This window comes from Bufo bufo, chromosome 4 (assembly GCF_905171765.1).
Source record: "Bufo bufo chromosome 4, aBufBuf1.1, whole genome shotgun sequence".
NCBI classification, from domain to species: domain Eukaryota; kingdom Metazoa; phylum Chordata; class Amphibia; order Anura; family Bufonidae; genus Bufo; species Bufo bufo.
Window position 1 is genome coordinate 55,642,468 of NC_053392.1, and position 72,089 is coordinate 55,714,556.

Consider the following 72,089-nt stretch of genomic DNA (forward strand, 5'->3'; position numbering starts at 1 on the left):
CATGGATCCTTCAGGACTTGTCCGTATCTTGTGCTGAATAGACAATTATACCAGCCGCACCCAGCCATTGTTATACTTCAGCGCACTTTCTGTTTGCATTCTCTTTTCTATTTCCCAATGTTTTGGGGTCTTCCCAAATTTATAAAAAATAAAATAAAAAAATAAGGGAAAAAAAATGAAAGGAAAAAAACAACAAAAACTGTGTTAGCTACCTCCTCCTACTCCACCAAAACTTCCACCTACACCGCCACGTCTACCGCCTCCTCAGCCTCCTACTCCACTTTGACCTTTATATTTTTTTCTATTCTATGTTATTTCACATCATTTCCCTATCCACATTTGTTTACAAGGCAACTGTCCTGCTCTTACCCCCATTTTGCTTCCTTTTGCAGCTCTCTAGCCCTTACTACGACTATTTTACAACTATTTTAGTGCACCAAAGTTCAGGTCCCCATTGACTTCAATGGGGTTCGAGTTCGAGTTCGGGTCCCGAACTTTGACCTGAAGTTCAGCGAACATCCACGGGTCCACTCATCCCTAATTAGCACCAAGAATACACAAAATATTACATGTTGAAAAAACTTCAACATTACTTATAAGTATTATTTAATGGCAATGTGTCTGGCAAGTTGACATAAAATTATACCATACAACAAGATTGGGACTCAATACATTATATTCAAATACACTTTAAATGTAAGGAAAACCGTTTAGCTACATCAACTTCCAGACCATTACCATATACACACATTTGGCATATCCTCATCATTAGGCCTCATGCACACGACCGTATGTATTTTGCGGTCTGCAAAAAACGGATCGGCAAAAAATACGGATGATGTCTGTGTACATTCCGTATTTTGAGGAACGGAACAGCTGGCCCCTAATAGAACAGTACTATCCTTCTCCATAATACGGACAATAATAGAATGTGTTCTATTTTTTTGCTAAACGGAAATACGGACATACGGAAACGGAATGCACACGGAGTAACTTTTTTTTTTCCGGACCCATTGAAATAAATGGTTCCGTATACGGTTTGTGTGCATGAGGCCTTACAGCGGAACTTCAATATGGTCTGACAAAGAAATTACTTGGTAGTAGTCCAAAGTACACTATAAACAGTTTCTTACTGTAAATTTACAATGTGTAATACTGTTAAAAGGAACTTTATGCTGCCCATACTAACGACAGAATAAAGTAGAGACAGGTGAGTTGATTTCAGCAGTCTGTCATTTATAAGTTAAAAGTAAGTGGTTGCCGAGAACCAACATCACAATCATTGCAGACTGGGCCTGGAAAAGAGTCATGGCCACCTGAGAAGAGTCCTGGTTATTCATGAATTCCTGCTCTCCTGCCCACCTGCTGATGACTGACAGTCTAATACCTAGTTTTCTCCCTTTCTCTCTAGGACAGAACTGCCAATCATCAGCAGGTGGGCGAGAGTGCAGGAGATTAACCATGACTCTTTTTAAGTAGATTTGACTCTTTTCAAGGCCTGTGCTGCAATGATTATGAGACTGGTTCTTGGCAACCACTTACTTTTAGCTCATGAGTGACACAGCACTGAAATCAGCATTTCTGTCATTAATTTATGCTGCCCTTAGTGAGGTCAGCATAAAGTTGATGACAGGTCCCCCTTAAGTACTTATACATAGAACAGGTAATGTTCAGAATACACTGGACATAGACCAAAGAGCTATGTATTGGCAAACAGTGGGTCATTTATATATCAGTCTGATAATATCTAGTCTTACCTTAAAGTAATAATTAGACGTTCTTCAGGTGACTCACTCCGCCGCATGTTGGTGTCCTGGAAAGTCAAGGCAGGCCGCAACTCCCCCAACAGCCGATCAAAGGTAGCCACCGACATGCGGCAATAATTAAAGAACTTTACAGGGTGCAGGCCCCGTGTGAAATGATAGGTTGCACCCACATCCGCTGGCCGCTCTCCAAAATAACAGAAGACCAGCCAGTGCATGAACACATGGTCAGTGGATGATACAATGAAAGTGGACATCCTGCAAAGCTAAATCCAAAAACCTCCTGACGAAGCCTACGTGGCGAAACACGTGTTGAGGTCGAAGCAGTGAGGGAACCGTGTCACCATTTTTCAGCAGCAACATGGGTAGGTAACATGGTATCTGGATTAGGGTGGGACTAGTGAGTTACAGTCATTGTTATATGCCATCTTTATGAGTAGTATTGCACCATCCAATTACACCCTACAGCATCCATTGCTGGGACACTGTGAATAAGAGCTAGGTAGTTGTTCAACACTAGGGGACAGCAATTGCACCCGCAACTACTCCAATATTCACAGCTTCTGTTAATTGTCTGTTACCTGCTGTATATGGTCACATTATCACCCATTGTGATTCTCCACATTGCAGAGCCCTCTTGTGGCCCAGTCTCCATGTTCTGTCCCTTTTGAGTCTCACCTGTAATGATTATGTGATTTATATTGAATAAAATGAGATTTCTTACCTTGTTAAATCCTTGCTCTTTTTTTGTACAAGTTGCAGTAAGTTGGGGAGTGAGGTTCAGTTTTTGGGTTATTGTAGGCTCTAAATCCAAAAACCAAACACAAAGACAAGCCAAACAATCCAATCTCCACCACAAATGGAGCTTTCCCAAGAAAAACTTTATTCTGGGAGTTTTATTATTTATTTATATGTGTTTGCAGTGACCAGGTGACTCTAGAGGATGGTTCAGTTATTTTTTTTCATGCGCATTAAAAACACATGCAATCAGCATGTCACCTGCACGGAAAAAAACAAAACGGACAGCACACGCAAGCAAAATCACGCAATTATCACCGAACGCACCCTGAACGCATCTGGTAGCCAAGCCGTCACGCTAGTGTGAAAGAGGCCTAAGGCTGGTAAAGAATAATAAAATAAAAAAACATGTACCCCTACTTTATATATATACAGTATGTCTGCTCTTAACTTTCATTATATAAAAAAAAAAAATTGCCATTTTGTGGTTTCCTGCTCTAAAAGTAGCAGGAAACGAAAGTGAAAGTCAGCTGAAAACTGCTTGCAAATTCTCTCAGTCCATTTACCTTCTGGATGTGACTGCACACAAAGATTTGATCTTGTAAAAATCTGAAGGTATTTATTTATTTTTATTTTTTTTCACCAATGACCCTAAATTACAGTATGTAACATTTAGCAGTATATAAACCGTTAGAGGAGGCATACATGGACCTGCAGGATTGTCAGATGTTTTGAATCACTGGACCATCGTAGTAAAGTATATATCGAGAATATACCCTCAATTAGAAATACATATTATATTAACTCATATCTTACTTGGTTTTATTCACTTTGACCCATTTCAGAGGGTATAATACATCCACATTTTAGTGTCCATTTAAGGTGGTGGACAGACCCCCTCCCCGAGTGTTTTCGGTGTTGGTTGTGGGTTAGAGAAGACACTAGTAGCTTGTGATGAGGCCGAACTTGGTTTACTTGTTTGGATTAAGTCTGTGAAGGTTCTCATTTTGCTTGGATTAAGTTCCAAACATACAAGACATTTCAGCAAACTGTAACAGCAGCCATTTTGGTATATATACAGTACAGACCAAAAGTTTGGACACACCTTCTCATTCAAAGAGTTTTCTTTATTTTCATGACTATGAAAATTGTAGATTCACACTGAAGGCATCAAAACCATGAATTAACACATGTGGAATTATATACATAACAAACAAGTGTGAAACAACTGAAAATATGTCATATTCTAGGTTCTACAAAGTAGCCACCTTTTGCTTTGATTACTGCTTTGCACACTCTTGGCATTCTCTTGATGAGCTTCAAGAGGTAGTCCCCTGAAATGGTTTTCACTTCACAGGTGTGCCCTGTCAGGTTTAATAAGTGGGATTTCTTGCCTTATAAAAGGGGTTGGGACCATCAGTTGCGTTGAGGAGAAGTCAGGTGGATACACAGCTGATAGTCCTACTGAATAGACTGTTAGAATTTGTATTATGGAAAGAAAAAAGCAGCTAAGTAAAGAAAAACGAGTGACCATCATTACTTTAAGAAATAAAGGTCAGTCAGTCAGCCGAAAAATTGGGAAAACTTTGAAAGTAAGGGCTATTTGACCATGAAGGAGAGTGATGGGGTGCTGCGCCAGATGACCTGGCCTCCACAGTCACTGGACCTGAACCCAATCGAGATGGTTTGGGGTGAGCTGGACCGCAGAGTGAAGGCAAAAGGGCCAACAAGTGCTAAGCATCTCTGGGAACTCCTTCACGACTGTTGGAAGACCATTTCAGGTGACTACCTCTTGAAGCTCATCAAGAGAATGCCAAGAGTGTGAAAAGCAGTAATCAAAGCAAAAGGTGGCTACTTTGAAGAACCTAGAATATGACATATTTTCAGTTGTTTCACACTTGTTTGTTATGTATATATTTCCACATGTGTTAATTCATAGTTTTGATGCCTTCATAGTCATGAAAATAAAGAAAACTCTTTAAATGAGAAGGTGTGTCCAAACTTTTGGTCTGTACTGTATATATATAAATTATCAATGATACCTTCCGCACTAAAGATGAACGTGCAGAGGTATGAGATCACAACCCAAACAATATATCAGAAAATCATGTGAACTGGGTATCAATAAAAACTTTTACTATGTATTCTAAAATAAGGTTTAAATAAACTACATTGTTGTGAGACAAAACGCGAATTAGTGAAAACGGCACCTACTCATTCTACAGGAGAAATGGAAAAGAAAAAAGGGTGGATCTTGCTACATTCAGTAGAGGGATCTATACCAGGTGGCGTGACAGTCCTAATGTAAAAGATGGCAGAAGGACACTTGTGACCGGCACTCTTGTAGTTAACAGCAAATGGAAATTCTCCTGTTGTGCCCTAAAAATAAAGCTCTACCTGCAAGGAGGGTTAGGGGCTAAACATGTCACCTGCCTAACAGACACAAAGCACCCACCCGAATAGGGGCGACCCCATACGGAAACTGTCCCTGTATTGGGGCCTAATCCCTAAATAAACCCAATTTACACAGCCCTACATGCCATGTTTCGACCCGAATTGCCGGAACATATCAGGGGACTTCAATGAACTTGAATGGAATATAGTATCGACTAAAGGAAGGTTCCCAGTCGTATTAACTGTATGGACTTTCAGTGGCAAACAGGTGTGGGGAAGTGTCCTCTATCCACCTTGGTCTCACAGCAATTTGTGGTAGTTTGGGAGAGCCAACCCTTATTTTAGAATACATAGTAAAAGTTACGTTTTATTGATACCCAGTTCACATGATTTTCTGATATAGAGAGAGAGAGAGAGAGAGAGAACCAACAAGTTTTACAGATATATACAACTGGTAACCTTAACATACAGCGCCATCTACTGGTCAAGTGATATTAATACACAATACTGTATATGGTACATGCTGTTGCATCCCCAACACCCCTTCTCAACGGCATCTGCATAATTATACGACATTCAGTCTCTTTTCGAGAAACAATGACGTTCCCTTGGCAAAGGTTTGGTGAGTGCATCTGCAGTTATCTCCTCTGATGGACATTACTGGATGTCGATAACTCCTTGTTCCTGCATGTCCCTGAGCAGATGATATTTTGCATCAATGTGCTTTGTTCTTGGGTTAATCTTCTCAGATTTTGTAAGCTTTATGCATCCCTGATTGTCTTCAAAGATGGGTGTGGGTTGTGACATATTCAGTCCCGTGTCTAGTAGAAGTTGACGAATCCAAATGGCTTCTTGACATGTACAGTCCCTGACAAAAGTCTTGTCGCTTCTCTATTTTGTAGAAACTCCTGTTATTAACCTGACTTTTAATTAATCAATTGGTGTTAGAAATAGTTCATATGAAAAGCTAAAGCCCTCATAAATGATGTTTAATGCACTGAAATAATTTAGTTTCACTGAAAAAAGATTTATCATTTAATCAAGACAGAAAGGTCAAATTTTGGCAAGACAAAAGTTTACTGCAAATTAAGTAGTGGTGCTGTGAGATCCAAATTTAATATCTTGTATGAGCTTGAAGGATAGCATCCATGCGGTTTGGCAAGGATTCATACAATTTATTGATGAGGAATAGCAAAGAAAACACTCTTGCATGCCTCCCAGAGTTCATCAATATTCTTTGGTTTCGTCTTCCATGCTTCCTCTTTCACCCTACACCAAATATGCTCAATGATGTTCATGTCTGGTGACTGGGCTGACCAATCCTGGAGCATCTTGATCTTCTTCGCCTTAAGGAACTTTGATGTGGAGATGGAAGTATGCGATGGAGCACCATCCTGCTGCAGAATTTGGCCTTTTTTATGGTTGGGAATATAAGAGGTAGCTAAGATTTCTTGGTATTTTAGACTATTGATGTTGCCTTCAACCCTGCAGATCCCTTGCACACCCCCATACTGGATGTAACCCCAGACCATGATTTTGCCTCCACCAAACTTCACTGTTTTCTGGGTAAATCTCGGCTCCATGCGGGTTCCAGCAGGTCTCCTGCAATATTTGCGGCGACTGTGGTGTAATTTAACAGAAGATTCATCAGAAAAATCCACCTTCTGACACTTTTCTAGCGTCCATCCTTTTAGCAGGCTGTGGCCCTTGGCCACACAGTTTTTCAATTGTCTTTAGTTTAGTGCTGGCTTATGGGCACTGATTCGACCCTGGAGGTCACTTCGAGACAGAATCCGACAAACTGTTCTGGTTGACACAGGGACTTCAGGTGACCAGGTCTCGTGGAGCTCTGCTGCAGTGGAAAATGTCTGGCCTTGGATTTTCGAGCCAACAAACGGTCCTCTCGAGCAGTTGTCTTGTGGGGTCGGCCTGACCTGGCCTTGTCCAAAACGTCTCCAGTCTCTTCAAATCATTTTTTTATCCTCTGAACTTGACGCTGAGACACATTGAAGGTGTCTGCCACATCAGCAGTGGATCTGGTCTTCAGCCTCTTGATAATCAACACTTTAGTCTCCGGGTGAATCTTAGGCATGTTTGCAGAATTCTAGTTGCAGTTGATGTGAAGGTCTAATGTACTGGGGTTCTATTTATACACACCTGAGACCTAATTGATCCATTATTAGTCACAGGTGAAACTCCTTTGACAAGGCGACAACACTTATGTCTTGGCAAAAATTTACTCAATGGGCTTTACCAAGCTGTGAATATTAGAATACTTTTTGTCAGTTTTGTTTTGCACTGAAACGTTATTACAAAAGCTGTTGGGATTAAAATGACCCATGTGACAAAATCTTGATTAGAAATATATTTTAGCGGCACTTCAGGTCAATTTGTCCACAAGCGACAATACTTTTGTCAGGGACTGTATGTGCTGTGGCTATGTATTCCGCTTCAGTTGAAGAGAGTGCAACAGTCACTTGTTTCCGACTAGATCAGCTTATTATTCCTTGTCCACACTGGAAGATGTAACCAATAGTGTTGGTCGAGCACCAAAGTGCTTTGGTGCTCGAGTAGAACACCTCGGGATGCTTGGGTGATCTACCGAGCACTCGAGCACAATGGAAGTCAATGGGAGAACCCGAGCATTAAACCAGGCACCCCCTTTTCTGAAGAGGGGAGGGTGTCTGGTTCATAGTAAAAGGACATAAATTGATGGAAACACCACTGAAATGGTTCAGGAACAGCATAGGGAGGATGTCTGGATGCATCTTGGACTCCCAGGTCGCTGCTGGGAACGATGTTGTCCAAAAAGTGCGCCACTTTTAAAGACTGACAATAATGCGCACCAAACCAAAGATAAAATCGATTTTAGACGGAGGAAAAATTGAAAATATTCTTACCAGGGTCTTGTACTGCACCTACCGACTGCCATTCTATTTTGTCACTACTGGTAGCCAAATCCTGGAGGCTTAGCATAGATTGTCAGTAAGGGTAATGTCTGTGTAACGGAACGCCTAGCACCCCGACCGGGTACCTCCGTCGATAGATGCTCCTTGTGCTTCCAGAGGACTCCAAGCACTCCACTCGACACCGTCAGCACTGCAGACCCCACGAACCGCCGCAGCTTGGTTGGGGTCTCACCGTCCTCCACCCACGCTGGACCCAAGACTGGGCTTCAGCTTCTAGTGGGTGAACCTCTCCTAAATCCAGAGACAGGAACCAGGAGAAAGCTCTTACAAGAGCTTATACTCAGGGGAGTATTATGATATAGCAATCCCCAAGAGTGTAGTTATTCCATCCCCCAAACATGAGCCAAGACTTCATGAAGGTATAAAACAGGAACTCTCTTTATTTTAACACACAAGCATTTTATACACATCTCCCAACAATGTTACCACCCACAGGGTTTTGTAAAAACAGCCAATCACATGTACCTACAGTATTCAACCTTCCCAGCAATTGTACACAAAATCCCCTTCCCTCTATCTGTAACGCAATAAACAAAATACAATGAGCATTTGTCTGAGACGCAATTAACTAACACACACATTGTCTGAGACGCAATTAAATAACACAATGAACATTGTCTGAGACGCAATCCACAAAATACCATTGCCAAACATAATGGACTAACTTGAACCTTGGTCTAATTCGTGGGGGTGAGAGTTCAAGTTAGTCCAAGTCCTTTGTGAACAAATGAGGCCTGGCTGATGAGAGGGCCCATAATCCTGGGGCAAGAGGCTAGTACCCAGTCCCCTCCAAAACCCAGTGGCGAGGTTGGTTTCGTCACACATCTCCCCCTCCCAGGGAAGACTAACCAGATACCTGAGTTAGTCTGGCAGTCCAGCCACAACCCAATACTGGACCTGTTGAATTTTGTATGTCCCCAGCTGTTGAGTGGGCATCTGCGACTCCTTGCTCCCTTGTGGTTCTCTAGCTTGGAGCTGTAGGTACTTGGTGGGCAGAGGCCGACTGCGCTCTGCCCAGATGCCAGCTCTTCCGCTGGGGTAGCCTGTGGGAAGTCCGGCTCTGGAGCAGAGGATAGGGGAGGGCAGAGGCTCTGCCCTGATGCCAGCGCTTCAGCTGGGGTGCATGGTGCCAACTCCTGCTGGGTAGTAAATGAATGGTTAGGGCAGAGGCCAGCCGCGCTCTGCTCTGATGCCAGCTCTTCTGCTGGAGAGGGGTCAGTGGGGTTTAAAGCCTTACCCACTACACTCAGTATTGGGCTGGGAGAGAGCTGTGGAGGGGGGCTATCACTTACCCCCTCCTCTGGATACCCCATCTGCCGCTGGGGAGAGAGACCAACTGTCTCCTCTCCCTGTAGAGTATACTGCCGCTGGGTAGTGAGACCGGCTGTCTCCACTACCAGTGATTCTGGTTGTTGCAGAGATAAGGGACCGACAATCTCCTCTCCCTGTACTTCCAGTGGCAGTTGGGGATCTGGGCCGCCTGCCCAGCCACCCTGTTGGGATGGTGGAGTGACTACGGTCCCATCTCCACCTGCCGACTGGGGTTCCTCCCAGTACCAGTCTATGAAGTCCCCTACTTCCACAGTTGGTGAGGAAGTAGGGGATACCTCAGCTGTGACTTGCCAGGGGAAGGGCTGCAGGTCTGGGCCTGGTATCCAACTGTCTTGCATCTTGCGCTGGGCTTGAATGGAGCAAAACAACTGTTGATAATCTTGCTCCAGTTCCCACTCCCTTTGGACCAGAAAGGTCAGATCTGCCCTCACCCCACTAGTTGTAGGCCAATTGTGCAAGTCCCACCTGTAGTCAGTAATGTCCCAAAATCTAGACTCTCCTGTGCTCCCAAAGTCAATGTCTTCAAAAGACTCCCACAATAACCCAGGGCAATTATATTCCTCACCTTCGGGCTTGGCGTACTCCTCCATCCATGGAGACTGTCTTACTGTGTCCCACCATAGTGCTTGGTAAGCGTCATACAGCCAGGTTTCCTGCCATACCAGTGTCTCAAGCTCTGACACCCACTCCGTCAATGGTTGCTCTCCCAGTAGAGGTAGTCGCAGCGCCAATCGCATTCGCAATCTCTGCTCCTCACTGGGATAACTCTCACCCCTCCGACGCTGCACGTGCTCCAGGGCCTGGTGCCATACGCCTTTCCGCTCTGCATCCCTGTAATCCGGGTGATCTTCCCCATGCTGTGCAGAAACCAACGGCATCCATATTGCTGTAGCCAGGGGCGCTGTACGGATACTAGCGTTGCCCTCAATATACTCCACGAACGGTGTCTCCGAGCTGCTTCTCCTCACACTAGGACGCCATCCCACCGCTGCCACCAATGTAATGGAACGCCTAGCACCCCGACCGGGTACCTCCGTCGATAGATGCTCCTTGTGCTTCCAGAGGACTCCAAGCACTCCACTCGACACCGTCAGCACTGCAGACCCCACGAACCGCCGCAGCTTGGTTGGGGTCTCACCGTCCTCCACCCACGCTGGACCCAAGACTGGGCTTCAGCTTCCAGTGGGTGAACCTCTCCTAAATCCAGAGACAGGAACCAGGAGCAAGCTCTTACAAGAGCTTATACTCAGGGGAGTATTATGATATAGCAATCCCCAAGAGTGTAGTTATTCCATCCCCCAAACATGAGCCAAGACTTCATGAAGGTATAAAACAGGAACTCTCTTTATTTTAACACACAAGCATTTTATACACATCTCCCAACAATGTTACCACCCACAGGGTTTTGTAAAAACAGCCAATCACATGTACCTACAGTATTCAACCTTCCCAGCAATTGTACACAAAATCCCCTTCCCTCTATCTGTAACGCAATAAACAAAATACAATGAGCATTTGTCTGAGACGCAATTAACTAACACACGCATTGTCTGAGACGCAATTAACTAACACAATAAACATTGTCTGAGACGCAATCCACAAAATACCATTACCAAACATAATGGACTAACTTGAACCTTGGTCTAATTCGTGGGGGTGAGAGTTCAAGTTAGTCCAAGTCCTTTGTGAACAAATGAGGCCTGGCTGATGAGAGGGCCCATAATCCTGGGGCAAGAGGCTAGTACCCAGTCCCCTCCAAAACCCAGTGGCGAGGTTGGTTTCGTCACAGTCTGGAACTAGGCAGGGCATTTGAACTGTTGCTACCGTTCTAATAGCAGCCTCTTTTGCTGCCTGATCAGCTAGGGCATTCCCTTTAGCTATGTGCATTTGGAGACCAGTATGTGCCTTACAATGGATAATAGCAACTTTGCTTGGTAATTGGATGGCGGCCAGGAGATCATGTACTAGAGTGGAATGTGAGATATGTCTCCCATCTGCAGCTATGAAGCCTCTCCTCTGCCAGATTACCCCATGATCATGTACAACCCCAAAGGCATACTTGGAATTGGTGTATACATTTACATCTCTCTCCTCAAAAAGACAACAAGCTCTAGTGAGGGCAATCAGTTCAGCTGCGTGGGCTGACTGAAAAGGTATAGGATTTGATTCCAGTATAACATCAGGGAGTTGAACCACAGCGTATCCTGCATGATAAGTGTTGTCATTAGGGCTCGAACAGGATCCATCCACAAAAATATCAGGTGCTCCTTCAATGGGTGTGGACTGTAAGTCAGGCCTAGGTGAGGTATGTTCATGTATAAGTTCAGTACATGCATGGGGAGGAGGCAAATCATCCTGCTCTCCCTTGTAGCCAAGTAGGGCATTCAGTATAGCCATTGGACCGAATGTGGGTGCTGAGTATTTGATATGAAGTTGAGGATTAGATAGCAACAAAACTAAATATCCACTCAGTCTTTGTGCTGACATATGTTGTGTATGTATGTTCTTCAATAGGGCCTGAACATTGTGTGAGGTATGTAAAGTGGTGGGATGACCTAGGGTGATAGGCGTGGCCATCTCAGCGACCATAGCACAGGCTGCCAAACTCCGGAGACACGCAGGCATGCCCTGAACCTGTACGGGAACCACTTTTGAGAAAAAAGCAACAGGGCGGAATTTGCCTCCATGATCTTGCGCCAGGACTCCCACTATGGTTTTACAATTGTCCCTGGCAAATAAGTGAAACATCACGCCATAGTCGGGTAGGCCCAAACCAGGACTGGAAACCATTGCACATTTGAAATGACTAAAAGCTTGTAACATTTCATCAGACCATTTAATGAAGTCAGGCATATCAGTATTAGTGGCTTGTCTCAGAATATTATCATAGTAGGAACAATCAGCAATCCATTGGCGGCAGTAACCAATCATGCCAAGAAAGGTCAACATGTCTTTCTTGGTTTGTGGGTGGGGCAGACCCAGTACGGAGGTAATTCTGGCTGATTTTCCTCTCACCTTTACTGAGAACAAAGCCCAAATACTCAACACTTTCCATACACCATTGTAATTTCTTCCTAGAAACTTTGTGACCACATTCACATAACCACAGTAATAAACTAACACAGTCTGCCTTGCAGGCCTCCCGAGTAGAACTACATATGAGGAGATCGTCCACATATTGTAGAAGGACAGAAACATGAGGGGCAGTCCAAGGGCGCATTGTAACTTGGAGGACAATGGAATAGACTACTGGGGAGTCTACATAACCCTGAGGCATTCAACACCAAGTATACTGGCGAAATTTAAATGTGAAGGCAAAGAATGGCCGTGTCTCCTTGTCAACTGAGACAGAAAAAAATGCATTCTTTAAATCAATAACAGAGAAAAGCTCTGCATGGGCAGGAATAGCTGATAGCAGAGATGGTACGTCTGGAACCACAGGGGCTATGGGTATGATCTGTGCATTTACCGCTCTAAGATCCTGGACAAACCTAAAGGTATTATCAGCCTTTCTCACTAGGTTGATAGGTGTATAATAGGGGGAAATAATCAACATAGACTCAATCCCCTTTTCTTTTTCTGGGGAAAGGGGGTATTGTTTAATATAAACAGGTGCAGCGCCGGGCTTAGGCATTGCCTTATATGGTGTACAAGAGATAAGGCCAACATCTTGGTCAGTATTTGCCCAAACCTCAGGAGGAACCGGATCCAATAGCGGATCCTGAGGTTGGCATTCCAAACATAAAAAACAATTACCCTTTGGTACATGAATGGGCATAACTGAGGATGTGACATGTAGGTATCCCGTCTTGCTAATCCCCAACTGCAACCTTAACAGAACAAACAAATCTCTCCCTAATAAATTAACAGGACAATTTGGAATGATCCTAAAACTGTGTGTGAACATTGACTGGTGCTTGTATGGATGTTGGATCGAGAGGGGAGGAGTTTTATAAGATCTGGTCAGTATCCCATTAATTCCCACAGAGGGCTCAGCATTCTCTCTTGGACCACTATAATAATCCTCACATGTTTCTCCTACATACGGAGGGGGTGTAGAGACCTTTCCTTGCTTTGCACCCATTTCTTATAATGATACGGAGGCAGAGCAGAACTCTCCCCAGGACTGGCTGTACTGAACCGTAAAGGCTCCGACAATTCCTGTCAACTGGGTATAGAGGACTTATGTCTATGCTCAACATCCTTCTCAACTGTCTGTTAGTATGATCCCTTAAAACCGTCACTTGCTTTCACCAGTTTCTGGGTTAGCGGGTTTCCCCTCGCCAGAGCGGTGGGGCGTCTTACGGTTCTCCAGGACACACACAATAAAGTTAGTACAGTTTTCACAGTATCATTTGCTGCTTACCTTCAGCATAAAATAAAATTACTTAATGCTTCATAACATCATAACATAAAATAAAGCATAAGAAAGTGACAGATAAGAAGCGATAGAAATTGGCTGACAAGAGAAACCAGGGTGCAGACAATATTTGAATTCTTCCCAAAAGAATTCCTCTTTTAAATCCTTCCCTAAAGAATTTATCTTTTAGACTTGGCCAGTAGTCTATTTATAGTCTATCTTGCCTAAAGATAGATACTATTGCTTTCAGTGTGTCTGAAGTGGATTCAACAAAAATACAAGAAATCCGCAGCACTCTTCAGTTGTATCAAACGCAGTGTAAATTTATTCCATCAAAACAGCAGGATAATGCGACGTTTCGAAGTGGATTCAAGATAGAAACAACAGAGTTGTTTCAAAAAGCATCGGAATCTACCCAAATCTAAAGGCAGGAAATTTCCGTACTTACCGAATTCCTGCATGTTCTTTCCCGGACAGAGCCCCCAGCTGAAAGAGATCTGCTTCTGTATGCACCCCGATTTCTCCTTCATTCCCAAGGACAGGCGCCTGGAGAGCTAACATCCTGTCATTCATACAGATCATATAGCTTATTCTATTTAACCCTTCACCCCCATTGTCTGATAGGGGCGGGTCCCACCTCTGGGACCTGCACCTACAATGAGAACGGAGTGGGGAGAGCTGTGGCTTGGGACCCCGCATTTCCTGGGGTCCATCCACCACCAAGCACTGCTCCCATACAAGTGATGGGATCGCACCGTGCAAGCGCAGCCACTGCTCCCATTCATTTCTATGGGGAAGACGCTGGCTCGGTTATTTTCAGCGGCCGCCCTCCACTCATTTCTCTGCTTTGCTCTCACTGTAGATGCCTCTGGGACCCACGCCTATCAGACAATGGGGGCATATAGCGATATGCCTCCATTGTATGTTATTGTAAAACCCCTTTAAGTTTAGAAGTTTTTACAGTAATGTTTTCCCTTTTTATACTGTATTTGCCATCTATTCTCTTTCTTCCTAAACAGAACTTCACTGACCCCTTGTGGCCACTTTCTATCAAGACGGGGCTTTTTGTGAGTACATTATAAAATAGGCAATATTATGAGTTAGTTAGTTATTTGTCTATATTCTACAGATGCATCTTTTTATCTAGTTATATTCTTGTTTTAAACATAAATTTATCAAATTTTCACTTTTTATATTGTATGAAATTATTCATTTGCCTGCTCCTCATTTGCATACCCCCTCCTTTCTCTTCTTACCGCCAAAATGTCACTTTAAATTTCAAATACTTCCCTGTATGCGATTATGCTGTATGTGGTCTGATCAACGGGCCAGTCCGGTCCGAAACACGTCACCTGTAAATAACTGTAATAAAGAAACCACTTAAACAATACAGACTTTTCTGGACTTACCTCGGTTGCACCATTGCTGTATCCCACTCTCTCTCTCTCTTCTTCTTTGCATCTTCAACCCGGCATGCTGTGCCTGGAGGGAGAAGCTTGGGTGCATCAGATCCCAGAAACTCCCTACAGGTCTACATTGGGTATTATGCCCCCAGCACAACTTCCCCAGGAGGAGCTCTACTACAAGGGCTTTTGCACAGTCCAAATGGTCCTTCCTATGAAGTGCTGCTCTCTTCCTCTCTCCCATTAATTTGAATAGACAATGTGCAATAATTAGCCTTGTGCTGTAATTGAGGTGACAGTGTATGGTGCTTGTTCCATAACATAAATGGATTACTTGTTGTGTTTTTATTAAATTTACATAAAATGTGTGTATTTATAAGTGTCTCTGTGCTTGGAGAAGTCCCAGAAGCTAGGCCTTTTGTATCTGAAGATAAACCAACACTTGTTTCCCTATTATTTATCAAGTATGTGACCCAATATCACCCATAGCGCAACCAATAAAAGATATATGGATCTATTTAAATTACAAATCACAACTCCAACAACAAGACTTTATACAAAAATCACTGATGTTTATTAGTACAAAACTAGAGTTGCGACCACTGGCCACACAGACATTAAGAACACTTAAAATGTCACTCAGACTGCAGACGTGTGGTAATTACAATACATATACGTAAAGTGCAAGTGCCTATATAACCTTACAACAATAAGATACAGTCAGTGCCTATCAGAGAGTATTATCCTGTCTATAATGCATTATCAAAAAGGTCAAATATGGACCCTAAACTATATGGACATCAACTCACACTATGTTATCTGAAGAGTAGTATAATGAACAAAGAATAAAGCATACTGACCAATGTATCTACCACAGCACCAGCAGTCCATGCCCCGACGCGCGTTTCGCCGTCAGCTTTTTCAAGGGGTAATGACAAACACTTCATAGCCGGGTATATATAGTCCCTATGATGGGCGGAACCATATCCACCTAACCAATGGATTAAGGACACATTGACGAGGGGGTAAAGTATCACAAACTCCTCACCTGTGTAATACGAAACTACTTGCATCGTGTATTATGGCGCACGAACCGCAGCGCACCACCGGTGCCCACGTACGCGGCCGCAGCAATGACTCAGGACGGCCACGCTCACCAGAGCACAGAGCGTCCTACGTCAGAGCCAAGACCGCGTCAGCGCGCCCGCGGCTGCGCAGAAGGACGCGCGCACTACGAGCTCAATATAGGGTGAGGGAAGATCAATATCGTGAATCCTCTCTCCGTCATTGTGTCCATTATCCTAAATCATACACATAAATGGATACAATGTTTACCTCCATGACTATTATTTAGTTGACCATATAGTTCTAAGGATGCACGTTACTATAGATCTGCATAATTACTAGAAATGAAGTGAATCTAAAATAAGTGAAGTCTATATAAAGGACCGCACCAATTTTAGGTGTAAACTCCCTAAAGACAATAGTATATGCCTATGGTGATATAGTGTCATGAATAAACATACGTATAATACATAGTGTATATTCTCACAATATTTCACATACAACATATCTGTATATATGTGAAAATCTATAAAAATTATTACTAAGTGCCCAAAAGTATACAAATATAGATGTAGCAAATAATTATTACAACTATAAATACCCTACATGATTATTATTTCATAAGATGAAAATACAAATATGACATAATCATTACATAAGTGAACATAATAGTGCTAAGTGCATATTGTGATAACATAATTCATCAAAGAATAAGAATGAATATAAAACCCACAAGTGAGGACAAAAATACAAATAAGAATAATATTGTTCCATGCCTAATCAGATATAACAAGACCGGCACGAACTAACAATATAGGTGTAATACATGATTAGTATAAAAGTGAAAAGCATAATATTATTTGCATCCTCAATCAATCAGGACACATAATATTTACATCAAGTGCCCAAAACACAAAAATACAGTTAAGATTTATAGCATAATGCATATATATAGTTAATTAACCACAGTTCACAGAACGGTCCTATATTGTTAGTTCGTGCCGGTCTTGTTATATCTGATTAGGCATGGAACAATATTATTCTTATTTGTATTTTTGTCCTCACTTGTGGGTTTTATATTCATTCTTATTCTTTGATGAATTATGTTATCACAATATGCACTTAGCACTATTATGTTCACTTATGTAATGATTATGTCATATTTGTATTTTTATCTTATGAAATAATAATCATGTAGGTTATTTATAGTTGTAATAATTATTTGCTACATCTATATTTGTATACTTTTGGGCACTTAGTAATAATTTATATAGATTTTCACATATATACAGATATGTTGTATGTGAAATATTGTGAGAATATACACTATGTATTATACGTATGTTTATTCATGACACTATATCACCATAGGCATATACTATTGTCTTTAGGGAGTTTACACCTAAAATTGGTGCGGTCCTTTATATAGACTTCACTTATTTTAGATTCACTTCATTTCTAGTAATTATGCAGATCTATAGTAACGTGCATCCTTAGAACTATATGGTCAACTAAATAATAGTCATGGAGGTAAACATTGTATCCATATATGTGTATGATTTAGGATAATGGACACAATGACGGAGAGAGGATTCACGATATTGATCTTCCCTCACCCTATATTGAGCTCGTAGTGCGCGCATCCTTCTGCGCAGCCGCGGGCGCGCTGACGCGGTCTTGGCTCTGACGTAGGACGCTCTGTGCTCTGGTCAGCGTGGCCGTCCTGCGTCATTGCTGCGGCCGGGTACTCGGGCACCGGTGGTGCGCTGCGGTTCGTGCGCCATAATACACGATGCAAGTAGTTTCGTATTACACAGGTGAGGAGTTTGTGATACTTTACCCCCTCGTCAATGTGTCCTTAATCCATTGGTTAGGTGGATATGGTTCCGCCCATCATAGGGACTATATATACCCGGCTATGAAGTGTTTGTCATTACCCCTTGAAAAAGCTGACGGCGAAACGCGCGTCGGGGCATGGACTGCTGGTGCTGTGGTAGATACATTGGTCAGTATGCTTTATTCTTTGTTCATTATACTACTCTTCAGATAACATAGTGTGAGTTGATGTCCATATAGTTTAGGGTCCATATTTGACCTTTTTGATAATGCATTATAGACAGGATAATACTCTCTGATAGGCACTGACTGTATCTTATTGTTGTAAGGTTATATAGGCACTTGCACTTTACGTATATGTATTGTAATTACCACACGTCTGCAGTCTGAGTGACATTTTAAGTGTTCTTAATGTCTGTGTGGCCAGTGGTCGCAACTCTAGTTTTGTACTAATAAACATCAGTATTTTGTATCTGAAGGTTCCTAAGCTGTAAGTCCAGAGCAAAATGTATTCACCAGGCAGGTCTGTTCATTGTCCAGTAATCTATTGTAGTGCGTCAGTGTACAGTACCTTTCTATGTTACCTATACAAGGGTAGAGGTGTCCCGAACTATTTGCCGGCGAACAGTTCTCGGCGAACATCGCTTGTTCGCGTTCGCTGCGGCGGGCGAAAATATGCGATGTTCGGTCCGCCCCCTATACGTCGACATTGAGCAAACTTTGACCCTGTACCTCACAGTCAGCAGACACATTCCAGCCAATCAGCATACCCTCCCTCCCAGACCCTCCCACCTCCTATCAAAAAGCAAGGACAGCATCCATCTTAGATTCATTCTGAAGCTGCAGTGTTAGTTAGAGCAGGGAGAGTGCTGCTGCTGCTGCTGATTTAATAGGGAAATCGTTAGCTAGGCCAGTGTTCTGTGTCCACTCCAGTCCTCAACGACTCATCTGCTGTAAGGACAGCGTCCTGACAGCACCCCAAAAAGCCCATTTTAGGGCTAGTATATCAGTCTGCTTTTTTTTTTCTCTGTAATATAATTGCAGTTGCCTGCCAGCATGTGTGTCAGGCCTACAGCGTGTACTGTGCCCACTACTGCCAGTGCCCACCACTCATATCTGGTGTCATATTAGCTTGCATTTAAAACAGTGAAACATTTTTTCACTGTAATATAATTGCAGTTGCCTGCAAGCGTATGTGTCAGGCCCACAGCGTATACTGTGTCCACTACTGCCAGTGCCCACCACTCATATCTGGTGTCACAGTAGCTTGCATTTAAAACAGTAAAAAAAAAAATCACTGTAATATAATTGCATTTGCCTGCCAGCGTGTGTGTCAGGCCCACAGCGTGTACTGTGCCCACTACTGCCAGCGCCCACCACTCATATCTGGTGTCACAGTAGCTTGCATTTAAAACAGTAAAACAATTTTTTCACTGTAATATAATTGCATTTGCCTGCCAGCGTGTGTGTCAGGCCCACAGCGTGTACTGTGCCCACTACTCATATCTGGTGTCACAGTAGCTTGCATTTAAAACAGTAAAACAATTTTTTCACTGTAATATAATTGCAGTTGCCTGCCAGCGTGTGTGTCAGGCCCACAGCGTTTACTGTGCCCACCACTCATATCTGGTGTCACAGTAGCTAGCATTTAAAACAGTAAAACATTTTTTTCACTGTAATATAATTGCAGTTGCCTGCCAGCATGTGTCAGGCCCACAGCGTGTACTGTGCCCACTGCTGCCAGTGCCCACCACTCATTTCTGGTGTCACAGTAGCTTGCATTTAAAACAGTGAAACAATTTTTTTACTGTAATATAATTGCAGTTGCCTGCCAGCATGTGTCAGGCCCACAGCGTGTACTGTGCCCACTACTGCCAGTGCCCACCACTCATATCTGGTGTCACAGTAGCTTGCATTTAAAACAGTAAAAAAAAAAATCACTGTAATATAATTGCATTTGCCTGCCAGCGTGTGTGTCAGGCCCACAGCGTGTACTGTGCCCACTACTGCCAGCGCCCACCACTCATATCTGGTGTCACAGTAGCTTGCATTTAAAACAGTAAAACAATTTTTTCACTGTAATATAATTGCAGTTGCCTGCCAGCGTGTGTCAGGCCCACAGCGTGTACTGTGCCCACTGCTGCCAGTGCCCACCACTCATTTCTGGTGTCACAGTAGCTTGCATTTAAAACAGTGAAACAATTTTTTTACTGTAATATAATTGCAGTTGCCTGCAAGCGTGTGTGTCAGGCCCACAGTGTGTACTGTGCCCACTACTGCCAGTGCCCACCACTCATATCTGGTGTCACAGTATCTTGCATTTAAAACAGTAAAACAATTTTTTCTCTGTAATATAATTGCAGTTGCCTGCCAGCGTGTGTGTCAGGCCCACAGACTGTACTGTCCCCACTACTGCCAGTGCCCACCACTCATATCTGGTGTTACAGTAGCTTGCACGCATAGTACGAATAATCAAAAAAAAAATGACAGGCAGAGCAGGCCACCCCGCAGGGGCACTCGTGGTCGTGGTGCGGTGATTTCCTTTGGCCCTAGAATAATGCCCAGTGTTCAGAGGCCACGTACCCTGAACTCGAAAAGTTCGGAGGACATAATTGACTGGCTTACACAGGACACCCAATCTTCTACAGCTTCCGCTCGGAACCTTGACGCACCATCCTCCTCCAGCTCAGCTTCGGGCACCTCTCAAGTTACCACTCGCCCGCCTGCCGCTACCACCAACACTAGCACCACAGCTGCTTCACTTGATCTGTCAGAGGAGTTATTTACACATCAGTTGGAAGAAATGAGTGATGCGCAACCATTATTGCCAGAGGATGTAGATAACAGGGATATGTCTCAGTCAGGCAGCATTACACACATGGACGAACTGTGTGATGATGATGATGATGTTGTACCCGCTGCTGCTTCCGTTGCTGAGTTGTCAGATACAAGTGAAGCGGTTGATGATGACGATGTGTCCGTGGATGTCACGTGGGTGCCCGCTCGAAGAGAAGAAGAACAGGGGGAAAGTTCAGATGGGGAGACAGAGAGGAGGAGGAGACGAGTTGGAAGCAGGGGGAGGTCGTTGCAAGGAGCTAGTGGCACAGTCAGACAGCATGCATCGACACCCGGGGTCAGCCAGACAGCACGCCAATCAACGCATGCTGTTGCCACCACCAGATTGCCGTCTTTGCAAAGCTTAGCAGCGTGGCATTTTTTTTGTGTGTCTGCCTCTGATAACAGCGATGCCATTTGCAACCTGTGCCAAAAGAAACTGAGTCGTGGGAAGTCCAACACCCACCTAGGTACAACTGCTTTGCGAAGGCACATGATCTCACATCACAAACACCTATGGGATCAACACATGATGAGTACAAGCAGCACACAAACTCAAAGCCACCATCCTCCTCCTGGTCCAGCATCTTCAGCCACGTCAACCACTGCTGTCCTCCTTGCCCCCTCTCAACCATCCGCCACTCCGCCTCTCACCTTCAGCAGTTCCTGCTCATCTGCCCACAGTCAGGTGTCTGTCAAGGAAATGTTTGAGCGTAAGAAGCCAATGTCACAGAGTCACCCCCTTGCCCGGCGTCTGACAGCTGGCTTGTCGGAACTCTTAGCCCGCCAGCTTTTACCATACAAGCTGGTGGAGTCTGAGGCCTTCAAAAAATTTGTAGCTATTGGGACACCGCAGTGGAAGGTACCCGGCCGAATTTTTTTTTCACAAAAGGCAATTTCCAACCTGTACTCTATTGTGGAAAAGGAAGTCATGGCATGTTTGGCACACAGTGTTGGGGCAAGGGTCCATCTGACCACTGATACCTGGTATGCAAAGCACGGTCAGGGCAGGTATATCACGTACACTGCGCATTGGGTAAACCTGCTGACGGCTGCCAAGCATGGAATGCGTGGCTCTGCAGAGGAGTTGGTGACACTGCCACGACTTGCAGGCAGGCCTGCTGCCACCTCCTCTACTCCTCCTACTCCATCCTCTTCGCTAACCTCCTCGGCTGAGTCCTTCTGCTGCTGCGTCTTGCTCCACATCAACTGCACCCCACAGCTCCCCAGGGGCTATTTCACATCCCGGATACGACACTGTCACGCCGTCTTGGGGTTGACTTGCCTGAAAGCAGAGAGTCACACCGGACCAGCACTCCTGTCCGCCCTGAGCGCACAGGTGGATCAGTGGCTGACTCCGCACCAACTGGAGATCGGCAAAGTGGTGTGTGACAACGGAAGCAATTTGTTGGTGGCATTGAATTTGGGCAAGTTGACACATGTGCCGTGCATGGCACATGTGTTGAATCTGATTGTACAACGCTTTGTGCATAAGTACCCAGGCTTACAGGACGTCCTCAAGCAACTTTTTCCAATATTCAGCGGCGAAACAACATGCCAGTGAGGCGCTTGATTTGCGACAGCCCGACATGTTGGAATTCAACACTCCTAATGTTCGACCGACTGTTCCAACAAGAAAAAGCCGTCAACGAGTATTTGTATGACCGGGGTGCTAGGACAGTCTTTGCAGAGCTGGGTATTTTTTTGCCACGTTACTGGACGCTCATGCGCAATGCCTGTAGGCTCATGCGTCCTTTTGAGGAGGTGACAAACCTAGTCAGTCGCACTGAAGGCACCATCAGTGACATCATCCCATTTGTTTTCTTCCTGGAGCATAAAAAGTCTGAAGGAGAACGACCTGTACTGGGTGGCCATCTCTCTGTGGCATTTGATACAGTAGACCACCAACTTTTTCTCTTCTTTACATAAACTTTTATTTTTCATAATTAACTTTTTAAAATATTTTATTAAAGCAAAATGCCTGCTTCTGCACTAATTTACCCCACCCCATCCCATCCCTTCGCCCTGATCACAGCCTCTAAAATGAATTATGAAATCCATGCATGGAGATTCAGCATCCAGAGAGGGATTTATTCCACTTCAGAGCTAGACAATATTTCACCAGATAATCCAGCTCTGGGGAGAGATAAATCACCCAGTAGTAGCTACAGCTGTGTTTGGTTTCAGTCTGACTTCAATGGGCTAAATTTGTGAGTCTATGACCAGGGCAGAGGAAGGGGAGCGAAATAAGTGTAGAAACAGGTCATTTTCTTAGATAAAATATATTATCGCAAATTCTATTGAATTATTAAAAAACGGTTTAGGTAAGTTCTCAGGATACTGCTCTCTCTTGGTTTTCTTCCTATCTTTCTGACCACTCATTCAGTTATCATTCACCGATTCTACTTTTTCTCCTCTTCTATTAGTGTTGGGGTTCTTCAGGAATCAGTCTTAGGTCCTCTCCTCTCTTTTCTATGTTCAACAAACTCTCAGATTTGTCTTTCAGTGCCACCTGTATGCCGATGACCCCCACCTGTCTTTCTTAGGTTTCCACAATCTAATAACCCATCTAAACCTGATATTTCAATTGTGGTTGATACTCGATTCCAATTCGATACCTTGTTAAAAAACACAAACAATAGGCACAAATTAACCCCATGTTACCGAGCTGTGTATTTTTTATTTTTTTGCAAAGGATCAATTGCCCATTATGTGAGGTGGTACTTCATAGGATCTCTTATTATTAATTTGAGCACAAGGAAGCCTAAATTAATGACACCGTGTGATTTAGTACCTCATCAAGTATCTTCTAACATAATAGACAATTTTGGTACAGCACCAGGACCCGACTCGGGCCTGGGAAAATGTGGTAGTAGTTGAGGGTGAGCCGCAACAACCGGGGGCCTTGTCTATATTCCCCCGTTTTGTGGTTCAACAGGAGATGCTGTACCGAGTAAATCAACTACGGGGTGAGCATATTGAACAGTTGGTGGTGCCCATGGCGTATCGCAAGCTTGTGTTGGAGTTAGCCCACCAACATGTTCTTGGGGGACACCTGGGCCAGCAGAAAACACAGGACCGGATTCTACAGCGGTTTTACTGGCCCAGTGTGTTCAGATAGGTGGAAGAGTATTGCAAGTCTTGCCCAACTTGCCAGATAACCAGCCCCCAGCCACATTTCCGTAGTCCCCTGGTCCCTTTCCCGATTATTGAGGTTCCATTCGAGCGGATCCCTATGGATCTCATAAGCCCAATACCGAAGTCCGCTAGAGGGCACCAACACATCTTGGTATTCCTGGACTATGCTACTCGGTACCCGGAGGCGGTGCCGCTGCGACATACCTCGGCCAAACTCATAGCCAAAGAGTTAGTAGAGATGTTTTCCCGAGTGGGCCTACCAAGAGAGATTCTGACCGACCAGAGGACCCCTGTTATGTCAAAAGTCATGAGGGAACTCAGTAAACTTACAGATCAAACAGTTACGAATGGTTTAATCAAACCTTGAAAAACATGTTAAAGCGGGGGGTGTCTAAGGATGTGAGGAATTGGGATCTTCTACTGCCCTATCTCATGTTCGCAGTGCGAGAGGTACCCCAGGCCTCTACTGGGTTCTCGCCCTTCGAACTGCTGTATGGCTGACATCCGCGTGGTTTGTTGGACATAGCCAAAGAGGCGTGCGAACAACAACCCACACCGCATAAAAGTGTGATTGAGTATGTCACTCGGATGCAAGAGCGGATGGAGACAGTGTTGCTGCTGGCTAAGCAACATATGGAGGCAGCCCAGCAATCCCAGAATAGGGTTATATTCGCCAGGCTCGGGTTTGGAATTTTAACCCGGGAGATCAGGTTTTGGTTCTAGTGCCGACGGTGGACAGTAAGTTCCTGGCTAGGTGGTCCCTGCTAAGTGCTCTAAAAAGCCCGGGCAGAGAAAGCCGGAGCAGGTGTACCGTGTAAACGTACTGAAACTTGGAAAGATAGGGAGACCAGTATGGACAACAGTCCCGGCTGGGTTCTCTGGCGGTAGAGTTTCCAGTCCCACGGCCTGATACGAGGGAAGCAGTTGCCACAGTAAAGATCGCTGACAACTTTTCCTCTAAACAGACTCAGGAGGCCAGGGAGTTCGTCAGCAGGAACACGGATGTGTTTTCGGACCTCCCTAGAAGGACTTCTATCATCTGACATGACATTGTCACTGAGCCTCAGGCCAGAATCCAGTTGAAACCATACCGGGTACCTGAGTCACGGCGACAAGCCATCTCGAAAGAAGTGCAGCTGATGTTACAGCTGGGTGTCATCGAGGAGTCAAAAAGTGAATGGGCCAGTCTGATAGTCTTAATTCTCAAGCCGGACGGGACGTTACGATTCTGTAACGACTTCCGCAAACTTAAGTTTTCTAAGTTTGACGCATATCCCATGTCTCGAGTGGATGAGCTTATTGAAAAGTTAGGCCAAGCCTGGTATTTTTCTGTTTTGGACCTCACCAAAGGGTACTGGCAGGTACTGTTGACAGAGGCTGCCAAGGAGAAAACGGCTTTCATCACACCAGAAGGGCTGTATCAGTACAAGTTATTACCCTTTGGTCTACATGGCGCTCCCGCCACGTTTGAAAGGCTAATGGACATTGTACTCCGTCCACATCATCGGTACACTTCAGCGTACCTGGATAATATTTTTATCCACAGTACCGACTGGAAAAGTCACCTACCTAAAGTACAGGCAGTAGTGGACTCCCTTAGGGAGGCTGGCTTAACCGCTAACCCAAAAAAGAGCGCGGTAGGGTTAGAAGAGACCAAGTACCTAGGGTATGTAATTGGGCGCGGAGTTATCAAACCTCAGGTGAACAAAATTAAGGCAATTCGGAATTGGCGCCGACCTGTCACTACTCGGCAAGTAAAGTCGTTCCTGGGAATGGTGGGATACTATATGAGGTTTGTCCCCCACTTTGCCACAATGGCCACACCATTGACAGGCCTTTTGAAGGGACACAAGTCAGTGACGATCCACTGGAATGAGCAGGTGGAAAAGGCTTTCTCCACTTTGAAGTCGGCCTGTGTGGGTCTCCAGTTTTGGTGACGCCCGACTTCAAAAGGGAGTTTATAGTACAAACCGATGCCTCCGAGGTGGGTCTCGGTGCTGTACTGTCTCAGGAGGTCAACGGGGAGAAGCAACCTGTTGTCTTCCTCAGCCGGAAGCTTACCCTAGCCAAGACCAGGTATAGTATAGTGGAGAGAGAGTGCCTGGCTATCAAGTGGGCACTCGAGTCTCTCCGCTATTATTTGTTGGGGAGAAAGTTTCATCTGGTGACCGACCACTCCTTTCTCAAATAGATGAGCCAGGCCAAGGACAGAAATGCCCGGGTCACCCAGTGGTTTCTGTCTTTGCAAAATGTCTAATTTTCGGTGGAACACAGAGCAGGCCGGTTACTAGGAAACGCTGATGCCCTGTCCCTGGTACACTGTTTAATGTGTGTCCACCCCCTCAGGGTTGAACAAAGGGTCTGGTGTGTAGGAAGGAACAAGGGGCCATCATTGATGGTCGTTACATGTTACTGAGGTTCCTGGCCTCGGTGAGGTAAGAGCCTTTTTTCCTGAAGTGTCATTATTGCAGATTGCAGTCTGACACTTCAGCTGTTTAGTATGGCTGTAAAGCTGATCCGGGACAGCTCTTACTAGGAGTAGCCAAAGTGTTGGGTGGGTGGCTACTCTCCACGTTCCAGGCCGGGTCTTGGCAGGCTTATAAAAGCAGTCAGCACTATCAGGTGGTGTGGATTTTCCTCCTTCTGACATTGAAGCTGTGGAGTCCTCTAGGCTGAAGACTGCAAACAGGCATGCAGGTCGCCTGGAAGCCTGCCAGTGAACTTTTCTGTGGCTGAGCATTCAGCCAGGTGTGAACCGACACCTAGGATTCCAGGTGAACATTGTTTTGTTTTTGCTGTGTGTGAACAAGCACCAAGACTGTTATGTTTTGCTGAGTGTGAATAAAACACTGAAGTTTGAATTTACAACCTGGTTCCTTGCCTCTATACTGCATCCGCTAACCTGTCTACCAGAGCAAATCACCACAGTAGGAAGCACTTAGAGGGTTTGATCTTGAGTCCGTGCTTGATGAGGACTTGAAAAACTTTTGCAAGATCTTTTAAGTGGTCTTCATAGGATTTAGAGTTGATGATGACATCATCTAGGTATACCAAGACAGTTTCTAAGTTCTTGCTGCCTAAACAGCATTCCATTAGTCTTTGAAAAGTTCCAGGTGCATTGCAAAGTCCAAACGGCATATAGTTAAATTCATATAGGCCCATATGGGTAGTAAATGCAGTTTTTTCACAATCTTCAGGAGCCATAGGTACCTGCCAGTACCCACTGGTTAAATCCAGAGTAGAAAAGTAAGCTGAGGATCCTAATGCTGTCAAGGACTCCTCGATTCTTGGTAAAGGATAGGCATCCTTGGAAATTTGATTAATCTTCCTGTAGTCCACACAGAACCGAATGTTACTATCTTTCTTTCGGACAAGGACTAGAGGTGCAGCCCATGGACTATGGCTGTCTTTGATGATTTTTGATCCTTCATCTCCTGGATTATCTTTTTCACAGATTGGTACATCGTTGGTGGTATAGGCCGGTACCTTTCTTTAATTGGAGGGTGTGAACTGGTAGGGATGGTGTGCTTGATTACACTGACCTCTCCATAATCTGAAGGATGTTTACCGAAGGCTTGATGATGTTCCTTTACGACTTTTAAAACTCCTTCAATTTGTTCCTCAGGTGTAGAAGTATCTCCCACATTGAGTTCTGTCCACCATTATGTATTTGGAGTATGATCTTGAATATTCAGCTTCTGAGTAGACTGTTCAGTCGTAGCTGCAGGTACACTGATAACTTATTGAAAAGGGACTTGTAACAACTGAGCAACAGGGCAGTGCTTGGTCAAAGTTATAATGCTACTACCTAAGTACCTTGAGAAACAGTCACTAGACTTCTTGCAGCTTGGACTAGAAGATGGTCCTGTAGGTTGATAGGTTCTACTAAGGCTTGGTAGTCTTGACCTTGGATACCAAGAGTGGCTCGGCACCATAGGAGTGTTTCAGTATTGGGTTTCAGTATCACTGGTTGGTTATCTTTGATGCGAGCACCGCAAATCTCTCCTTTCTTATTAGCAAATTTCTGTTGTGCACTTAATACACGGATTGTCTGTTGTATCACCGTTTTGGAGGCAGATGAAGCGGTAGGTATAGACTTGTGCAAAGCTCCAAGCATTTCAGTATAACAGTTCCTAAGGACATTCATTCCTAGGACTACTGGAGAGTTGTTATCTTCCCTGACTTGTACAACAATGATACCTCCCACTTGAAGAGTTGGCTCCCAGTATCCATGCACTGGCACAGGTTTGCCGTTGCTGGCTATAATGCTCAGCCAGGATTCTGGTGGCTGTGTCAGCTGGTTTTGGTCCCAGTATTCCTCAAAGGCATTCAGTTGGATAGTTGTGACTTGAGACCCGGTATCCAATAAGGCAATAAAGGGAACCCCATTGATTCAGAGAACCACTTCTGGACAGGAGCCTACATATCTGGGCATCCAGCTGGGATCTTCTGGACTTACTGCTCTACCTCCCAAGGGGCGTTCTTTGGCCTCGGAGGTCGACCTTTGAACTGCCAGCACATCATTTCTGTATGACCTAGCTTGTGACAATATCTACAAATGGGTCGCTTCGGCTCGTTAAAGCGGTCAGTGGGATGTCTACTAGAGTTTCTGGGATAAGTCTCTTTATAATCAGGAGGGAAATGTTTCCTTGGTGACTGTCTCTCATCCTCCAGCAATAAGGGTTTCTCCCAATGTTCTAGTTTTTGGCATACTTTCTCCAGACTTTTGGTTAGGAAGTTTACTTGCTCTTTGAAGGCAGCGACTGCATCAGGAACTAGAGCTTGGGCTTCCTGACTGACTATAGAGTGACATTTTGGAGATGTAGTTGGCTTATACACAGACATTTCAGCAGGCCTAGCAGGTTCTGGTTGTGGGTCTTTCCTCAAAATACTCATGGCTAGCTCTTTGAAGTCTAGGAAGGTAGAACTTGGGTGCTGTGCAGCTAACATTTTTAACTGGCTCTTTAAGGTTTCGATCAACCTTCAATGAATTGTTCTATCAGTGTTTTATCTTGATCCTCTGCTACATGAGGGTCTACCTGTATAACAGCTCGCAGGGCTTCCTGTAAGGATAATGCAAAGTCTCTAAGTGACTCACCCGGCTGCTGTCTCTTGCTGAAAAATCTCATCTTGACCTCTGACACAGTTCTGGGTTCGAGGGTGGTGTAGAGTCGTTCAAATATCTGCTTCAGTGTTTTTCTCTCTGAGCTTGACCAGGATTTAACTTCTCTGAGGGCAGCTCCTTCCAATTGTGCAATGAGGATTTTCATTTGCTGTTCTGCTGACACAGAGTACAATCTGAATATAGCCAACATTTTTTCTTTAAATTCCCTTATTAAATTCTGCGTATTGTGGGAACCAGGGTCTCCAAAGAAATAAGGCATTGTTAAAGGCATGATGCTTGGTGCTGCAGCTGCTGGTGATGCACTAGGACCAGCTGCGGCTGCTGCAGGGGACCTGCTAAGATCAGGCTGCTCACTATCCCCTTGTTCAGACATGGCAGTGACAGGCTTTCAAGAAAATGCAGGTTAAGTACAGTCTTACACACTCGTTGAGTTGATATGGGCAAACTGTACTTTGTAGGTGTCTGGCCCTTTAAGAGTCATTGTGACAACTTAATATAGAGCAGTATGGCGCTCTGTAAGGCAGATTATGCTCCCAAACAGTCCCGCTTAAGGTTACTTCTTCCCAGCGGCACTAACTCTGACATTCCTGGAAGGTTCTCAGGTTGCAGGGGAATCGGAACACTATTATATTTGTTCGGTGGAGAAGGGCTGTTAATCTCCCAATTTTTTTTTTCCGTTCACCCTCACGTAGTCTCGCATCTCTTAAGCTTGCGTGCACACGTCACGCTCCCTTCTCTTTTTCCACCCTTTAGGGGGCGTGGCCTCACAGCAATAGCGCAGCACAACTAATTAAGAGACTTAAAGGGGTTATCCCATCATAATGATCACTGTTAAATCTGTTAATGATTTGACAGTGATCATTTTTGTAAATATACTTTATTAACAAATTCCCACCGATTAGGAGAAAATTCATCCCCACTTACCTTATTGTTGTGACTCGGTCTCCCCTGGTTACGACCACCGCTCTTCCGCAAAATCCCGATGGTCGCGCTTGCCCAGAAGACTTCTTCTTTTCTCCCGGCCGGGCCACTCGCTGTCCTGAACGCGCACGCTGCCGCGCATGCGCGACGGTGACTTCTTCCCGGCCAGAATAGTACAGAGCCGGCTCTGTACTATACTGGCCAGAAATAAGTCACATTGCGAATGCGCGGCAGTTTGCGCGTTCAGTCCAGCGCGCGGCCCGGCCGGGAGAAGACTTCAATCAAGATGAAGCCCGCCCCCAGCCAGAATCCAGGAAGTGAACGCGCGGTGGCAGCAGGTAAGTATAAAAACGCAAAGTGGGATAACCCCTTTAAGGCGGCCATTTTAGATGCATAGAAAAGTCCATTCACTGACAGCAAGCGATGACAATGACACAGAAATATGCGATTTTTCTAGTTTTGACACTGCAGTTTAATAACAGGTGACTAGTACTGCATATCCAGGCAACTCTAAATATATATTTGGACAGTTCTGCAGCTCAATAAAAGCGTTTAAAGTTTGCACTGTATTAAAGCACATTGACAGTCTCTCAGGCAAACAAGTGAGGCTTATTCTCATTGGCACACAGTTATAATGCACGAATCCTGTTCGTAGTGAGGCCAATTCATGCAACATGCCGGGGCTCCCTATGGAGGATGCGCGCGTGAACGTACTAGTGATAAGGTGCCGCGGATAGTAGTACTCACGGTTTAGTTGTCCCTTGGGGCCGGCAGTGCAGTGGATGGGAAGACAGCACGAAATCCTCCAGGGCACTCTCAAATGCAGGGAACACCAGCCAGATGTTGGTTGAGGTGCCCTTGATGGTAATTGCTGTAAGGTCATTTATCAGACTCCAGACTCCTTTGCATCAGGTGGAGAGATTCAAAGCTACAAGCTACCCACAATAATTAAAGACAAAAGTGCCATTTGTCTGAGTATACTATTCCTAGAAGAGGATGCAGAAGTTCAGCATTATACAGTACAACAGAGATAGTTCATCCCTCCAACCTGTAGAAATAAGAGAGAGAAAGACTGATTGTTATAGAGGACGATTCCTTATTCAACTTCTGGGAACTAATGTTCTGTGGTCTCCTGATGCTGCTGCTGCTACTGCCATCTCCACTCTGTGATCTCCTGATGCTGCTGCTGCTACTGCCAAGTCCACTCTGAGGTCTCCTGATGCTGATGCTGCTGCCGCCATCTCCTCACTATGTCACCTTGCCACTCTGGGGTCTCCTGATGCTGCTGCTGCTACTGCATTATCCACACTATGTCACCTTGCCACTCTGTGGTATCCTCCTTCTGCTGTTGCTATACCCACACTATGTCACCTTGTCCTGATGCTGCTGCTGCTACTGCCATCTCCATACTATGTCACCTTGCCACTCTGTGGTTTCTTCCTGCTGCTGTTGTAATATCCACACTATGTCACCTTGCCACTCTATGGTATCCTCTTGCTGCTGCCATATTCACACTATGTCACCTTGCCACTCTGTTATCTCCTGATGCTGCTGCTGCCATCTCCACACTATGTCAGCTTGCCACTTTGTGGTATCCTTCTGCTGCTGCTGTTGCGATATCCACACTATGTCACCTTGCCACTCTGTGGTATCCTCTTGCTGCTGCTGCCATATTCACACTATGTCACCTTGCCACTCTGTGGTCTCCTGATGCTGATGCTGCTGCCATCTCCACACTATGTCACCTTGCCACTCTGTGGTATCCTGATGCTGCTACTGCTGCTGCCATATCCACACTATGTCACCTTGCAACTCTGTGGTCTCCTGATGCTGCTGCCATATCCACACTATGTCACCTTGCCACTTTGTGGTCTACTGATGCCTCTGCTACTGCCATCTCCCCACTATGTCACCTTGCTGCTCTGTGGTCTCCTGATGCTGCCGCTGCTGCTACTGCCGCCATCTCCACACTATGGCACCTTGCCACTCTGTGGTCTACTGATGCTGCTTCTGCCATCTCCGCACTATGTCACCTTTCCACTCTGTGGTCTCCTGATGCTCTGCTGCTACTGCTATCTCCACACCATGTCACTTTGCCACTCTGTGTGTATCCTCCTTCTGCTGCTTCTGCTGCCAAATCCACACTATGTCACTTTGCCACTTTTTGGTCTCTTGATGCTTCTGCCACTGTCATATCCCCACTATGTCACCTTGCTACTCTGTGGTCTCCTGATGCTGCTGCTGCTACTGCCGCCATCTCCACACTTTCTCACCTTGCTACTCTGTGGTCTCCTGATGCTCTGCTGCTACTGCCATCTCCACACTATGTCACTTTGCCACTCTGTTGTATCCTCCTGCTGCTGCTGCCATATCCACACTATGTCACCTTGCCACTCTGTGGTCTCCTGATGCTGCTGCAATCTCCACGCTATGTCACCTTGCCACTCTGTGGTCTCCTGATGCTCTGCTGCTACTGCCATCTCCACACTATGTCACTTTGCGACTCTGTTGTATCCTCCTGCTGCTGCTGCCATCTCCACACTATGTCACCTTGCCACTCTGTGGTATCCTGGTGCTGCTGCTGCCATTTCCACACTATGTCACCTTGCCATTCTATCGTCTCCTGATGCTGCTGCTACTGCCATCTCCACACTATGTTATCCTGCCACTCTGTTGTATCCTTCTGCTGCTGCCTTCTCCACACTATATCACCTTGCCACTCTGTGGTCTCCTGATGCTGCTGCTGCTACCATATCCACACTATGTCACCTTGCTACTCTGTGGTATCCTCCTGCTAATGCTGCCATATCCACTCTATGTCACTTTGCCAGTCTGTGATATCCTCCTGCTGCTACTGTTATCTCCACGCTATGTCACCTTGCCACTCTGTTGTATCCTCCTTCTGCTGCTTCTACTGCCATCTCCAAACTATGTCACCTTGCCACTCTGTGGTATCCTCCTGCTGCTGCTGCCATATCCACACTATGTCACCTTGCTGCTCTGTAGTCTCCTGATGCTGCTGCTGCAGCCATCTCCACACTATGGCACCTTGCCACTCTGTGGTCTCCTGATGCTTCTGCTGCCATCTCCACACTATGTCACCTTGTCACTCTGCTGTCTCCTGATGCTGCTGCTGCTACTGCCATCTCCACACTTTCACCTTGCCACTCTGTGGTATCCTCTTGCTGCTGCTGCCATATCTACACTATGTCACCTTGCCACTCTGTGGTATCCTGGTGCTGCTGCTGCTGCCATTTCCACACTATGTCCCCTTGCCATTCTATCGTCTCCTGATGCTGCTGCTACTGCCATCTCCACACTATGTTACCTTGCCACTCTGGCCTCCTTCTGCTGCTGCTTTCTCCACACTATTTCACCTTGCCATTTTATCGTCTCCTGATGCTACTGCCATCTCCACACTATGTTACCTTGCCACTCTGTGGTCTCCTGATGCTGCTTCCATATCCACACTATGTCACCTTGCCACTTTGTAGTCTCCTGATGCTTCTGCTACTGCCATCTCCACACTATGTCCCCTTGCCACTCCGTGGTATCCTCCTGCTGCTGCCTTCTCCACACTATGTCACCTTGCCACTCTGTGGTCTTCCGATGCTGCTGCCATATCCACACTATGTCACCTCTTCACTCTGTGGTCTCCTGATGCTACTGATACTGCCATCTCCACCCTATGTCACCTTGCCACTCTATGGTACCTTGCCACCTTGTGGTATCCTCCTGATGCTGCTGCTGTCGCCATCTCCAGACTCTGTGGTTGTGCCACTCTGTGGCCTCCTCATGCTGCTGCCAACTCCAGACTCTGTGATTGTGCCACTCTGTGACCTCCTCCTGATGCTGCTGCTGTTGCCGCCACCTCCACACTCTGTCATTGGGCCACTCTGTGGTCTCCTCATGCTGCTTCCATATCCACACTATGTCACCTTGCCACTTTGTAGTCTCCTGATGCTTCTGCTACTGCCATCTCCACACTATGTCCCCTTGCCACTCCGTGGTATCCTCCTGCTGCTGCCTTCTCCACACTATGTCACCTTGCCACTCTGTGGTCTTCCGATGCTGCTGCCATATCCACACTATGTCACCTCTTCACTCTGTGGTCTCCTGATGCTACTGATACTGCCATCTCCACCCTATGTCACCTTGCCACTCTATGGTACCTTGCCACCTTGTGGTATCCTCCTGATGCTGCTGCTGCCACCTTTGCACTCTGTCATTGGGCCACTCTGCGGTCTCCTCATGCTGCTGCCAACTCCAGACTCTGTGATTGTGCCACTCTGTGACCTCCTCCTGATGCTGCTGCTGTTGCCGCCACCTCCACACTCTGTCATTGGGCCACTCTGTGGTCTCCTCATGCTGCTTCCAGCTCATCAATATGTCATTGCTTCACTCTGTGGACTTCTCATGCTGTTCCCACCCTCCCCACTTCATTACTGGGCCATTTTTTTGCCTTTTGGCCTAACTGACATCATGATTTATTTTACCTTTCTTCTGATCTGTCAGAAAGAAGGAAAAATTAGAAACACAACAGATCCTGTCTGTGTAGCAGCTGTAAGGCCTGTATGGTCCCATCAGAATTGGCTTATGATTTGGTAGCCAAAAGCAGGAGTGTGTACAAAATACAGAAGACATACAAATATTCCATTCACGTGTCATCTCTGTTTTAGATCCACTCCTGTTTTTTTTTGGCATTAGCAATACTGAGGGATTATTGAGCAAATGCTGATCGAGTGAAGGCGTATGCTCCACAGACAGGATCCATTTTTTGTGGGTTATTGTTCTGACGGATCAGAGGAAGGGCAAATTAATCAGTGATGTCAACTCAAAGTTGCTGCTGACACCCTCTCCACTCTGTCCGGGGGAGGCTCTACTTGCATAAGCATTTAATAGAATAGGTTCTGCAGACAATCTATGTGGAATCAACTGGCGACAGTGTAAAAGGATTGCTCTTCTTCTTGGCGCTAACATAGACCTGTAATGCTGAGTTCATACTTGAGTTATTTGGTCAGTTTTGGCCCTGTGACTGCCCAAATAAGTGATGTGTGCAGTAATTCTAAGAGCGACTCCTGTCATCTGCAGCCCGGAAATAGCCTTTTTTTTTACGAAATTTGCTGCGAATATATTCGGATCTAACCCAATTTTTCCCCAAAAATTTGGCGAACCGATGAATCGAATTTTTAAAAAATTTGCTCATCTCTAATTATTATACAATAATAATTATTGTTTGATGGTTTTAGATATAGTTTTTCCAGCCCAATCAGCCTACAGGGTGGAACTGGAAGGGTTGCCATGCTGACCTGTCAAGTCCCAGCAGAATGATCTGTCAGTGTGACTGGCTTTGGTGCCCAATCCTAGAGCTAGACAAGGGATTTAAGACTGCAGTTGTTCTGTGACTTACTACAGACTTTTCTGGTGAACTGACTTTTGGCTTGAATTTGGATTATCTCTGTGGCTGCTGTTTCTGCTTATATCTACTGTCCTAGTAACCGACTCTGGCTTGTCACTGGATTAACCTCTCATGTACTGCATTCATCATGTCTGTCTCTCCAGGTCTTTGACCCTGCTTTTTTTTGTACCTCATTGGTCATTCTGGAAGTTCTGCTACTAGGGGCGTAGCTAGAAATGACTGGGCCCCATAGCAAAAAAAATTTATAGGCCCCCCACAACCGGATCTCCCACCCCCACATACCTCTTGGACCTCGCCACTACATCCGCAGCTCCTCATGCACTTGCGACGGTTACGCGTAGGACTGAGCACAGACGGTTGGTCACTGGCAACACATTTGTGCCAGCGAAGGAAATGTATGAATCTAAATGTCTGTGTATTAAAGAAGATTGTTAAATTGTACAGGGGTCTGTAACACAAGAAGGTGAAAGTACATATTGTGGGGTGTGTATGTGTATTAGACAGAAGGTAGGGATATGTATCTTGAGTAGTTTGGGTATTAGGCAGAGTAAGGGGTATATATCTAGTGCTGATACACGTGTAGGTGAAGAGCCAGCCGCTCTGACATAATTTGTCTCTTTCATATTATAAGCTCCCCTTATATATAATTTACTTACAGTTCTGAAGACTCAGGGGTGCTGACAGGCTTGGCCTCGGGGTGCTGGCTGGCTTGGTCTCAGGGGTGCTGACAGGCTTGGCCGGGCAGAAGGAGTGTGGGAGACTATGAGGCCTTTTTTCTCCAAGCTGCTCTGGAAAAAAAAATCATTACACCTCAGGTCAGACCACCAATCAGACCCCCAATGTTAGTCAGACCTCAGCTAACAGCCCAAATAAGATCCCCAATGTTAATAAGACCCTAATAAGACCTCAGATCACACCTAAGCTCAGACCCCAATATGAATGACCCCCAATCAGACCTCAGATAAGAGCCCCATTCCTCATAGCGGCCCTCAGTAGCCTCATAGCAGCCCCCAGTAGCCTCTCCATCAGCCCCCAGTGCCTCTCCATCAGCCCCCAGTGCCTCTCCATCAGCTCCCAGTGCCTCTCACCAGCCCCCAGTGCCTCTCACCAGCCCCCAGTGCCTCTCCATCAGCCCCCAGTGCCTCTCCATCAGCCCCCAGTGTCTCTCCATCAGCCCCCAGTGCCTCTTCATCAGCTCCCAGTGCCTCTCACCAGCCCCCAGTGCCTCTTCATCAGCCCCCAGTGCCTTTCCATCAGCTCCCAGTGCCTCTGACCAGCCCCCAGTGCCTCTCACCAGCCCCCCAGTGCCTCTCCATCAGCCCCCAGTGCCTCTCACCAGCCCCCAGTGCCTCTCCATCAGCCCCCAGTGCCTCTCACAAGCCCCCAGTACTCTCTCCATCAGCCCCCAGTGCCTCTCACCAGCAGCCCCGAGTACATCTCCATAAGCCCCCAGTGCGCACTCCCCGGTATTAAAATCATTGGTGAGCAGTGCACCCCCCCTCTGTATTAAAATCATTGGTGGGCAGTGCACCCCCCCCCCTCGGTATTAAAACCATTGGTGGGCAGTGCACCCTCCCCACCCACCCCGGTATTAAAATCATTGGTGGGCAGTGTGCCCTCCCCCACCCCACCCTGGTATTACAATCATTGGTGGGCAGTGTGCCCTCCCCCCCCCAAAATTAAAATCATTGGTGGGCAGTGTGGACCCCGCCCATCATTGGTGGCAGCGGCAGTTCCGATCTGAGTCCCAGCAGTGTAATGCTGGGGCTCCGATCGGTTACCATGTCAGCCAGGACACAACTGAAGTCCTGTCTGCCATGGCCAGTTACTCTGAGGCATACTTTCATGCACGGTGGTTACCTGGTGCTCCTTCTTCTTGTAACTCGTCACAGGTCTGTACGGCACATTGCTTATGCTTATAGCAATGTGCCGCACAGACCTGTGACGAGCTACAAGAAGGAGGAGTGCCCGGCGGCCACAGCACATGTAAGTATATTGCTGCAGAGTAACTGGCCATGGCAGACAGGACTTCAGTAGCATCCTGACTGCCGTGGTAACCGATCGGAGCCCCAGCATTACACTGCTGGGACTCCGATCAGAACTGCCGCTGCTGCTGCCACCAATGAGGAGGGGGGGAGACCCTATCGCACCTCCACTTGAATTATTTTTTTTTTTTAATCCTCAGCCGGCAGCCCGGGCCTCCAGTGGCGTAGGGCCCTATAGCCATTGCTATGGCTGCTATGGCGATCCCTACGCCACTGTCTGCTACTAGTTGGCCCGCACAAGTATTCTGTCAACAGCTCTGCAGAGCTATCCTTGGTCCCTGGCATCCAACTTCCTACAGCCTTGCAGCAGGGTGTGGTGAATAAATAGAGGTCACCTTAGTTTCATATTCAACAAAGTGGTTTTGGAAGGCTGGTAGCAGTTTTGTGGTTCACTGGCAGTGGTCTTTAGTACTGTCTAACAAAATTATTAATTTATAATAAGAACTAAGGTCATATCTTCTGCTTCATCATCACAGGTACAAGAAGAAATTAGAAAGAATATGGAAAACTTTCAAACCTCAGAAAAAGGAGATTCCTCCTCCAGGTCATCTGTTTCACATTTCTTTTCCGTACCTAAGCTCACAGGTACAGACATGTATCATATTTTCATAAGCTTCAGTGGAGCAGACTCAGTATGGGTGCATCAGCTTATCCGCAAACTGGAGGCTACATTTCCAAACCTTATAATCTGTACTCACGATCGGGACTTCACTGCCGGAAAGACCATCATAGAAAACATGACTGAGTGCATTCAGAGCAGTCAAAAAATTCTTATGGTGATGAGCCCAGATTTTGTGCACAGTCGGTGGTGTCTCTTTGAAGCCAACCTCTCTATGTTCCAGGACTGTATGTCACATAAAGTCATTGTTCCCGTCATGCTCAAGCCATGTCCAATGCCCCTTTATCTCAGCCACTTAACTTACTTAGAAGTTGAAGATGAGCAGTTCTTTGAAAAACTGTGCAACAGGCTGCTGAGGAACAACGCTAAAGAAACCGAAGATGTCTTGGTTCACTTCCAGTCATCCATACTATATGGTGGGAAGCAGCTTCTATCTCTGGCAGCTCTAAATGAAAACGATGAAGACGTCAGTAATGGAGTTTTCTCTGACACTTGTGTGCCGGACTCTCTCAAAGCAGTCGTGAAAGATCCTGAAATATTCAAGAAAGCTATTCGACTGATAAACAATACTCCAACTGATTTTTTTAACTCAAAATTGATTTATATCTGTATAGCAATTTGCATTTTTTTTATAATTTGTCTTTCTGTGTTTGCATTTATATCAGCATGTGATTCCCAAAATTGGTTTCCCTTTCTGCACTTACCAATGAGTTTTATTCCAGTAGGTTTTGCATCGTATAAAATGGAATATTGGAAAAAGTTTAGGCTTGAGAAGGTTATCCAGAACATGAGCAGAAGTACTGGTGAGGCCAATCTACATTTAGCTGAAACTTCAGTCCTCGCTGGTTGTTCTTCAAAGTCCAGTTTGGTTTTTATTTTTGCATCTCTAAAAGAATGTAAAGAATTATTTCAAATTACCTTCGGGCTTGAAACTGATCTGGCAAAATGTATGTGGGAAAAAGCCATAACCAATTATTCTTCTGATTATGCTAATTGTATGGCCAAGAAACACTTTCCTAGCAGTGACCCACAGCCTCCTGGACATCTAGTAAATGGCATTTGTTTCTGCCAGTATGTGGCCATGCAGATAACACAAGGCAGATGGCCATAACCTCAATTAATTTCATTAAACATTATTTGCCATAAAGTAGATTTATAGCTGATCAAATCCTACTCCATAATGTAATTTTATTTTCATTTTTTTTATTGGTTAGAAGTTCATTCCCCTGAACCTCATAATATTAAAGCCCAGTTATGTGGAAAGCACTGGAGATAACGCTGCCCAACGTTTTAAACTCTTTCGTCATTGTCATTGTCTAAAGTTTGACAAAGGAGGCTTTGTGTCACCTTCACAACAGGCCATCTAATAAAAGCCCATGGGTCTGTAGTAGGTATACACATAGACAAAGCGTAAAAGATTGCTTTCTAAGGTATTAATTCGAAGCATTGTAAATGCAATCAAGTAACTCCAGCTTCGCATCCCCTAGTAGGAGTAAATAAAAAATGTGAAATAAAGCTTTTTTTGTTTTGTTTTTTAGAGGGTGGGTATATTATTTTGTAAAATATACATACATGCATATTGTACCACCTCAAATGCAGAGATACATGAGCTAACAGTGAAGTTGGTTTGAGGGTGAGATAGTGGTGCTGCAGTTTAAAGGTAGGGCCTTGTGGCAAGTAAGGAAATTTTAAATGGCTTGGCATGGTCAAATGAATTCAAATATGCCATGCTCCACCCCCCCCCCCCCCAATGATGTTATAGATTTTTTCTTAAAAAATTTATTGGTCTCCAAATTGATTTTGCATGAATCAAATATGCTCCAAAATTGGTATATGGTACTCTGAGGTCTCCTAGGTCTCCTAGGATTTCTGTCTCTTGTCCTTATCTTTTTTTTTTTTTTTTTACTTTTGCCATCCCGCCCCTTACCGCAATGATAGCACTAGCAATTAATGTCAGAAAGACACTGACATATATAGCTAAGAGTAAACACATGGTTGACAGTGTTGGAAAACATACTGCGCCATCACATGTGTTATGCTTTTTAATATTAGAAACATTCCAAAAATTGTTCCTTAGTGGTATTTAAACACACACGGTGTTATTGGAAAAAAACAATGACTTGTTGGGATCAAGCATCCAAAAATTATGCCTTAATGCGTGTAGGATCCTGACCCAGTTTTTACACACACATTAATGAGTGTGTACACTATGATTAAGTGATTTGTTTTGCAGAAGCGTCCAAAATTATGTGTTAATGGGGTCAGAATGTCTCTGTCACAGCCTTTGGTTTTCGCTGTGACACTGTTGCCACACTTGCGGTTGCCCGTGGCAACGTGTTGCTGTGAGAGCATGTGGTGGCAGTGTCTCAGCCTTCTGGGTGATTGCCGGGACATGGTTGCCACGCATGCTGTTGCCGGTGGTAACATGTGGATTTGTATGCTTGTGTGTGTGCACTTCCCTTTTAAGTGGCTTCCTTCCCTTGTCTGGTGTTGGAAGGGTTAATAAAGACGCCCCCTCCTCATGTTGATTGACAGGGCCAGCAAACGCTCTCGTCCTCTGACTGGCCCTGTCTGCGTTTTAAATCTCGCGCCTTCGCCGTACCGGTCTTCAGTCGGCGCAGGCGCACTGATAGGAGGACGCTCGCTTGGACGCTCCTTCCTCAGTGCGCCTGGGCCGGGTGTAGATGTGACGTCATCGGCACAGGCGCATTGAGGATGGAGCGGCCGAGCGAGAGTCCTCCTCTCAGTGCGCCTGCGCCGACTGAAGATTGGTACGGCGAAGGCGCGAGATTTAAAACGCAGACAGGTCCAGTCAGAGGACGAGCGCGTTCGCTGGCCCTGTCAATCAACATGAGGAGGGGTCGTCTTTATGAAAGGAGGATGCGGTTGCTACCAGCAAGTAGCCGTCCTACTTGCTGGTAGAGAGGTAATTTACATATGATAAAAGTCCGTTTTTTGAAGAAACTACTGAACGAAAAAGAGTAAGAGCATTATATATTGATTTATCGCAGTATAAGGAATTTAAGTAGCCAAAAAAAATAAAATGACTTTAGTGGGGTGACAGAAGCCCTTTAACTACCTTCCTAGTGTTTTGTTAACACTGGGTTTATGAGTGTGTGGGTGTGGCTGCTTGGGCTATTTAGCCTCTGCTGGATGCCTGAAGCTGAGGGGTACTCCAGCCATGGTGTATGCTGGAACTATCCTCCTGGTCTTCATATTCCATCTGTCCAGTGAGGGCCACCCTTGTGGTCATAGATGTTAGATGTTCTTACGGTGTCTCACGTTTATTGCAGCTATGGGTATCCTGGGTTCCTGTGTGGTTTGTGGGGTGTGCTGTGTCCTTTTAATGTTGGTGTGGACACCAGCACTTGTGCACGGGTTCCAGTCAGTGTGTCTGTGGCAGGTAAGTGTGTTACTGGTTTCACTTACCTGCCATCTCCTTATAGGTGTATGTGTTCCCCTCTCCTTGCAGCTTGGCCAGTGGAGACTCCTGTTCGTCCATGTTGGGGAGGAACAGGTAGTCTTTACCCTGCTCCTAGTCCAGGGATTTCCTGAGTGTTAGTAGGGCCCCGAGGTTCCGGAGTATGAGCCCTCCTACCATCTGGGTTGACTCATACGGTTAGGAGTCAGGGCCAGAATTAGGGATGCTGTAGGAGGTGACCTGCTCCCTTATTTCTCCTTTTGGCCAAGCTGATCCCCTTTACCCTTTGACACCGCACGGTGGGGGGTTTCCCCCACTCCCCGTCGTGACAGTCTCCTTGTATTTATATACCAAAAAGTGTTGTGAGAAAAAATGGTGGCTTGTTCTGAGGTGGAACAAGCCTGGAAAATTTCTCCTTTTTATTTTGGAGCAGCAGCAGAACAGTGTAGATGTAGAAAGAGTGATGTGTGTAAGGGTTATACGAAGCAGCAATAGTAATGCCAGCAGTATCAGCACAGCATGGAACAGACAAGGCAATAGAAGTGTGTACGGCTTTGTTAGGGTAGTAGTAGCAGTGGCAGCCATGAGTCATAAAGGGTAGTGGCATTAGGGGTAATGGAAGTGGCAGTAATAGAATTAGTAGCAGGGAATGGCAGCTGCGGCAGTGGTGGCAGCAGCCATACGGTGTGGGACAGGGTAGGCAGGCAGATTTTGGCAGTGGCATTATGGGGCACCATCATCAATGGCAAATCTTTTCATTAGCCTCAGCTGGAGGTGTATAAAAATCTTAATAGATCCATGCCTCGTTCCTTTTGACAAAAGTGATGTTTTGTACACTATCAGAGGGCAAGTTGGTCTGTTTGGATGTGATGACACCACATGCCTCACTGGAAATCCTCTCTGAAGTGACACTGGAGGCTGGGCAAGACAGTACAGAAAAAGCATTTTAGAGCATTTCCAGCCACTGTTCCAATCTGCCTGCCCAGAAGCCCAGAAGTCCATGGGATTAGCGAGCATAGTATGTGCTGGAAAAAGGCCACACTCTAGGTAGGACTGAGCCTGGGTGTTCAGGAAGTATGTTTGCTGATTGAATTAGCTTGACTTGGCACATAAAAAAATGTCTCCATCATGTTGATGATACAGGATTGGCTGCTGCTGTGGCTTCTGCTGCTTGTGGTAGCAGAGATGTGGAATATGGGTGACTAGGCAGGGGCGGAGATGGACCTCAAGATCAGACACACAAGCGGTAGGTGTCTGCTCACCAAAAGCTTTGGCAAGCTGAATACACAATGTATCTTGGTAATAAAGCAATGTGCTGTGTCCTCAATCAAGAAGTCCATGGCGGCCTCTGCACGAGCAAATGGATAAGGTGAGTTTATTTTTTTATTTTTACCATGATTAACCCCTGAAAGGCCTAAATTGTAGCCTCAGATGCCGCAATCAACGATGAACATGGAATTCCCCATCATTGCGCCTGCTACATACAAAGGAGCGCGCTTCGTGACAAAGTAATTCGTCACAGATCGAATTTCTTTGTGAAATTCGGCGAAGCAGCCAAATTAAATTTTTGATAACTTCTGAATGAAAGTAGACATGTATTTGTAATCCTAGTGAGCCCCTTTAGGGGAAAAATTACCGTATTTGTGTCCAATCAACTTTTCTTGCAAATTGCACATGTTTCCATTAATTTTCAGAGATCTACAAAACAAAAAAACAGACAGCACAAGGAGGTCATATGTGTCCTGTCTGCATCCAAGGTTGGACTTGCCCACCATTGAACCAAAGGAGCCTTCAGTGGGCCCAAGCTGACAATAGTGTGCAATGGGCGCCTCCCCCCAGGGCCCTCTATATAACACGTCCCAGGTGAAGGAATTGCCAAGTGGTATAGTGCAGCCTAAAACGTCTCTTTATGGGTGTCATGGTGTTCCTACCTGGATACGGCTGGACTTTGGCTTTGAAGCAATAAATAGGGGGAATAATTGAGGGATAAAAGAATAACTTGAGTTCAGACCTTGAGATGAACTTTAATGGCAGCTTTACTTCGCATAAATGTTTTTACAGAACAGTTTACAGGTAGTGTTGAGCGAACTTCTGTTTTAAGTTCGGCGTCTAAAGTTCGGCTTCGGGTTAGCGGAGAATCCCGATATGGATTCCGAATTCCGTTGTGGTCCGTGGTAGCGGAATCAATAATGGCCGATTATTGATTCCACCACCACGGACTACAACGGAATTCGGAATCCATATCGGAACTTTAGACGCAGAAGTTCGCTCAACACTATTTGTCTTGGTTCCAGCAGGCTTTAGCATGAAACTGGCAGGCAAACTCAGCTCTGTTATATCTGTTTCTCTCTGATTCTGCTGTACCGACAGGCTGGCTGTATACCTCAGCTTCTTCTTCGCTGACTCTTGTTTATGCCAGGGAACTTTGCTCTTGGCTCCTGAGGCTTCAAGCTTTTGCCTCCATGGCCAGCAGATCTTAAAGTGCTCTAGCTGGCGTTGGCACATCCAGCAGAGACGTGTCCCTGCACACCCTTCCCCTAGCAGTGGGTAAGCTAGACTAACTGGAACTTCTGCCCATCCTTCCTGCAGGAGCTAGGACTCGCCCACTTCTCTCCAGAGGGGGGTTAGAATGGAATGGTAAGTATAGCTCTGCCATGTTTGCTGCCACCTGCTGCTAAACCAGGCACATTACATTTGAACAGTTACATAACATTAGAAAAGCACAGTGTGGAGGACCTGGATTAAAATGCACAAGATGACATGAGGTTAGACCAATAAAGGCAGTACCAGGGGGCAGGAGTGGTAACCACTCTGGGGTGTTACAAATGGATCCCTAATAAAACCGGGCCCTTAAGGTCCTATATACATAGAGAGTGGCCCCTCAGTATAATTTCCTCTGGTGGGTCCAGGGGACTTCAGTCCGAGGCTGTATGCATCCATGTGTCCTTTACACAATTATATGTCCTATTTTTGTTTATTTTGCAGACAGGAATAGGCATTTTTATAATAAGGACCAAGGAAAGTGCGGGACGCACATGTCTAGTATTCATATTTTGCAGACCGCTTAAACTTTACATACTATATAGTGTGGAGAGAAGCATCCGAAGCGGAATTTGGTCCAAAGATTAGGAAAAAACTTTGTTTCTAAACAAATCCGAATTTCCTCAAGCTTGGCAAATAGTGGCTGCTGCATGTGATATTGTCACGGATAATGTTGCAGATAGCTGGAACTTATGAAAAAAAGTCTGACTGGCTTGATCCCAAATTAAGGAGCATATGAGCCCTATAAAACCCTAAGAGCTCTCCCTGACTGCTATGCCCATGCAAGGGTCTCAAAGGTAGACGATTGCATGGCCCCGTACCTAAGACTGTGTGACACCTAAAAACCCTATAATAGTGAGGGGACACGACCACCGTCTCCCTGCACTTAATACGGACGGAGTCAGGGTCACCTAGAATCAAGCCAGCAAGGAAACACAATACATGAAAAGACTTATCTGAGTAAACAGCAGCAGCAGCCTCCAGCAGTGAACACTTCATCCAGGAAGTAGTATAAACCGCAAAGTGAGGCAGTATGGGAGGAAATATAAAGGTAGACGATTAGTCTAAATAGGTGACACCTGGGAGAAGGAAAGGAGATGACAAAGTGAAACCAAAACAAAGAACATCATGCAAGAGGTAGAGAAGGACATCTGCCAGACCTTCTCACAGAACTGGTGGTGACAGCCCACCTTCTCAGGATAAGACCTATGGAAAGCCCTGATTAGACGAGTGGCTTTAATGTCCGCCTCTGGGACCCACATCCTCTCCTCAGGACCATAACCCTCCCAATGAACGAGGTACTGGAGAGAACCGCGGATAATGCGGGAATCCACAATCCTAGAGACCTGAAATTCAAGATTACCATCAACAACAATCGGAGGAGGAGGCAAAGAGGAGGGTACAGTTGGTTGGACATAAGGTTTTAATAGGGACCTGTGAAAAACATTATGGATCTTCCAAGTCTGAGGAAGATCAAGACGGAAGGCAACGGGATTGATGACGGACAAGATCGTGTAAGGCCCAATAAACTTAGGACCCAACTTCCAGGAGGGAACCTTCAGTTTGATATTCTTTGTAGACAAGCACACCAGATCACCCACATTCAGGTCCGGACCAGGCACACGTCTCTTATCCGCCACACGCTTATATCTCTCACTCATCCTCTTCAGATTACCCTGAATCTTTTGCCAAATAAATTACAAAGACGAGGAAAATCTCTCCTCATCAGATAAACCAGAAGACCCCTCTCCAGAGAATGTCCCAAACTGCGGATGAAACCCATATGCACCAAAAAATGGTGACTTATCAGAGGACTCCTGGCGACGGTTATTTAACCACTTCAGCCCCCAGTGCTTAAACACCCTGAAAGACCAGGCCACTTTTTACACTTCTGACCTACACTACTTTCACCGTTTATTGCTCGGTCATGCAACTTACCACCCAAATGAATTTTACCTCCTTTTCTTCTCACTAATAGAGCTTTCATTTGGTGGTATTTCATTGCTGCTGACATTTTTACTTTTTTTGTTATTAATCGAAATTTAATGATTTTTTTTGCAAAAAAATGACATTTTTCACTTTCAGTTGTAAAATTTTGCAAAAAAAACGAGATCCATATAGAAATTTTGCTCTAAATTTATAGTTCTACATGTCTTTGATAAAAAAAAAATGTTTGGGTAAAAAAAAAATGGTTTGGGTAAAAGTTATAGCGTTTACAAACTATGGTACAAAAATGTGAATTTCCGCTTTTTGAAGCAGCTCTGACTTTCTGAGCACCTGTCATGTTTCCTGAGGTTCTACAATGGCCAGACAGTACAAACACCCCACAAATGACCCCATTTCGGAAAGTACACACCCTAAGGTATTCGCTGATGGGCATAGTGAGTTCATAGAACTTTTTATTTTTTGTCACAAGTTAGCGGAAAATGATGATTTTTATTTTTTATTTTTTTTCTTACAAAGTCTCATATTCCACTAACTTGTGACAAAAAATAAAAACTTCTATGAACTCACTATGACTATCATGAAATACCTTGGGGTCTCTTCTTTCCAAAATGGGGTCACTTGTGGGGTAGTTATACTGCCCTGGCATTCTAGGGGCCCAAATGTGTGGTAAGGAGTTTGAAATCAAATTCTGTAAAAAATGACCTGTAAAATCCGAAAGGTGCTCTTTGGAATATGGGCCCCTTTGCCCACCTAGGCTGCAAAAAAGTGTCACACATCTGGTATCTCCGTACTCAGGAGAAGGTGGGGAATGTGTTTTGGGGTGTCTTTTTACATATACCCATGCTGGGTGAGATAAATATCTTGGTCAAATGCCAACTTTGTATAAAAAAATGGGAAAAGTTGTCTTTTGCCAAGATATTTCTCTCACCCAGCATGGGTATATGTAAAATGACACCCCAAAACACATTCCCCAACTTCTCCTGAGTACGGAGATACCAGATGTGTGACACTTTTTTGCAGCCTAGGTGGGCAAAGGGGCCCATATTCCAAAGAGCACCTTTCGGATTTCACAGGTCATTTTTTACAGAATTTGATTTCAAACTCCTTACCACACATTTGGGCCCCTAGAATGCCAGGGCAGTATAACTACCCCACAAGTGACCCCATTTTGGAAAGAAGACACCCCAAGGTATTCCGTGAGGGGCATGGCAAGTTCCTAGAATTTTTTATTTTTTGTCACAAGTTAGTGGAAAATGATGATTTTTTTTTTTTTTTTCATACAAAGTCTCATATTCCACTAACTTGTGACAAAAAATAAAAACTTCCATGAACTCACTATGCCCATCAGCGAATACCTTGGGGTCTCTTCTTTCCAAAATGGGGTCACTTGTGGGGTAGTTATACTGCCCTGGCATTCTAGGGGCCCAAATGTGTGGTAAGGAGTTTGAAATCAAATTCTGTAAAAAATGACCTGTGAAATCCGAAAGGTGCTCTTTGGAATATGGGCCCCTTTGCCCACCTAGGCTGCAAAAAAGTGTCACACATCTGGTATTGCTGTACTCAGGAGAAGGTGGGGAATGTGTTTTGGGGTGTCATTTTACATATACCCATGCTGGGTGAGATAAATATCTTGGTCAAATGCCAACTTTGTATAAAAAAATGGGAAAAGTTGTCTTTTGCCAAGATATTTCTCTCACCCAGCATGGGTATATGTAAAATGACACCCCAAAACACATTCCCCACCTTCTCCTGAGTACGGAGATACCAGATGTGTGACACTTTTTTGCAGCCTAGGTGGGCAAAGGGGCCCATATTCCAAAGAGCACCTTTCGGATTTCACAGGTCATTTTTTACAGAATTTGATTTCAAACTCCTTACCACACATTTGGGCCCCTAGAATGCCAGGGCAGTATAACTACCCCACAAGTGACCCCATTTTGGAAAGAAGAGACCCCAAGGTATTCGCTGATGGGCATAGTGAGTTCATGGAAGTTTTTATTTTTTGTCACAAGTTAGTGGAATATGAGACTTTGTATGAAAAAAAAAAAAAAAAAATCATCATTTTCCACTAACTTGTGACAAAAAATAAAAAATTCTAGGAACTCGCCATGCCCCTCACGGAATACCTTGGGGTGTCTTCTTTCCAAAATGGGGTCACTTGTGGGGTAGTTATACTGCCCTGGCATTTTCCAGGGGCCCTAATGTGTGGTAAGTAGGTAAATGACCTGTGAAATCCTAAAGGTGCTCTTTGGAATATGGGCCCCTTTGCCCACCTAGGCTGCAAAAAAGTGTCACACATGTGGTATCGCCGTATTCAGGAGAAGTTGGGGAATGTGTTTTGGGGTGTCATTTTACATATACCCATGCTGGGTGAGAGAAATATCTTGGCAAAAGACAACTTTTCCCATTTTTTTATACAAAGTTGGCATTTGACCAAGATATTTCTCTCACCCAGCATGGGTATATGTAAAATGACACCCCAAAACACATTCCCCAACTTATCCTGAGTACGGCGATACCAGATGTGTGACACTTTTTTGCAGCCTAGATGCGCAAAGGTGCCCAAATTCATTTTAGGAGGGCATTTTTAGACATTTGGATACCAGACTTCTTCTCACGCTTTGGGGCCCCTAGAATGCCAGGGCAGTATAAATACCCCACATGTGACCCCATTTTGGAAATAAGACACCCCAAGGTATTCAATGAGGGGCATGGCGAGTTCATCGAAATTTTTTTTTTTTGGCACAAGTTAGCGGAAATTGATATTTTTATTTTTTTTCTCACAAAGTCTCCCGTTCCGCTAACTTGGGACAAAAATTTCAATCTTTCATGGACTCAATATGCCCTCACGGAATACCTGGGGGTGTCTTCTTTCCGAAATGGGGTCACATGTGGGGTATTTATACTGCCCTGGCATTCTAGGGGCCCTAAAGCGTGAGAAGAAGTCTGGAATATAAATGTTTAAAAAATTTTACGCATTTGGATTCCGTGAGGGGTATGGTGAGTTCATGTGAGATTTTATTTTTTGACACAAGTTAGTGGAATATGAGACTTTGTAAGAAAAAAAAAAAAAAATTCCGCTAACTTGGGCCAAAAAAATGTCTGAATGGAGCCTTACAGAGGGGTGATCAATGACAGGGGGGTGATCAATGACAGGGGTGGTGATCAATGACAGGGGGTTGATCAATGACAGGGGGGGTGATCAATGACAGGGGGGGTGATCAATGACAGGGGGGTGATCAATGACAGGGGGGTGATCAGGGAGTCTATATGGGGTGATAACCACAGTCATTGATCATGCCCCTGTAAGGCTTCATTCAGACGTCCGGATGCGTTTTGCGGATCGGATCCATCTATCAGTGCATCCGTAAAAATCATGCGGACATCTGAATGGAGCTTTACAGGGGGGTGATCAGGGAGTCTATATGGGGTGATCACCACAGTCATTGATCATGCCCCTGTAAGGCTTCATTCAGACGTCCGGATGCGTTTTGCGGATCGGATCCATCTATCAGTGCATCCGTAAAAATCATGCGGACATCTGAATGGAGCTTTACAGGGGGGTGATCAGGGAGTCTATATGGGGTGATCACCACAGTCATTGATCATGCCCCTGTAAGGCTTCATTCAGACGTCCGGATGCGTTTTGCGGATCCGATCAATCTATCAGTGCATCCGTAAAAATCATGCGGACATCTGAATGGAGCTTTACAGGGGGGTAATCAATGACAGGGGGGTGATCACCACAGTCATTGATCATGCCCCTGTAAGGCTTCATTCAGACGTCCGGATGCGTTTTGCGGATCCGATCCATCTATCAGTGCATCCGTAAAAATCATGCGGACATCTGAATGGAGCTTTACAGGGGGGTGATCAGGGAGTCTATATGGGGTGATCACCACAGTCATTGATCATGCCCCTGTAAGGCTTCATTCAGACGTCCGGATGCGTTTTGCGGATCCGATCCATCTATCAGTGCATCCGTAAAAATCATGCGGACATCTGAATGGAGCTTTACAGGGGGGTGATCAGGGAGTCTATATGGGGTGATCACCACAGTCATTGATCATGCCCCTGTAAGGCTTCATTCAGACGTCCGGATGCGTTTTGCGGATCCGATCCATCTATCAGTGCATCCGTAAAAATCATGCGGACATCTGAATTGAGCTTTACAGAAGGGTAATCAATGACAGGGGGGTGATCAGGGAGTCTATATGGGGTGATCACCACAGTCATTGATCACGCCCCTGTAAGGCTTCATTCAGACGTCCGGATGCGTTTTGCGGATCGGATCCATCTATCAGTGCATCCATAAAAATCATGCGGACATCTGAATGGAGCTTTACAGGGGGGTAATCAATGACAGGGGGGTAATCAATGACAGGGGGGTGATCAGGGAGTCTATATGGGGTGATCACCACAGTCATTGATCACGCCCCTGTAAGGCTTCATTCAGACGTCCGGATGCGTTTTGCGGATCCGATCCATCTATCAGTGGATCCGTAAAAATCATGCGGACGTCTGAATGGAGCTTTACAGGGGGTTGATCAATGACAGGGGGGTGATCAGGGAGTCTATATGGGGTGATCAGGGGCTAATAAGGGGTTAATAAGTGACGGGGGGGGGTGTAGTGTAGTGTAGTGGTGCTTGGTGCTACTTTACTGAGCTACCTGTGTCCTCTGGTGGTCGATCCAAACAAAGGGGACCACCAGAGGACCAGGTAGCAGGTATATTAGACGCTGTTATCAAAACAGCGTCTAATATACCTGTTAGGGGTTAAAAAAAACACATCTCCAGCCTGCCAGCGAACGATCGCCGCTGGCAGGCTGGAGATCAACTCTCTTACCTTCCATTCCTGTGAGCGCGCGCGCCTGTGTGCGCGCGTTCACAGGAAATCTCGGCCATCGCGAGATGACGCATATATGCTTGACTCTGCGCAGGGCTGCCACCTCCGGAACGCGATCCTGCGTTAGGCGGTCCGGAGGTGGTTAAAGCAAACTCAGCAAGGGACAAAAAAGAATACCAATTCTCCTGATTCTCCGCCACAAAACAGTGCAGATATGTCTCCAGATTCTGATTGACGCGTTCGGTCTGACCATTTGACTGCGGGTGAAAAGCAGAAGAGAATGACAACCGAATCCCCAAGCAAGAACATTAGGCCTTCCAGAATCTGGAAACAAATTGCGTGCCCCTATCAGAAACGATGTCTGAAGGAATGCCATGCAATTTAACAATGCGATCAACAAACGCTTGCGCCAACGTCTTAGCATTGGGTAACCCAGGAAAGGGAATGAAATGTGCCATTTTGCTAAAACGGTCCACTACCACCAGAATCACAGTTTTCCCCGAGGAAGGAGGCAGGTCCGTAATGAAGTCCATGGACAGATGCGTCCAAGGACGGGAAGGAATGGGTAATGGGAGGAGAGAACCCGATGGCCGTGAATGAGGGACCTTGGCACGAGCGCAGGTCTCGCAGGCTGCCACAAAACCCTCAACCGTCTTACGAAGAGCTGGCCACCAGAATCTCAGAGCAATGAGATCCACTGTGTCTCTACTCCCCAGGTGCCCAGCAAGGACAGTATCGTGGTTCTCCCTAAAAACCTTGTGTCGTAAAGCGAGAGGCACAAACAATCTCCCAGGAGGACAAAGATCAGGAGCCTCTGCCTGGGCTGCCTGAACCTCTGCCTCCAAATCAGGATAAAGAGCAGAGACGACCACCCCTTCAGCCAAAATGGGACCCAGGTCTTCAAAGTTCCCCCCTCCCGAAAAACAACGTGACAGGGCATCCACCTTCACATTTTTAACCCCAGGGCGGAACGTGACAACAAAATTAAACCTAGAAAAGAACAAAGACCATCTGGCCTGTCTCGGGTTCAGACGCTTGGCCGATTCCAAGTAGGCCAGATTCTTATGGTCGGTAAACACGGTAATAGGGTGTCTGGCTCCCTCTAACCAATGGCGCCATTCCTCAAAAGCTAATTTGATGGCCAACAACTCCCTATCTCCTACATCGTAATTTCTCTCTGCAGAGGAGAGTTTCCTTGAGAAAAAAGCACGCGGTCGCCATTTGGCAGGAGAGGGACCCTGAGATAAGACCGCACCCACACCCACCTCAGAAGCGTCCACCTCAACAATAAAAGGTAGAGAGACATCAGGTTGTACCAAAATGGGAGCGGAAGCAAAACTCTCTTTGATACTATAAAAGGCTTTAAGCGCATCTACCAACCAGGAGGAAAAATCTACCCCCTTTTTAGTCATATCAGTGAGTGGCTTAACAACAGAGGAATAATTCAAAATGAACTTTCTGTAATACAGTCAGGTCCATAAATATTGGGACATCGACACAATTCTAACATTTTGGGCTCTATACACCACTACAATGGATTTGAAATGAAAAAAAACAGGATGTGCTTTAACTGCAGACTGTCAGATTTAATTTGAGGGAATTTACATCCAAATCAGGTGAACGGTGTAGGAATTACAACAGTTTGCATATGTGCCTCCCACTTGTTAAGGGACCAAAATTAATGGGACAATTGGATTCTCAGCTGTTCCATGGCCAGGTGTGTGTTATTCTCTCATTATCCCAATTACAATGAGCAGATAAAAGGTCCAGAGTTCATTTCAAGTGTGCTATTTGCATTTGAAATCTGTTGCTGTCAACTCTCAAGATGAGATCCAAAGAGCTGTCACTATCAGTGAAGCAAGCCATCATTAGGCTAAAAAAACAAAACAAACCCATCAGAGAGATAGCAAAAACATTAGGTGTGGCCAAAACAACTGTTTGGAACATTCTTAAAAAGAAGGAACGCACCGGTAAGCTCAGCAACACCAAAAGACCCAGAAGACCACGGAAAACAACTGTGGTGGATGACCGAATAATTCTTTCCCTGGTGAAGAAAACACCCTTCACAATAGTTGGCCAGATCAAGAACACTCTCAGGGAGGTAGGTGTATGTGTGTCAAAGTCAACAATCAAGAGAAGACTTCACCAGAGTGAATACGGAGGGTTCACCACAAGATGTAAACCATTGGTGAGCCTCAAAAACAGGAAGGCCAGATTAGAGTTTGCCAAACGACATCTAAAAAAACCTTTACAGTTCTGGAACAACATCCTAGGGACCGATGAGACCAAGATCAACTTGTACCAGAGTGATGGAAAGAGAAGAGTATAGAGAAGGAAAGGAACTGTTCATGATCTTAAGCATACCCCCTCATCAGTGAAGCATGGTGGTGGTAGTGTCATGGCATGGGCATGTATGGCTGCCAATGGAACTGGTTCTCTTGTATTTATTGATGATGTGACTGCTGACAAAAGCAGCAGGATGAATTCTGAAGTGTTTCGGGCAATATTATCTGCTCATATTCAGCCAAATGCTTCAGAACTCATTGGACGGCGCTTCACAGTGCAGATGGACAATGACCCAAAGCATACTGCAAAAGCAACCAAAACGTTTTTTAAGGGAAAGAAGTGGAATGTTATGCAATGGCCAAGTCAATCACCTGACCTGAATCCGATTGAGTATGCATTTCACTTGCTGAAAACAAAACTGAAGGGAAAATGCCCCAAGAACAAGCAGGAACTGAAGACAGTTGCAGTAGAGGCCTGGCAGAGCATCACCAGGGATGAAACCCAGTGCCTGGTGATGTCTATGCGTTCCAGACTTCAGGCTGTAATTGACTGCAAAGGATTTGCAACCAAATATTAAAAAGTGAAAGTTTGATTTATGATTATTATTCTGTCCCATTACTTTTGGTTTATTCAGAAGTGGGAGGCACATATGTAAACTGTTGTAATTCCTACACCGTTCACCTGATTTGGATGTAAATTCCCTCAAATTAAAGCTGACAGTCTGCAGTTAAAGCATATCTTGTTTCTTTTCATTTAAAATACATTGTGGTGGTGTATAGAGCCCATAAATTTAGAATTGTGTCGATGTCCCAATATTTATGGACCTGACTGTAATTGGCAAAAACCAAAAACCGCATCAGCGCCTTCTGATTCTCAGGAAGCTCCCATTCAAGAACAGAACGGACCTTCTCAGGGTCCATGCAAAAACCAGAAGCGGAGAGAAGAAAACCAAGAAATGGAATCTCCAGGAAACGCAAACACACATTTTTCCAGTTTAGCGTACAATTTATTCTCCCGCAGAATCAGCAAGACCTGACGTAGGTGGTCCTGATGAGCCTTAAAATCAGGAGAAAAAATCTAAATGTCATCTACATACACCAGAACAAATTTCCCCATTAAATGATAAAAAATGCTGTTCACAAAATGTTGGAAGACGGCCGGAGCATTCATCAAACCAAAGGGCATAACCAAATTCTCAAAATGACCCTCTGGGGTATTGAAGGCCGTCTTCCATTCGTCCCCTTCCCTGACCCTGACTAGGTTGTATGCCTCTCTTAAATCCAACTTAGAAAAAACTTTAGCCCCAACAATCTGGTTAAACAGGTCCGGGATCAGAGGAAGCGGATATGGGTCACGAATTGTGATACAGTTCAGCTCCCTGAAATCCAGACAAGGTCTTAAAGAACCATCTTTTTTCTTAACAAAAAAAAAAAACAGCGGCAACAGGTGACTTCGAGGGTCGGATGTGTCCCTTTCTCAGGCTCTCAGAGATATAAGTACGCATAGCGACTCTTTCAGGTTGGGAGAGATTGTATAAACGTGATTTTGGCAGCTTGGCGCCTGGGATGAGATTAATAGGGCAGTCGTACTCCCGGTGAGGGGGCAACTCCTGGACACCACTCTCGGAAAAAACACATCCGAAAATTCAGAGAGAAAAGATGGTACAGTCTTGGTAGAAAGCTCTGAAAGAGACGCCGTGAGGCAATTCTCTCTGCAAAACTCACTCCAACTATTTATTTGCCTTGCTTGCCAATCAATGGTGGGGTTATGTTTAGTGAGCTAGGGTAGCCCCAACACTAGAGGAGTAGGTAATCCACTTAGGACGAAACATGACATATCCATAACATGAGCGTCACCCACAGTCAAACGGATATTGTGAACTATGCCCTTTAACGATTTTTGAGAAAGTGGAGCGGAATCGAAAGCAAAAACAGGTATATCCTTTTCCAAATTGCATACATGGAAACCATGCGTTATTGCAAATTGATTATCAATGAGATTGACAGCTGCTCCACTATCTACAAAAATCTCACAAACAATGTTCTTGCTGTCTAGCGCCACCCTGGCAGGTAGGAGAAAACGGGAACTACAAGCAAATGGCAAACCTTCAATTTCCGCATCCACCTTGCCAATAGTAGCAAATGGAAAGTTTTTAGAGTTTTTTTTTTTCTTTTTCTTTATTACCCTCAGAAAACTCCATCAATCTCCTAGAGGGGAAAACATTAGCCAAATGATTTATACCCCCACAACAGAAACAAACCCTCCTCTGAGAGCTAAATCCTCTACTATCAGAGGCAAGCGAACCCAGCTGCATGGCCTTCTCCTCAGAGGGGATTGAGAGAGACTGAGACCCCTGCGCACTGAATGAGACAGCCCCACTGTCCTTGGGCTGAATATGACAGGAAGGAGTAGTCTCCTCTCTTTCTCTAAGACGCTTGTCAATACGAACAGCAAGAGACATGGCAGACTCTAACGACGCTGGTCTCTCATGAAAAGCAAATGCATCTTTCAATCTTTCCAAAAGAACATTGCAAAATTGACTTCGGAGTGCAGCATCATTCCAACCAGTATCAGCTGCCAATCTCCGAAATTCAGAACAATATATCTCTGCGGACTGTATACCCTGGCATAAAAGACGCAGTTTAGATTCAGCCAGAGCAATACGATCCGGGTCGTCATATATCTGCCCCAGGGCTACAAAAAATTCATCCACTGATTGGAGGGGCCCTGGCCTCCACCGGCAGTGAAAAGGCCCAAGACTGAGAGTTATCCCTGAGCAGCGAGATGATGATCCCCACCCTCTGCTCCTCATCACCAGAGGAATGGGGAAGTAGGCGAAAATTGAGTTTGCAAGCCTCTCTAAAGCGAACAAAATTCTCACTACCCCCGGAGAACGTATCCGGAAGCGAGATCTAAGGCTCGGAACAAACTCCACGAACGCCAGCAGAATCGGTCACCTGAAACTGAGACACAGTTTTACGGAGATTTGCTACCTCCAGCGAAAGACCTTGCATGCGGTCAATCAAGGCTGAAACCGGATCCATGCTTAAGGCGGTTTCGGTGGTTTATAATGTCACGGATAATGTTGCAGATAGCTGGAACTTCTGAATAAACGTTCGACTGGCTTGATCCCAAACTAAGGAGCATATAAGTGAGCCCTATAAAACCCTAAGAGCTCTCCCTGACTGCTATGCCCATGCAAGGGTCTGAATGGTAGATGATTGCATGCCCACGTACCTAAGACTGTGTGACACCTGAAAACCCTATAATAGTGAGGGGACACGACCACCGACTCCCTGCACTTAATACGGACGGAGTCAGGGTCATCTAGAATCAAGCCAGCAAGGAAACACAATACATGAAAAGACTTATCTGAGTAAACAGCAGCAACAGCCTCCAGCAGTGAACACTTCATCCAGGAAGTAGTATAAACCGCAAAGTGAGGCAGTATGGGAGGGAATATAAAGGGAGACGATTAGTCTAAAAAGGTGACACCGGGGAGAAGGAAAGGAGATGACAAAGTGAAACCAAAACAAAGAACATCATGCAAGAGGTAGAGAACTGGCGGTGACAGATATAAAATGAAAGTAAGTGTAGAGGAGATAAGTCAAGGAATCCAAGATCACCCATAATGTCGCAGAGCCATATAAAACTGTGATCTCACATGGTCACTGCCATTTTCCTGTGAGCTGAGACTTGAGAAGACGCTCATGCACTAGAAACAGTGTTGTTGCAAACTCTTAACAGAGAGTGTAGGACAATATTGGAGAGGGAGAGTGAAGGGAAAGTGGAGGGAGAATGGAGTAGACTGCCGAACTACAGACTGTGCTTCAATTTATTCCTGTGTACATAACTGTGCAGTGTACTAAGGCTACTTTCACACTCGCGTTTTGGGCGGATCTGTCATGGATCTGCAAATACTGATCCGTTACAATAATACAACCGCATGCATCCGTCATAATCGGATCAGTTTGTATTATCTGTAACATAGCCAAGACGGATCCGTCATGAACTCCATTGAAAGTCAAGGGGAAATGGATCAGTTTTCTATTGTGCCAGATTGTGTCAGAGAAAACAGATCCATCCCAACTGACTTACATAGTGTGCCAGGACGGATCCATTTGGCTCAGTTTCGTCAAGCAGACAGCAAATCGTTACAGGCAGCATTTTGGTGTCCGCCTCCAGAGCGGAATGGTGACTGATTGGAGCGGATCCATTAGGGAAGCGCTGATTAGTACCGGAGGACCGGTACTAATGTGCGCAGCCTTCACAGCCAACAACACAGGACCAGGAAGAAGAGCGAGAGCGCTGGTGGTGAGGAGCGGCGTTGTCCAGGAGCAAGAGAGGTAAGTTGTTTATTTATTTTATTTGCGCTGATGACTGGGGGTTGATATGAGGCTGGGTGGCTGATATATGAGGCTGGGGGGCTGATACATGAGGCTGTGGGGCTGATACATGAGTCTGGGGGCTGATACATGAGGCTGGAGAGCTGACACATGAGGCTGGGGGTGATATATGGCATTGGGGGGCTGATATATGGCATTGGGGGGCTTATAAGAGGTCTGATTGAGGGTCTTATTAACATTAGGGGTCTGATTGGGACTCTAAAACCTAGGTGCGTCTTATAGGGCGAAAAATACGGTGCTTGCTTGCTCCTCCTCCCGACCTCCCCTGCCCTTTGCGTACGCGCGCGCCGTGACATCAAGCGGAGGCACTGCAACGCTAGGGTGAGCCGAGCCCCGGTCTCCTTCCTGAACTGCAGAGCAGTGCCCACTTCCAGTCCTGAGTTCAGCTGCCCAGAGCACTGATCCTGAGCCTGCTGGAGTCTTCTCTTCAGAACTGTATTTACAGTAATTCACTGTAATCTATACTATATATATTCCTTTTTTTTTTTGTGGAGGGCGTGATTGCATGCTAGGGTGTGGGAAAGCGCGATCCAGGGGGCCCAAGTAAATTCTTGCCCAGGGTCCAATCAATTTAAAAGACGGCCCTGGATCGGAGGCAAACTGATGCATTCTGAGCAAATCCTTTTCCATTCAGAATGCATTAGGGCAAAACTGATCCAAGACGGATCTCACAAACGGAAAGCCAAAATGTGAGTGTGAAAGTAGCCTAAGAGTCATAGCTAATCCGTTCTGCTAGCTGTAGAGTTACTGTGCATCAGTATTACAGGTCACTGTTACCGGCAGGTATAATTTATCACCATGTAAATATGTGTGCAGTTCACCAAGATTCATAGCTAATCCATTCTGTTAGCTGTAGAGTTAGGCCTCTTTCACACGAACGTATTTTATTTCCGTTTCCGTTCCGTTTTTGCGGTTTCTGTTTTCAGTTCGTATGCGGAACCATTCATTTCAATGGTTCCGCAAAAAAAACAGAATGTACTCAGTGTGTATTCCGTTTCCGTATATCTGTTCCACTGCGAGATAGAACTTGTCCTATTATTGTCCACATTACGGAAAAGGAAAGTACTGTTCTATTAGTGGCCAGCTGTTCGGTTCCGCAAAATATGGAATGCACACGGATGTCATCCGTATTTTTGGCATATCCGTTTTTCATGGACCGCAAAATACATACAGTCGTGTGAAGAGGCCTTACTGTGTATCAGTATTAAAGGCGACTGTTACCGGTAAGTCTAATTTATCACCGTGCACATACAGATGCGTCCACTCTGACCTGATCTCCAAACTGGTGTCAATTCTGTCCTGACAGCAAAACAACATAATATTGCGAGACTGTAACTAAACTGTAAACAACTGTAATACACATCACAACCACTCGGTGGTGAGTGCTCCACATTTAGCTTATTGCTCAAGCTGCTTGCTCAGATATGAGATATTTATCGGCAGACCGAGCTAAATTTGATGAGATCTATTGAAAAAATAAAAAAAACTATAGCTCTTAGAACATGGAGACACTAAAACATCAATTTTTTGGTTTCAAAAATGCTATTATTGTGTTAAAGTGAAACAAATAAAAAAAAGTATACATATTAGGTATTGCCGCATCCGTAAAAACCAGCTCTATAAAAATATCACATGAGCTAACCCCTCAGATGAACAACATAAAAAAAAAAAAAAACTGTGTCAAAACAAGCAATTTTTGTCACCTTGCATCACAAAAGGTGCAACACCAAGTGATCAAAAACGCGTATGTCCCACAAAATAGTACCAATAAAACCGTCACCTCATCCCGCAAAAAATGAGCCCCTACATAAGAAAATCTCTCAAAAAATAAAAAAAACTATAGCTCTCAGAACATGGACACATTAAAACATAATTTTTTTGTTTCAAAAATGCTATTATTGTGTAAAACTTTAATAAATGAGAAAAAGTATACATATTAGGTATCGCCACGTCCGTAATAATCTGCTCTATAAAAATGTCACTTGACTGAACCCCTCAGGTGAACGCTGTAAAAATAAATAAATAGAAACAATGCTAAAACAACCAATTTTTTGGTCACCTTGCCCCATAAAGTGTTATAATGAATGATCAAAAAATCATATGTACCCAAAAATAGTACTAATAAAACTGGCACCTTATCCCCTAGTTTCCAAAATGGGGTCACTTCATGTGCATCAGGGGGCTTCAAATGGGACATGGCATCTAAAAACCATGTGGCGCTCCTTTTCTTCTGCGCCCTGCTGTGTGCCCATACAGCAGTTTATGACCACATGTGGGGTGTTTCTGTAAACCGCAGAATCTGGGTAATAAATATTGAGTTTTGTTTGGCTGTTAACCATCGATGTGTTAAAGAAAAAATTGGATTAAAATGGAAAATCTGCCAAAAAAGTGAAATTTAAAAATTTGATCTCCATTTTCCTTTAATTCTTGTGGAACGCATAAAGGGTTAACAAAGTTTGTAAAATAGGTTTTGAATACCTTGAGAGGTGTAGTTTCTACAATGGGGTCATTTATGGGGGTATCCACTATGTAGGCCCCACAAAGTGACTTCAGACCTGAACTGGTCCTTAAAAAGTGGGTTTTGGCAATTTTCTTAAAAATTTGAAGAATTGCTTCTAAACTTCTAAGCCTTCTAACGTCCTAAAAAAAGAAAATGACATTTCCAAAATGATGCCAACATAAAGTAGACATATGGGGAATGTTAAGTAATAAATATTTTATGAGGTATTACTTTCTGTTTTAAAAGCAGAGAAATTGAAATTTAGAAAATTGCGAATTTTTCAAATTTTTGGGTAAATTTGGGATTTTTTCATAAATAAAGGTAGAATATTTTGACTCAAATTTATGACTATCATGAAGTACAATGTGTCACGAGAAAACAATCTCTGAATGACTTGGATAAATAAAGGCGTTCCAAAGTTATTACCGCATAAAGTGAGATATGCCAGTTTTGCTAAATTAGGCCTGGTCAGGAAGGGGGCAAATGGCCCAGATGGGAAGTGGTTAATCTATGTCATTAATCCTAGGGCGCACAGCTGTGGCCGACGGCGCCGGCCGTCCCCTGTCCGCCTGTATAAAGCGCAAACCTGCGTGATGACGTATACAGCGGCCTGAGGAAGCGCAATCCCACGCGCGAAACGGCCGTCGCCGCTTGCAACATTGTGTCCGCCCCTGGATCCTTCATGTGCTGTCTTCTAAGGAAGCCCGAATAAAAGTATCCACTTACACTCCGGTGAGTGCCGCAACTTTGTTACCTTCTCTCTTCTCATCGTGAACCACAGCCTGATATTCTGTTTTTCCACACAGCGGAGCGCATTATACCACATCTACGGTTATTTCAATATTGGGAACGGCCATACCAGTGAAAGCAGTGCCGCCGTGTTTCTCCCTCTCTACGCATATATTTGTAAGTAGAGACGGCGACTGGAACCCTCTGTTGGGCTATTTTCTCGGCGAACTACCTAGTGAAATACCCGCCGACACGGACATTACTGAGTTTGTATGTGCAGGTCTAAAGACGTACGTTTACAAACTCAACAACAGGAAAAACTGTATAAAAGTTTAAGGGTATAACTCTCAACGTCGTTAACACTCGACTTGTTAATTTTGACAGCTTAAAAGACCTTGTGTTGGATTACTCGCGCAATACCTGATCCCGAGACGCAGAAAACAATAGGTATAGAGCAAAACGTCATTTTTCTGAAATAGGAGGCGTTGGAAAATATAGACAAGATCTTTACGTAAAAAGCAAAGAGACGACTGATGTTATGACGTTACATTTCGGCTATCAAACATGGCCACGTAGTTTCAACACCCGTTTTCTTGTACTTTAGCAGGGCCCTCAAATTCTTGAAAGAGTTTTTTGTAAAACGGTTGTTAATACAAGCAGATACGCTAACATCGCACAAAATTAACAATGTAATTTGGTCTTACGTGTGTTGGCACAAATTGTACGACGAGCTCGCCCGTTTGTTTACAAATATCAGGTTTATCAAGGGAATACAGCAATATTTTACAAACGATGACCTATTCCCGCAAGACAAGGTAAATTTGGCGGTCATCGATGATCTTATGGAGGCAGCTTGCATAAATCTTGAAATATAAGACGCTTTCGCCAAATACGTGCACCACAGAAATTTGAGCTAAAAAAAATAAAGGGAACACAAAAATAACACATCCTAGATCTGAATTAGTTAAATATTCTTATGAAATACTTTGTTCTTTACATAGTTGAATGTGCTGACAACAAAATCACACAAAAATAAAAAAATGGAAATCAAATTTTTCAACCCATGGAGGTCTGGATTTGGAGTCACACTCAAAATTAAAGTGGAAAACACACTACAAACTGATCCAACTTTGATGTAATGTCCTTAAAACAAGTCAAAATGAGGCTCAGTAGTGTGTGTGGCCTCCACGTGCCTGTATGACCTCTCTACAACGCCTGTGCATGCTCCTGATGAGGTGGCGGACGGTCTCCTGAGGGATCTCCTCCTAGACCTGGACTAAAGCATCTGCCAACTCCTGGACAGTCTGTGGTGCAACGTGACGTTGGTGGATAGAGCGAGACATGATGTCCCAGATGTGCTCAATTGGATTCAGGTCTAGGGAACGGGCGGGCCAGTCCGTAGCATCAATGCCTTCGTTCTGCAGGAACTGCTGACACACTCCAGCCACATAAGGTCTAGCATTGTCTTGCATTAGGAGGAACCCAGGGCCAACCGCACCAACATATGGTCTCACAATGGGTCTGAGGATCTTATCTCGGTACCTAATGGCAGTCAGGCTGCAGGAACTGCTGACACACTCCAGCCACATAAGGTCTAGCATTGTCTTGCATTAGGAGGAACCCAGGGCCAACCGCACCAACATATGGTCTCACAACGGGTCTGAGGATCTTATCTCGGTACCTAATGGCAGTCAGGCTACCTCTAGCGAGCACATGGAGGGCTGTGCGGCCCTCCAAAGAAATGCCACCCCACACCATTACTGACCCAATGCCAAACCGGTCATTCTGGAGGATGTTGCAGGCAGCATAATGTTCTCCACGGCGTCTCCAGACTCTGTCACGTCTGTCACATGTGCTCAGTGTGAACCTGCTTTCATCTGTGAAGAGCACAGGGCGCCAGTGACGAATTTGCCAATCTTGGTGTTCTCTGTCAAATGCCAAACGTCCTGCACGATGTTGGGCTGTAAGCACAACCCCCACCTGTGGACGTCGGGCCCTCATATCACCCTCATGGAGTCTGTTTCTGACCGTTTGAGCAGACACATGCACATTTGTGGCCTGCTGGAGGTCATTTTGCAGGACTCTGGCAGTGCTCCTCCTGTTCCTCCTTGCACAAAGGCGGAGGTAGCGGTCCTGCTGCTGGGTTGTTGCCCTCCTACGGCCTCCTCCACATCTCCTGATGTACTGGCCTGTTTCCTGGTAGCGCCTCCATGCTCTGGACACTACGCTGACAGACACAGCAAACCTTCTTGCCACAGCTCGCATTGATGTGCCATCCTGCACTACCTGAGCCACTTGTGTGGGTTGTAGACTCCGTCTCATGCTACCACTAGAGTGAAAGCACCGCCAGCATTCAAAAGTGACCAAAACATCAGCCAGGAAGCATAGGAACTGAGAAGTGGTCTGTGGTCACCACCTGCAGAACCAATCCTTTATTGGGGGTGTCTTGCTAATTGCCTATAATTTCCACCTGTTGTCTATCCCATTTCCACAGCATGTGAAATTGATTGTCACTCAGTGTTGCTTCCTAAGTGGACAGTTTGATTTCACAGAAGTGTGATTGACTTGGAGTTACATTGTGTTGTTTAAGTGTTCCCTTTATTTTTTTGAGCAGTGTATCTCGTTCAAAACGTTTTGTGTAAGGGTAAGAAAAGTCGGACCATAAATTTAAACACTAAATACATGGTCCTTTTTAAGAACCCTCGTGATAAATTACAGGTTATTACTTTGGCTCGGCAAATGTACCCCGGTAAAACACGTTTCTTTCTAGAAGCTTTTGAAGATGCTACACACATGCCTTATGGCTATTTACTCGAAGATTTAAGATCTGACACACCCGGGGAACTATGGCTAAGAACCAGTTTGTTCACGCCAGATCTTCCAGCAGTTTATGTGTGCAAGACGGTCATTCTTGGTAGCTTTGTCGCTCCTGTAAAGATCTCGAACAGGATCCGAAGTAATTGGGATCTTTTAAAAGTGTTGGTAAAAACAAAATTGATGGTCCAAAAATCAATATTACGCAGCACGAGTAATGATGTGATATCCACTATTGGCGAGATTGCTCTCTTTATCCTTAAAGGAAAGATATCCCTTATAGAGCGACAAAAAATATACTGAAAAGATGGCGCAAGGCTATAAAGAAATTAAGCGATAAAAACTGTCCCATTAAAGACAAGAAGCGCATTGTGAACCAGCGCGGCGTTTTTTTAGGTTCGCTGCTCGGCTTTGCGATACCTTTATTCACTAGCTTGATAGCTAATAGAGTCGGCGGCTCATAATGGAGTATGCAGAGAAAATGTTCCTGGTTTCCAAACAGGAGCTGGACCGCCTAAAACAAACAGCTATAGAAACACCAGACATATGCCAAACCGCTACGCGGCGTTTGGATGTCGAAATTAGCGAAATACATGATATTAACATTGTCAAGTATGTCTTTAACATCGTCTCTGCTAGAAAAGTCATTTGTCAATCGTTGTTGATCTGTTTGCGGCTGAGTAATCAAAGTTAAGGTTGACATTTCTTTATCGGCCTGTTTGTTGAAACATAGAAACATAGAAACATAGAATTGAGGATCAAGTATCTCTGTAACACATTGGTGTATCTTTTAATTTTTTTCATCAACTGAAAGGTCATTTCTGTGTAGTATTTTGCTAATTTCGGCATCCAAACGCCACGTAGCGGTTTGACATATGTCTGGTGTTTCTATAGCTGTTTTTTTTAGACGGTCCAGCTCGTGTTTTGAAACCAGGAACATTTTCTCTGCATACTCCATTATGAGCCGCCGACTCTATTAGCTATCAAGTTAGTAAATAAAGGTATCGCAAAGCCGAACAGTGAACTTATAAAGCCGCCGCGCTGGTTCACAATGCACTTCTTAATTTATCTTTAATGGGACAGCTTTTATCGCTTAATTTCTTTATAGCCTTGCACCATCTTTTCAGTATATTTTTTTGTCGCTCTCTAAGAGGTATTTTTCCTTTAAGGATATTGAGAGCGATCTCGCCAATAGCGGATATCAAATCATTACTGGCGCTGCGTAATATTGATTTTCGGACCATGGATTATGTTTTGACCAACTCTTTTAAAAGATCCCAATTACGTCGGATCCTGTTCGACATCTTTGCAGAAGCGACGAAGCTACCAAGAATGACCGTCGATATGAGAAATATCGCTTTTTAGAGCTTCTTTTTGCACACATAAACTGCCGGAAGATCTGGTGGGAACAAACCGGTTCTTAACTGTTTTCTTTAAATGGACCGCACTGCACCAGGACAGAGCTGAAAAAATACTCCCTTCCACAGTGTCTCAATGCATTTTAAAATCAAGCATCAGAAAGATCCAAGTGGCCTGTTCTTTACAGGGGTGGAGTTAGTTAAACCAAACTGGCGGGGAGGGAATTCAATCAAGCGGATCAACAGGAGGGAGGTTGAATGGATCTATATGATGGATTCCTTGCAACCAAAAGGGATGAATGCAGAATTTGATTTAAAACCTTGTCTTACCTGAAAGAGTCTTCTGCAATCCCCACCCTGGCCATGTATAGTCGGTGGCAGTAGTGAGGGAGTGACCGCTGTTGGTTGGAGGCATTCATGTGGATCGTCTCTCATTCATTCCTGGATGGAGGGAGGTGGCCCCTGGAGAGGCACTCTACCATTGGTGGGGAGGATCTCGTGGGGGAGAGGAGTGGCCATCCATGAATGAAGAGGGACGTTTCCATGGTGTGCAAACAACTACTGAAGGGTGGCCCTATGACAGGGTAGGGCGGTCCTATGACATGTCAATTTGTTATTGGCTGGGAGGAGCCATGGGACCCCTGGCGTCTCCATTGGTGGGATTGCACCATGGGAGGCCTGTGGGTCAGCAATGCATGGAGAAGGGCAGTATCAGGTATGACTGGTCAGGGGTTATGACTAACGATGTGGGTGGTGATGTTTCAGCTGTCCGTGAATGAGGGGATGGCCTCCAAGAGGTGTGTTTTCCTTGACATTGGATAGATACTGTGTTTCTAAATTAGGTGGATAGTGGCGATTAGGAGAACGTCATGCAAATAGGAGGTGACCAGTCCAGATAAGCCTGTGTGGTTACCTTGTGTATTAACCCTGTGAGTGTTATAGTTAAGGATGCTAATTTTTTGTGATCCAGCTTTTCTATGTGAGCACATGTATATCTCTATGCTATTCATAGGAATGCTGGCACTTGAGTTTGGTATCGATATGTCTCTGTGTTAAACGTGCGATCATGTGGGGTGCTTTGTTTGTCACCGATATGACCGCATGGACTATGATTATGTATGATTTTATGTGACCAGTCCGAAGCAGTCTTGATATGTTTTTAATTTGCATTATAACCAGTGACCAAAAGGAGGTCTATTTGTGATATTTGTTTAATGAATGTATTTGATGTATTTTATGGATGTTTTATTTTTTGCATTGAGCCGTAAGGGCTATAATGATTGTAAAGAGGTGTGGTAGCCTATTATTGGCAGGTGTATAAAGACCGCCTCCTGGTAGGCGTAGTAGATACCACTGACGAAGCTTCCCAAAGCGACACCCGGGTCGGGTGAACTGATTTGTATACACTGCTTGTTACTTTATCCATCTTGTGAGTATAATAAAAGCCTTGCAGTTGGAACCCCTTGTGATTGTACTTCACTATTGGTGGCACCTTGATTTCTCATAAGGTTACCTGGAGGAAAGGTGAACTGGAGTGAACTGACTGCTTACCCATATCCAGGAATTTCCTGTGAGATCTGGAAGGGAGTATTTTTTTAGCTCTGTCCTGGTGCGGTCCATTTAAAGAAAACGCGTCTATAGATGTGAACATTGCCCACTTCACTACTGGAACTCGCGACGCACTAAAAGAAAGGCAACGTACCTAAGGCTATTTTATATATTTTATATATATTTTATTTGCATCAGTTCTTAACTGTAGTTCCTCAGGCGTGTCAGATCTTAAATCTACGAGTAAATAGCCATAAGGCATGTGTGTAGCGTCTTCAAAGGCTTCTAAAAAGAAACGTGTTTTACCGGGATTTGCAGTGCCAACATAATAACCTGTAACTTATCACGCGGGCTCTTAAAAAGGACCATGTATTTAGTGTTTACATTTATGTTCCGGCTTTTCTTACCCTGACAAAAAGCGTTTTGAATGAGATACATAATGCTCAAATTCCTGTGGTCAACATATTTGGTGAAAGCGTTTTGCATGTCAAGATTTTCGCAAGCCGCCTCCATGAGATCATCAACGACCGCCAAATTTACCTTGTCCTGCGTGGATAGGTCATCGTCTGTAAAATTTTGCAGTATTCCCTCGATAAACCTGATATTTGTAAACAAACGGGCGAGCTCGTGTCATGATAGGTAGGTAAGCAGGGAAATAACCAAACACGGGAAAACAAACAGAACAAATGACTAGGCCCAAAAGCTAGGGAGAAAAGGGTCACCTCCTAGCGATCCCTAAAAGCTTTCCCTAAACTGCTGTGCCCATGTGCATACCCTTAGAGTGGATATGCACATGCCCTCGTGCCTAAATCTAAACACCCTGGGCAAACCCTAAGCAGCAGGGGAAAGGGAAGAGGAAACCAGCTTCTTCAAACCAGGAGGAAGCAAGCGTCTCCCTAGAGGCCTAGATAAAACACACAAAGGGAAATGAAGGAGAGGACTTATCTTGAGCAGAGCTGGAGCAGACGATCCATCACAAATCAAGAGCTCCCAGGAAAGAACTATAACCCGCACAGGCCACTGGGGGAAGGAGGGATAAATAGCCTTACTAACAATGAAACCCAGTACACCTGAGGAAAGGTGGATCCAGCTCAAACCCAATTCAAAACAAACAAAGAAGTCAGACATGTGCAGCCAGTCTGACAGATCTCCGCACATTCATAGGGCAAGGCGTGACAGCTTGTTGTACAATTTTTGCCAACACGTGTAAAACCAAATGACATTGTCGGGTTTGTGCGACATTAGCGTATCTGCTTGTATTAACAACCGTTTTACAAAAAAACTCTTTCCGGAATTTGAGGGCCCTGGTAAAATGCAAGAAAACGGGTGTTGAAACTGCGCGACCATATTAAATAGCCAAAAGGTAACATCGTAAAGTCATTTGTCTCTTTGCGTTTTACGTAACAATCTTGTCTCTATGGTCCATCGCTTCCTATTTCTGAAAAATTTCATTTTTCTCTATACCTATTGTTTTCTGCGTCTCGGGAGCGTGGATTGCGTGAGTAATCCAACACAAGGTCTTTTAAGCTGTCAAAATTAACAAGTCGAGTGTTAGCAACGTTGAGAGTTATACCCTTAACCTTTAATAAGGTTTTTCCCATTGTTGAGTTTGTAACCGTATGTCTTTGGATTCGCAGATACAAACTGTCCATGTAATGTCCGTGTCGGCGGGTATTTCGCTAGGTAGTTTGCCTAGAAAATCGCCCGATGGAGGGTTCCAGTCGCCGTCTCTACTTACGAATATGACGGAGTCTGTATCATGATAAAGACAACGTTCTTGCAGTCTGTCTAGGAGTGTCTATAATTCGATTCTGGTGTAGGAGGTTGTAAAAGAGGCTATAAAAATGTTTGTGTTTTTGTTGAGCGTGTAGTGCTCTTTTACATAACGCCAATTGACTGCGGCTGAAAGATAAAAAAAAAACACAGAAAAAACTAAGATAAAAACATGCTGCACGGTATGATATATAAATTTGCGGATGTCACTGGCCATATTATTGAAGAAAATCACAGAAACAAGATAATAATGCACTTAGTAAAGTAGATGCAAGCATTATATATGGACAAAGTCCTCACTCTGATATGACAAAATCTGAGACACTTAGCCAATATATTTTGATTAAAACACATCTGTGCCCGCCTACCAAGCGCCAAGGTGGTCTCGGGTCAGGCGGGTCCTACGCTAAAAGTACCTAGGCCATTGGGCCTCTATGTGCTGAAAAACAGCCTGTTTCAGTTTATTCGTTGTTTTCATTAAATTGAATGCTCAAAAAATGTTTTGTCTCACTCCCATTTCTTCTTGTTGCATGTTGAAGCTCTACTTGGAACCTTGTTAAGATCCAGCCATGCTAAATATGATTTTTTGCCATTTTTCAAGTGGTCTTAAACTTTTGATCAGGACTGTATAATACAGATAGTTAGTGGGAGATAGTCACTGTAGGATAGATAGTGATATAGTGTAGCTGATAGGTTCTGCTGTCCATACATACATGCTACAGACATGGTGCGGTGATGTCACAAGTTCACAACAATACTTAGTGCACCAATCACTAATAAGTAGTCAGACCTGTTAAAATGTGAAGTTGCACGTATTGCGCCAAAATATTTTCATCATTAGTGCCGATTTCGCAATCGCAAACATAATGGAGCACTCTATCTGCATATAAAGCTATTGTAATGTTCTGCCGTGGCAACCATTTTCTCCAGTCTCAGGAAACTTCTATCAGCTTGAAAAATGTAGCTATAGTGACCCACGCCTGTATTTCGAGTGCATTACGCGAATGTTACATTGCCGATTTTTCGCGATCAAGAAAATAATCTCGAATTTGTGAATTCTCGAGCATATGACGAGTATTCTATTAAATATTCGCGAAATATCGCGAATTCGAATATTGCCCCTTACCGCTCATCACTACTTACAATAACACCAGCAAAAATAATCCCACAAATCTAAGTACATTATGTAAGATCACACAATGTACATTATATTTGCAATGGGAATGTAGAATGGCAGAAATGCTGTTTATTATTCACTACACAAATCACATCCGGACAGAAAACTCTTCTGTGAAAAAGGGGGATGGGGGGACTGAAATACAGCAGCACCTCCCCCACCTCTCTTATCTCAGCAGTGGCCCCTCAGGAGTGTATGTACACAGAGCAGAGCTCCTTATCTCTGTATCTGTATCACACTATACAGATACATGCAATAGCTTCATAGACAGTATCACACCTGCTAGGATTAGATACACAGCTGAGCAGACTGTATCACACATGATAGCATTAGATACACAGCTCAGCAGTGCACACTCATCTCCTGAAATCCTCTGTGCTGCTGGGAGGACCCTGCTCCTTCCACTATGTAACTCTCATCCTGTGACCCCCACAAGATCAGCACTCTCCTCTTCTGAACTCCTCTGTGCTGCTGGGACCCTGCTCATCCCACTATGTAAGGCCTCATGCACACGGCCATTGTGTGGCCGTTCCGTGCATTTTGGACCGCAATTTGTGGTCCCCAATGCATGGGCGGCGGCCGGTCTATTTTTTTTTTGCGCTGCGGAGGCACGGACAGAAACACGACGGAAGCACTCCATAGTGCTTCCGTGGGTTTCCGTGCCTCCGTTCCGCATCGCAGCTCCGCATTGCGGACCCATTCAAGTGAATGGGTCCGCATCCGTGATTAGGGGAGCACATGGCCGGTGCCTGCACATTGCGGACCTGCTGTTTGGGGGTCGCAATATGGCCAGGGCCGGGCAACGGCTGTGTGCATGAGGCCTAACTCTCATCCTGTGACCTCTACAAGATCAGCACACTCCTCTTCTGAAATCCTCTGTGCTGCTGGGACCCTGCTCCTTCCACTATGTAAGTAGTAGGTGAACTTGGTCTGGTGGTACCAGAGTAAATGAATCCAACCGTGACCTAGTTCAAAAAGAAAACACTGTAGAAGGCGCCACTCCCAAGAATGTGGAAGAAGTTAATGTAGTAAGTAATGCCCCCTTGTCTCCGGAGGGTGGTGGTAATACAGAATATTCTCCAGAGGAAGTGTTGTAATTCTGAAAATTTTAGTACTTACTTCACAGGGGGGATAGTCACAGGATAAAGCTCAAGTCACCCGTGACTAACTGCCCCCCTGGCCAGGATCGCATATCAGATGGTACCAATTGATGGCAGCCGACACCAAGGCTTCTGATCAATGTACAGTCGTGGCCAAAAGTTTTGAGAATTACATAAATATTGGAAATTGGAAAAGTTGCTGCTTAAGTTTTTATAATAGCAATTTGCATATACTCCAGAATGTTATGAAGAGTGATCAGATGAATTGCATAGTCCTTCTTTGCCATGAAAATTAACTTAATCCCCAAAAAAACTTTCCACTGCATTTAATTTCACTCAGGTGAGAATGTTGACGAGCACAAGGCTGGAGATCATTATGTCAGGCTGATTAAGTTAAAATGGCAGACTTGACATGTTAAAAGGAGGGTGATGCTTGAAATCATTGTTCTTCCATTGTTAACCATGGTGACCTGCAAAGAAACGCGTGCAGCCATCATTGCGTTGCATAAAAATGGCTTCACAGGCAAGGTTAGTGTGGCTACTAAGATTGCACCTCAATCAACAATTTATAGGATCATCAAGAACTTCAAGGAAAGAGGTTCAATTCTTGTTAAGAAGGCTTCAGGGTGTCCAAGAAAGTCCAGCAAGCGCCAGGATCGTCTCCTAAAGAGGATTCAGCTGCGGGATCGGAGTGCCACTAGTGCAGAGCTTGCTCAGGAATGGCAGCAGGCAGGTGTGAGTGCATCTGCACGCACAGTGAGGCGAAGACTTTTGGAAGATGGCCTGGTGTCAAGAAGGGCAGCAAAGAAGCCACTTCTCTCCAAAAAAAACATCAGGGACAGATTGATCTTCTGCAGAAAGTATGGTGAATGGACAGCTGAGGACTGGGGCAAAGTCATATTCTCTGATGAAGCCTCTTTCCGATTGTTTGGGGCATCTGGAAAAAGGCTTGTCCGGAGAAGAAAAGGTGAGAGCTACCATCAGTCCTGTGTCATGCCAACAGTAAAGCATCCTGAGACCATTCATGTGTGGGGTTGCTTCTTATCCAAGGGAGTGGGCTCACTCACAATTTTGCCCAAAAACACAGCCATGAATAAAGAATGGTACCAAAACACCCTCCAACAGCAACTTCTTCCAACAATCCAACAACAGTTTGGTGAAGAACAATGCATTTTCCAGCACAATGGAGCACCGTGCCATAAGGCAAAAGTGATAACTAAGTGGCTTGGGGACCAAAACGTTGACATTTTGGGTCCATGGCCTGGAAACTCCCCAGATCTTAATCCCATTGAGAACTTGTGGTCAATCCTTAAGAGGCGGGTGGACAAACAAAAACCCACTAATTCTGACAAACTCCAAGAAGTGATTATGAAGGAATGAGTTGCTATCAGTCAGGAATTGGCCCAGAAGTTGATTGAGAGCATGCCCAGTCGAATTGCAGAGGTCCTGAAAAAGAAGGGCCAACACTGCAAATACTGACTCTTTGCATAAATGTCATGTAATTGTCGATAAAAGCCTTTGAAACGTATGAAGTGCGTGTAATTATATTTCACTACATCACAGAAACACCTGAAACAAAGATCTAAAAGCAGTTTAGCAGCAAACTTTGTGAAAACTAATATTTGTGTCATTCTCAAAACTTTTGGTCGCGACTGTAGTTTATTACAGTAAAAAAATGGCC

At 44.9% G+C, this 72,089-nt stretch overlaps 1 protein-coding gene across 2 annotated transcripts; it reads left to right on the top strand.

Annotated features, from left to right (window-relative positions):
• The first annotated feature begins 3,026 nt into the window (after nucleotides 1-3,026).
• On the top strand, nucleotides 3,027-39,157 carry LOC120997256. 2 transcript variants are annotated; one of them, XM_040427269.1, is made up of 3 exons: nucleotides 3,027-3,116; nucleotides 14,576-14,623; nucleotides 37,820-39,157. In XM_040427269.1, exon 3 carries the CDS (start codon nucleotides 37,844-37,846, stop codon nucleotides 39,071-39,073), a length of 1,230 nt encoding a protein of 409 aa, XP_040283203.1. In that variant the 5' UTR covers nucleotides 3,027-3,116; nucleotides 14,576-14,623; nucleotides 37,820-37,843; the 3' UTR covers nucleotides 39,074-39,157. The 2 variants fall into 2 exon arrangements, with proteins under 2 accessions (XP_040283203.1, XP_040283202.1); XM_040427268.1 differs by lacking the exon at nucleotides 14,576-14,623 and having other exon boundaries at nucleotides 3,053-3,116.
• The last annotated feature ends 32,932 nt before the right edge of the window (nucleotides 39,158-72,089 follow it).

Coding starts and splice junctions, on each gene's coding strand:
- LOC120997256 (XM_040427269.1), top strand. CDS start 37,844: ATGGAAAACTTTCAAACCTCAGAAAAAGGAGATTCCTCCTCCAGGTCA.